The following is a 72,089-nucleotide window of genomic DNA, read 5'->3' on the forward strand; positions in this document are numbered from 1 at the left end:
AACCTGAGCAAGGCGGGGCAGGGGTGTAATGTTGTTCCCTGCGAGAGAAGGTCTGGTTTGATGGGCAGGGGAATCGAGCTCCGATAGCTGAGTTGCAGGAGAAGTGGGAACCAGGGCCTGTTCGGCCAGTGAGGGGCTACCATGACGATCTCCACATCTTCTGCTTGGAGTCTCTGAAGAAATCTGAGGATGATGGAAAATGGGGGAAAAGCATATGCCCTGCTGAATTCCCATCTGTCGGTCAGAGCATCCGTTCCGCATGCTTGGTGACACTTGCTGCGTGTGAAGTACCGGACTAGCTTGTGGTTGCATGGAGATGCAAACAGGTCTACTTCTGGTGAGACCCCTAGGGACAGAATCCACTTGAATGAGTCTATGTGGAGAGACCACTCGTTGTGATTCAACTGAACTCTGGAAAGGAAATCTGCCTGAACATTCTGTGGCCCCGGAATGTAGGCCGCCGAGATGTTGGACAGATGGGCTTGGGCCCATGTCATGATTGGGTCTACTTCTTGAAGAAGGGAGAGACTCCTGGTACCGCCCTGTCTTTTCACATAAGCCACTGCCGTGGTGTTGTCCATTCGAAGAAGTACGGATTTGCCTTCTATTAGATGATGGAAAGCTTGAAGAGCTAGAAAAGCCGCACGAAGCTCCAGGACGTTGGAAACCGGGGAGTGGGCTTGCGGGGGCCATTTCCCTTGAGCCACCTCTGTCATGCAATGGGCTCCCCAGCCAGAGTTGCTGGCGTCGGTTGTAATGATGACCCATGTGATGGGGACTAGAGAATGGCAATTGAGCAGGTTCTTGCGTTGGAGCCACCAAAATAAGCTGCTCCTCATGCTGTGGGAAATAAAGATATGCTGATCGTGATCTTCCGGATTCCACTGCCGAAGGAAGCCCCTCTGAAAGGGCCGCATTCGCCACAGTGCCCACTTGACCATAGGGGCCGTCGAGACCATTGTGCCGATGATCTTGAGACACTGGGATGCCGTCAGAAAAGAGGATGAGAGGGCTGGAAGGATCCTCTCCCGAACCACCGGGATTTTCTCTAGAGGCAGAGAAAGTGTATTCTGAACGGTGTTGAATTGAGCCCCTAGATAGACCAGATGTTGAGAGGGCTCCAGATGACTTTTTTGAAGATTCAACAACCACCCGAACTCCATGAGAGTTGTAGTGACCAGGTCCCTGTGGAACAAAAGTTGATCCCGGTCTTGTGACAACAGTAGAAGATCGTCCAAGTAGTGATGTAGACGTACACCCTTTGTTCTGATTAGAGCCACCACAGCTAGAAGGACCTTGGAAAACACCCTTGGGGATGTGGACAGGCCAAAAGGAAGGCAGATGAACTGGAAGTGTTGATGTTCTACCGCGAAACGAAGGTACTTGTGGAAGTTTACTGCTATAGGCACATGGAAATACGCGTCTTTGAGATCTATTGACACTAGCCAGTCTCCTGGAAGTACTGCTTTCTGGATAGTAGATAAGGTTTCCATTTTGAACTTTTCGTTCTTGATGAACCTGTTGAGATAGGTGAGATCTATCACAGGGTGCCAGGATCCATTCTTCTTCTGTACTAGAAAGAGGGGCGAGTATACGCCTTGGAATCTTTCCTGCACGGGCACCGGAATTATTGCGCCCTGAGCTACCAAAGTGCTTACATAGTCGAGCAGAACGTTTCTTTTCTCGTCCTGAGAAGGCAAGCGAGTGGGAATAAATCTGGACACGGGATCTGTTGAGAAAGTCCATGTGTGTCCTGTGGACACTGTCCTGATGGTCCAGAAGTCTGAGATTGAGGCCGCCCAGACACGCTGAAAGCGGAGCAGGCGTGCCCCCACCTGGCATGTCTGAACGGGCCCAATCTCAAAAGGACTTTGAGGTTTCTTGACCGGAAGGTGCTGAGCCTCTGACCGGCTTACGAGAGGATGCTTGGCTGCTCTTCCAATTTCTCCTGTAATCTCGCCCAGGCCTATATGAGCGGGCATCCTTTGATCGCTCTGCAAACTGCTTTCTTGGTTGCTGCTTCTTAGGGCCAAAGAGGCGCCTATCTTGGGGAAGGAGACCTGACTTTCCACCCGTCACTTTAGTGATTGCATTATCCAATTTGTTTCCAAATAAAGAGGAACCTTCAAAAGGGATTTTGCACCAAGCCTGTTTAGAGGCTGGGTCTGCCAGCCAGGGACGCAACCACAGGGCCCGTTTAGCTGTGACAGAAGCCAACATGGATCTGGATAAGAGACGTAACACATCAATGGATGCTTCTCCAAGAAACACAGAAGCTAACTTCAGTTCCTGAACAGGAGAGTTCTCTACTGCATCTTCAGACACACTTCTTAATTTTAGTTCAACATCAGAAACCCAGGTTTCCATGGCCTTAGACATGGCTGCTAGTGCTAGCACAGGTTTACAAGCCGCACCGGCTGTGACATAAATTCTTTTTAAATCCAAGTCCATCTTCCTATCCAGAGGGTCTTTAAAGGACACCGCATTATCCAGCGGGAGTGTAACGTGTTTAGCCAGTCTGGAAACTGCAGCATCAACCAGAGGAGCTGATTCCAGGTGACTGACTTCTTCCGATTTAAAAGGATACAACTTGGACAGTTTGGAGGATAAGGAGGTCTTGCTGTCCCCTTTACTCCACTCTTCTAGGATGACATCCTTCAATTCTGACAGGAGCGGAAAGTTTAGCCGCTCTTTCCCCAAATGTTTGAAAAACCTTCTCTGTTTTACTTGTGGGGTACTGGGATCTTCCCATTTCAGAGCCTCTTTGACTGCTCTTATGAGAGGTGCAACAAGGGCAAAAATCAAAACCCCCAACTGCACCTTCCTCTTCTTCCGAATCGCTCTCTGAGGATTTCCAGGAAGTGAAGCTTGGCTGAGAGGGACCTTGCTCTTCAGGAGCATCAGCAGGAGAGCTGGGAGTAGCAGATCCAGGTGTGGGACTAGCATTCCACTCCTTCATGGATTGTTGGACAATCCGTTTCACCAGGGATTCCAATCTCTGATCTTCAGACTCTCTTTCACCAGCTGCACGAGCGAAACAGGGCTCGCAAAGGGACTTGTCCTCCGGGACATGCGCCCCACAACCCCAACAGGCTCTCTGGGCCGTATGGCTACTGTGGCGGTGTGTGCGGTGTCTGGAGGAGGAATGTGAGCGTCTCCTCTCATGTCTGCTCCCTGATGGAGACTCACGGCGTCTTGACCTTGAAGATGATTCTCTTCGTGGCCTGACAGGGTCTCTTTCTTGACCAGACCTGGAGGAGCTGGGAGAAAGAGAAATCCAGGGAGACACAGGATTTAGCCATGAATCATGAGCCAGCATCCCTCCCTTCATATCCCTCTAAATGTACCAGCACTCACCTGTTGTGAGAGGGCTGGCCACAAGAGGGCGGTGAAGCAGGATCCATGTTTCAGGCAAAACCACAAATTCACTAGGAAGTAGAGCATACAAGGATCACTTCAAAGCAATAAGGAACATTCAGGTGTTGTCCTAATATGCATCCAACCGCTCTCCCCCCCCCCCCTGCATACCACAAAAAGGTATGCAGCATCCGGTCCCCACATACCTGGTAAACAAACGGACAAGGTACCGGGAAGACGTCGCTATGCCCACAGTGCATTCCCAAATGCTCTGGAGCTGACAGGCGTTTAAATTTTCGCGCCAGGATGACGTCAGCGATGGCCGGCCGTGATCGCAAGTGCGCGTGCGCGGACCAGGCCTCGCTTCCGATCTCGGCGAAGTGCGCATGTGCAGGCAGCGAGCGGAGCTCCATTACCATACAGCGCATGCGTCCGCCGGACTGAGCGGAGGGGAAGCAGGAAGGAGATGGCTGGAACGCATGGAGCGTTCCAGCCGCCATTGGGCCACCAGGGATAGCAAAGAAAGATAGTTTGGAGACAAACAAACATAACAAAAACACTGCCATGGAGGAGACAAATCTTCAGACCCTGTCAGGATATCCGTCGGCCATCCGAAGCACCGCACAGTTATCAGCCAAAGGGGATTTTGAAATGTCACTCACCCGCCCGTGGCTGGGCCCTGGACATAGACACCGACTTTTCATTCTGAGGTAAGCCGACCAAATTCCAACAGGAAATAATCCAAATAGTTGGTCCTTGGAGGAGGACAAAAAAGGAACACTGGCTGTGCCTGCAAGCTGAAATTTATAGAGGGGGGTCCTATACCATTGGAGAGGAGGCGGGGTTAACCCACACGTAGGCTGCCATGGAGACTGCCAGGAAATCATTTTTTTCCACAGGTTTTTGGAAAATGTGGGAAAAAAATGAAAACTTTTTTTTTTTACACAGAGTTGTCAATTTATAGGATATTCCTAACACATAGCATGTACACAGCAAAAATGACACCCCAAAATACATTCTGCCACTCCTCCTGAGTATGGCAATACCACATGTGTGAGACTTTTTCACAGCCTAGCCATATAGAGGGGCCGAACATCCAAGGAGCATCATCATGCATCCTAGCCACTTGCCTAGGCCTATTTTTGACATTTGGTGTTTACAAGCTAAAATCAGTTGTTTTGCTAGAAAACTGCTTAGAACCCCCAAACATTATATATTTTTTTTTTTAGCAGAGACCCTAGAGAATAAAATGGAGATTATTGCAATATTTTTTATCACACCGTATTTGCGTAGCGGTCTTCCAAACGCAATTTTTTTGGAAAAAATTCACTTTTTTTAATTAAAAAATAAGAAACCAGTAAAGTTAGCCCAATTTTTTTCCATAATGTGAAAGATAATGTTACGCCGAGTAAATAGATACCCAACATGTCATGTTTCAAAATTGCGCACGCTCACGGAATGGTGACAAACTTTGGTACTTAAAAATCCCCATAGGCGACAATTTAAAAATTTCTACAGGTTGCCATCTTTGAGTTACAGAGGAGGTCTAGGGCTCAAATTATTCCCCTTGCTCTAACGATCGCGGCGATACCTCACATGTGTGGTTTGAACACCGTTTACATATGTGGGCGGGGTTTCTGTATGCATTCGCTTCTGCGCGCGAGCTAACGGGGACAGGGCGCTTTAATTTTTTTTTTTTACTATTTATTTTATTTATTATTTTTTATTTTTACACCGTTTAAAAAAAAAAAAAATTGATCATTTTTATTTCTATTAAAAGAAATGTAAATATTCCTCGTAATAGAAATAGGCACGACAGGACCTCTTTTTTGTGAGATCTGGGGTCAAAAAGTCCTCAGATCTCACAAGTACACTAAAAGATAGAAAAAAAAAAAAAAAAAATAATTATAATATAAAATGAAAAAAAAAAAAAAAGGACCTTTAAACCGGTTGCTAGGCAACAACATTTTCCGTAGCTCCGGTCCTCCAAGACCATAGAGTCAAGTGAGGGCAAGCTTGCCCTCACTCGACATCCTGTCTGTGAGGATTCGGGACCGGATCGTTTTCCCCGCTGCCGGCGGGTCCGGTAAGCGGGGAAAAGGACCGGAACGCGTCGGGAGGGGGGGGGGCGCCTCTTCCGCCATCCCGGAAGGGTGATCCCACGGCGAATCCGCCGCTGGGACCACCCTTATCGGAAAGCCAACCGTCCACCGTTTAAAAAAATACCAGGGTTATGACAGCTATCTGCTGCCATAACACCGGTATTTAGGTTTAAACGGACGACGTATATAAACCTTTTTGGACTTGGACATGGTGGCTGTATGAAGGGTGACAGGTACTCGGGTACTTTGTTGGGCAGGTGACAGGTACTCTGGTACTGATGAGCAGGTGGCAGGTACTCGGGTACTCCGATAGGCAGGTGACAGGTACTCGGGTACTCTGATGGGCAGGTGACAGGCAGGTGATAGGTACTGATGAGTAGTACTCACTGACTGATAGGTGATAGGTGATACTGTACTGATGGGTACTGATGATCAGTACTGATACGTGATAGGTACTGATGAGTACTGATGAGTAGTGATGGGTACTGATGAGCAGGCGGCAAGTACTTGGGTACTTCAGGCGTCAGGTATAGTGTTGAGCGAACACGGACTGTATTATTCGTGTTCGTACCGAATAATTGGATTTTTTGTACCCGAACACGGACACGGACACTTTACTGTATGTTCGGGTAAAAATCCGTGTTCGGTCGTTTTATTTCCGGGTTTTGCATGCTTTGGCGCTCTTTTCATGGCGGGCTTTCAACAGCCAATCAACAATCGTTTAACTGGTGTGCCTTAAGCCATCCCAGCCATGCCTGCAAATGTCTCAGTAGCTGTGATTGGCCGTCTGAAGCATGTGACCAAGTCTTTATAAGTTCGAGGCAGCCGCAGCGGCGTCATTATGCTGCTTAGATTCAGGGACAGAGAGCACACATCAACGTGCTGGCTGCTGATTAGGGAAAGATAGGCAGGAAAAAACCATTTGTGTCCGGATAGAATTGAGGGACAGGTCGGAGTGTTTAGGCAGGGCGAGTTGTAGGCATTTTAGGGATAGAGTCTGCTGAATTATATAGGGTCAGTGTCTTCTACAAACTACAATCGATATTGCTGTGTGGGGGGTGGGGTGAATCTGCACTCAATCCTGATCTACGATCTCTTCTCAATCCTGTTAGGGACAGAGTCTGCTGAATTTTAGGGAAACTGTGTTCTACAAACTACAATCGATATTGCTGTGTGGGGGGTGGGGTGAATCTGCACTCAATCCTGATCTACAATCTCTTCTCAATCCTGTTAGGGACAGAGTCTGCTGAATTTTAGGGAAACTGTGTTCTACAAACTACAATCGATATTGCTGTGTGGTGTGGGATTGGAGATAGGCAGGTGTCAGTGATCCACATCCATTTTTCTGTGTGTGAGCTGCAGTGAACACAATCTTTTTGGGCTGCAGTGAACACAATCTTTTTGGGCTGCAGTGAACACAATCTTTTTGGGCTGCAGTGAACACAATCTTTTTGGGCTGCAGTGAACACAATCTTTTTGGGGTGCAGTGAACAAAATCTTTTTGGGGTGCAGTGAACACAATCCTTTTTGGTGTGCAGTGAACACAATCTTTGTGGGGTGCAGTGAACAAAATCCTTTGTGGGGTGCAGTGAACACAATCTTTTTGGGGTGCAGTGAACAAAATCCTTTTTGGGGTGCAGTGAACAACATCCTTTTTGGGGTGCAGTGAACACAATCTTTTTGGGGTGCAGTGAACAAAATCCTTTGTGGGGTGCAGTGAACACAATCTTTTTGGGGTGCAGTGAACACAATCTTTTTGGGGTGGAGTGAACAACATCCTTTTTGGGGTGCAGTGAACAAAATCCTTTTTGGGGTGCAGTGAACAAAATCATTTTTGGGGTGCAGTGAACACAATCTTTTTGGGGTGCAGTGAACACAATCTTTGTGGGGTGCAGTGAACACAATCTTTTTGGGGTGGAGTGAACAACATCCTTTTTGGGGTGCAGTGAACAACATCCTTTTTGGGGTGCAGTGAACACAATCTTTTTGGGGTGCAGTGAACACAATCTTTGTGGGGTACAGTGAACAGAATCTTTGTGGGGTGCAGTGAACAAAATCTTTGGGGGGTACAGTGAACACAATCTTTGTGAGGTGCAGTGAACACAATCTTTGTGGGGTGCAGTGAACACAATCATTGTGGGGTGCAGTGAACTCAATCTTTGTGGGGTACAGTGAACACAATCTCATACTGAAGGTTTGAGGGTGCTGCCTGTTCCATACTCCCCCTACTCCTCATCTAGCCTTTTAGGGGTACAAACAATAGTAATTGGGGCCTAGTGTGGTTGTGTACGTGTGATATACATACACTTTTTTGGGATCATATTTTCTATTCCGCTATTTAATCAAAAACCTTTGGGGATCAGTTAAATTGGGGGATAGTCTGTGTTGGTACGTGTGAGAGAGATCCACCTTTCCAAGTTGTTGGGGTTCATCTCATACTTCTGAAGGTTTGAGGGTGCTGCCTGTTCCATACTCCCCCCTACTCCTAGCCTTTTAGGGGTACAAACAATAGTAATTGGGGCCTAGTGTGGTTGTGTACGTGTGATATACATACACTTTTTTGGGATCATATTTTCTATTCCGCTATTTAATCAAAAACCTCTGGGGATCAGTTAAATTGGGGGATAGTCTGTGTTGGTACGTGTGAGAGAGATCCACCTTTCCAAGTTGTTGGGGTTCATCTCATACTTCTGAAGGTTTGAGGGTGCTGCCTGTTCCATACTCCCCCTACTCCTAGCCTTTTAGGGGTACAAACAATAGTAATTGGGGCCTAGTGTGGTTGTGTACGTGTGATATACATACACTTTTTTGGGATCATATTTTCTATTCCGCTATTTAATCAAAAACCTCTGGGGATCAGTTAAATTGGGGGATAGTCTGTGTTGGTACGTGTGAGAGAGATCCACCTTTCCAAGTTGTTGGGGTTCATCTCATACTTCTGAAGGTTTGAGGGTGCTGCCTGTTCCATACTCCCCCTACTCCTAGCCTTTTAGGGGTACAAACAATAGTAATTGGGGCCTAGTGTGGTTGTGTACGTGTGATATACATACACTTTTTTGGGATCATATTTTCTATTCCGCTATTTAATCAAAAACCTTTGGGGATCAGTTAAATTGGGGGATAGTCTGTGTTGGTACGTGTGAGAGAGATCCACCTTTCCAAGTTGTTGGGGTTCATCTCATACTTCTGAAGGTTTGAGGGTGCTGCCTGTTCCATACTCCCCCTACTCCTAGCCTTTTAGGGGTACAAACAATAGTAATTGGGGCCTAGTGTGGTTGTGTACGTGTGATATACATACACTTTTTTGGGATCATATTTTCTATTCCGCTATTTAATCAAAAACCTCTGGGGATCAGTTAAATTGGGGGATAGTCTGTGTTGGTACGTGTGAGAGAGATCCACCTTTCCAAGTTGTTGGGGTTCATCTCATACTTCTGAAGGTTTGAGGGTGCTGCCTGTTCCATACTCCCCCCTACTCCTAGCCTTTTAGGGGTACAAACAATAGTAATTGGGGCCTAGTGTGGTTGTGTACGTGTGATATACATACACTTTTTTGGGATCATATTTTCTATTCCGCTATTTAATCAAAAACCTTTGGGGATCAGTTAAATTGGGGGATAGTCTGTGTTGGTACGTGTGAGAGAGATCCACCTTTCCAAGTTGTTGGGGTTCATCTCATACTTCTGAAGGTTTGAGGGTGCTGCCTGTTCCATACCCCCCCTACTCCTAGCCTTTTAGGGGTACAAACAATAGTAATTGGGGCCTAGTGTGGTTGTGTACGTGTGATATACATACACTTTTTTGGGATCATATTTTCTATTCCGCTATTTAATCAAAAACCTTTGGGGATCAGTTAAATTGGGGGATAGTCTGTGTTGGTACGTGTGAGAGAGATCCACCTTTCCAAGTTGTTGGGGTTCATCTCATACTTCTGAAGGTTTGAGGGTGCTGCCTGTTCCATACTCCCCCTACTCCTAGCCTTTTAGGGGTACAAACAATAGTAATTGGGGCCTAGTGTGGTTGTGTACGTGTGATATACATACACTTTTTTGGGATCATATTTTCTATTCCGCTATTTAATCAAAAACCTCTGGGGATCAGTTAAATTGGGGGATAGTCTGTGTTGGTACGTGTGAGAGAGATCCACCTTTCCAAGTTGTTGGGGTTCATCTCATACTTCTGAAGGTTTGAGGGTGCTGCCTGTTCCATACTCCCCCCTACTCCTAGCCTTTTAGGGGTACAAACAATAGTAATTGGGGCCTAGTGTGGTTGTGTACGTGTGATATACATACACTTTTTTGGGATCATATTTTCTATTCCGCTATTTAATCAAAAACCTTTGGGGATCAGTTAAATTGGGGGATAGTCTGTGTTGGTACGTGTGAGAGAGATCCACCTTTCCAAGTTGTTGGGGTTCATCTCATACTTCTGAAGGTTTGAGGGTGCTGCCTGTTCCATACTCCCCCTACTCCTAGCCTTTTAGGGGTACAAACAATAGTAATTGGGGCCTAGTGTGGTTGTGTACGTGTGATATACATACACTTTTTTGGGATCATATTTTCTATTCCGCTATTTAATCAAAAACCTTTGGGGATCAGTTAAATTGGGGGATAGTCTGTGTTGGTACGTGTGAGAGAGATCCACCTTTCCAAGTTGTTGGGGTTCATCTCATACTTCTGAAGGTTTGAGGGTGCTGCCTGTTCCATACTCCCCCTACTCCTAGCCTTTTAGGGGTACAAACAATAGTAATTGGGGCCTAGTGTGGTTGTGTACGTGCGAGATACATACACTTTTTTTGATCATATTTCCTATTCCGCTATTCAATAAAAACCTTTGAGGATCAATTGAATTGCGGGATAGTCTGTGTCGGTACGTGTGAGAGAGATCCACCTTTCCAAGTTGTTGGGGTTCATCTCATACTTCTGAAGGTTTGAGGGTGCTGCCTGTTCCATACCCCCCCTACTCCTCATCTAGCCTTTTAGGGGTACAAACAATAGTAATTGGGGCCTAGTGTGGTTGTGTACGTGCGAGATACATACACTTTTTTTGGGATCATATTTTCTATTCCGCTATTTAATCAAAAACCTTTGGGGATCAGTTAAATTGGGGGATAGTCTGTGTTGGTACGTGTGAGAGAGATCCACCTTTCCAAGTTGTTGGGGTTCATCTCATACTTCTGAAGGTTTGAGGGTGCTGCCTGTTCCATACTCCCCCTACTCCTAGCCTTTTAGGGGTACAAACAATAGTAATTGGGGCCTAGTGTGGTTGTGTACGTGCGAGATACATACACTTTTTTTGATCATATTTCCTATTCCGCTATTCAATAAAAACCTTTGAGGATCAATTGAATTGCGGGATAGTCTGTGTCGGTACGTGTGAGAGAGATCCACCTTTCCAAGTTGTTGGGGTTCATCTCATACTTCTGAAGGTTTGAGGGTGCTGCCTGTTCCATACCCCCCCTACTCCTCATCTAGCCTTTTAGGGGTACAAACAATAGTAATTGGGGCCTAGTGTGGTTGTGTACGTGCGAGATACATACACTTTTTTTGATCATATTTCCTATTCCGCTATTCAATAAAAACCTTTGGGGATCAATTAAATTGCGGGATAGTCTGTGTCGGTACGTGTGAGATCCACCTTTCCAAGTTTTTGGGGTTCATCTCATACTTCTGAAGCTTTGAGGGTGCTGCCTGTTCCATACTCCTCCTCCTCCTCATCCATCCTTTTAGGTGTACAAACAATAGTAATTGGGGCCTAGTGTGTTTCTGTACGTGCGAGATACATACACTTTTTTTGATCATATTTCCTATTCCGCTATTCAATAAAAACCTTTGGGGATCAATTAAATTGCGGGATAGTCTGTGTCGGTACGTGTGAGATCCACCTTTCCAAGTTTTTGGGGTTCATCTCATACTTCTGAAGCTTTGAGGGTGCTGCCTGTTCCATACTCCTCCTCCTCCTCATCCATCCTTTTAGGTGTACAAACAATAGTAATTGGGGCCTAGTGTGCTTCTGTACGTGTGAGATACATACACATTTTTTGATCATATTTCCTATTCCGCTATTCAATAAAAACCTTTGGGGATCAATTAAATTGCGGGATAGTCTGTGTCGGTACGTGTGAGATCCACCTTTCCAAGTTTTTGGGGTTCATCTCATACTTCTGAAGCTTTGAGGGTGCTGCCTGTTCCATACTCCTCCTCCTCCTCATCCATCCTTTTAGGTGTACAAACAATAGTAATTGGGGCCTAGTGTGCTTCTGTACGTGTGAGATACATACACATTTTTTGATCATATTTCCTATTCCGCTATTCAATAAAAACCTTTGGGGATCAATTAAATTGCGGAATAGTCTGTGTCGGTACGTGTGAGATCCACCTTTCCAAGTTTTTGGGGTTCATCTCATACTTCTGAAGCTTTGAGGGTGCTGCCTGTTCCATACTCCTCCTCCTCCTCATCCATCCTTTTAGGTGTACAAACAATAGTAATTGGGGCCTAGTGTGCTTCTGTACGTGTGAGATACATACACATTTTTTGATCATATTTCCTATTCCGCTATTCAATAAAAACCTTTGGGGATCAATTAAATTGCGGAATAGTCTGTGTCGGTACGTGTGAGATCCACCTTTCCAAGTTTTTGGGGTTCATCTCATACTTCTGAAGCTTTGAGGGTGCTGCCTGTTCCATACTCCTCCTCCTCCTCATCCATCCTTTTAGGTGTACAAACAATAGTAATTGGGGCCTAGTGTGTTTCTGTACGTGCGAGATACATACACTTTTTTTGATCATATTTCCTATTCCGCTATTCAATAAAAACCTTTGGGGATCAATTGAATTGCGGGATAGTCTGTGTCGGTACGTGTGAGAGAGATCCACCTTTCCAAGTTGTTGGGGTTCATCTCATACTTCTGAAGGTTTGAGGGTGCTGCCTGTTCCATACCCCCCCTACTCCTCATCTAGCCTTTTAGGGGTACAAACCATAGTAATTGGGGCCTAGTGTGGTTGTGTACGTGCGAGATACATACACTTTTTTTGATCATATTTCCTATTCCGCTATTCAATAAAAACCTTTGAGGATCAATTGAATTGCGGGATAGTCTGTGTCGGTACGTGTGAGAGAGATCCACCTTTCCAAGTTGTTGGGGTTCATCTCATACTTCTGAAGGTTTGAGGGTGCTGCCTGTTCCATACTCCCCCTACTCCTCATCTAGCCTTTTAGGGGTACAAACAATAGTAATTGGGGCCTAGTGTGGTTGTGTACGTGTGATATACATACACTTTTTTTGGATCATATTTTCTATTCCGCTATTCAATAAAAACCTTTCTAGGGCAAGATCTTAAATTACAGAAATATGAGGAGACCGTCAAATAAGGGCCGTGGCCTGGGTCGTGGTGCTGCTGGTAGAGCTCCTGTTGCAAGGAGAGGACATGGTCGATCTGTGCCAGCTACACGCACAAGTGAAACACCTTCCTCAAGTGTGAGTAGGCGACAGAACCTGCATCAGTATTTGGTAGGGCATCAAACGCCCCTAGAAGTGATGAGGCCAGAACAAGTTGAGGCGATAGTAGATTGGTTTGCTGCTGACAGTGCCTCCAGTTCCTTCACATTGTCTCCCACCCAGTCTACTGCAGAAAGGTCAGAGTTGGCACCTGCAGCCAATGTCCAACCGTCTTTCACCTCACCCCCTTGCAAATCAGGCCAGCAGTCTGAGCCCCAAGCCATACAGCAGTCTCTTATTCTTTTTGAGGACTCTGTCAGCAGGGTTTCCCAGGGCCATCCACCTAGCCCTGCCCCAGAAGTGGAAGAGATTGAGTGCAGCGATGCCCAACCACTTATTCCTCAAGATGAGTACATGCAAGGATCATCGCAGCACGTCTCCGATGATGACGAAACGCAGGTGCCAACTGCTGCGGCGTTCAGCATTGTGGAGACCGACAAGGAGGGCAGGGGTGAAGACTGGGTGGAAGATGATGTGGAGGACGATGAGGTCCTCGACCCCACATGGAATGAACGTCATGCAGGTGAACTGAGTAGTTTGGAGGAAGAGGCGGTGGTCGCACAGAGCCACCAGCACAGCAGAAGAGGGAGCAGGGTGCAGAAGCGGAGCGGCCGTGCCCTAGACACTACGCCCGCTACTGCCCAACGCAGCAAGGGAACGAGCGCACCAAAGTCAGCTCAAAGGAGTTCTCTAGCGTGGAAGTTCTTTAGAAAATGTGCTGATGACAGGACACGAGTGGTTTGCACCCTGTGCAATCAGAGCTTGAAGCGAGGCATGAACCTTCTCAACCTGAGCACAACCTGCATGATCAGGCATCTAAGTGCAAAGCTGCAGTGGAGTACACACCTTCAAAACCAAGAAACGTCTCTGGCTCATCCTGCTTCCTCTTCTGCTGCAGTCTCGGCCGCTCCAGCCACATCTGTAGTGATACCGGCACCTGCCACCCCGCAAACAGACGATCTGTCAGCAACACCACCACCTGGGTCACCAACAACCATCTCCACAATGTCCCGTGGAAGCGTTCAGCTTTCCATCTCCCAAACACTTGAGAGGAAGAGGAAGTACCCCCCTACCCACCCGCGATCCCTGGCCCTGAATGCCAGCATTTCAAAATTATTGGCCTTTGAAATGCTGTCATTCCGTCTGGTGGAGACGCACAGTTTTAAAAACCTTATGTCGGTGGCTGTCCCACAGTACGTCGTGCCCAGCCGCCACTACTTTTCCAGGCAAGCCATCCCTTCCCTGCACAACCAAGTGGGGGAAAAAATCAGGTGTGCACTGCGCAACGCCATCTGTGCCAAGGTCCACCTAACTACGGATACGTGGACCAGTAAGCACGGTCAGGGGCGTTATATCTCCCTAACGGCACACTGGGTAAATGCAGTGGCGGATGGGCCTGAGGCGGATAGCAATTTGGCGCATGTCCTTCCACCACCGAGGATTGCAGGGCGCTTCAGTTTGCCTCCTGTTCCTAACTCCTCCTACTCCGCTTCCTCATCCTCTACCGCCTCCTCATCCGGACAGCGTAACACCTTCACCACCAACTTCAGCACGGCCAGGGGTAAACGACAGCAGGCAGTTTTACAACTTGCCTGTTTGGGGGACAAACCACACACCGCGCAGGAGTTGTGGAGGAGCATGGAACAGCAGACAAATGAGTGGTTGCTGCCAGCGAGCCTCAAGCCCGGCCTGGTGGTGTGCGATAACGGGCGAAATCTCATAGCAGCTCTGGGCCTAGCCGGTTTGACGCACATCCCTTGCCTGGCGCATGTGCTGAATTTGGTGGTGCAGAGGTTCCTTAAAAACTACCCCGATATGTCAGAGCTGCTGCAGAAAGTGCGGGCCGTTTGTGCGCACTTTCGGCGTTCTCACCCTGCTGCTGCTCGCCTGGCAGCGCTGCAGCGTAACTTCGGCCTTCCCGCTCACCGCCTCATATGTGACGTGCCCACAAGGTGGAACTCCACCTTGCACATGCTGGAAAGACTGTGCGAGCAGCAGCAGGCCATAGTGGAGTTTCAGCTGCAGCACGCACGCGTGAGTCGCTCTGCGGAACAGCACCACTTCACCACCAATAACTGGGCCTCCATGCGAGACCTGTGTGCCTTGTTGCGCTGTTTTGAGTACTCCACCAACATGGCCAGTGGCAATGACGCCGTTCTCAGCTTAACTATCCCACTTCTATGCCTCCTTGAAAAAACAATTCGGGCGATGATGGAAGAGGATGTGGCACAGGATGAGGAGGAGGAGGAGGATGAAGAGGTAACATTTCCAAGGCTTTCAGGGCAGTCATTCGCAAGGGGCTCCGAGGGTGGGTTCCTGCACACGCAAACGCCAGGGACGCAATTGTCCAGCAGGGGCACAGTTCTGGAGGATGAGGAGGATGAGGAGGAGGAGGAGCTGGAGGAGGAGATGGAACCATGTTCACAGCAGGGTGGCACCCAGGCCAGCTCATGGCCATCACTGGTGCGTGGCTGGGGGGATACAGAGGACACGGACCATACACCTCCCACAGAGGACAGCCTTTCGTTGCCTCTGGGCAGCCTGGCACACATGAGCGATTACATGCTGCAGTGTCTCCACAACGACCGCCGAGTTGCCCACATTCTAACTTGTGCTGATTACTGGGTGGCCACGCTGCTGGATCCCCGTTACAAGGACAACGTACCGTCCTTAATTCACTCACTGGAGCGCGATCGCAAGATGCGCGAGTACAAGCGCACGCTGGTAGACGCCATGCTGCTGGCATTCCCATCTGACAGCGGGGCCACAGTGGAAGCACAAGGCAGAGGAGGAGGAGGAGGAGGTCGCCAACGCAACCAGGGCACCGCCAGCACCTCAGAAGGCAGGGTTAGCATGGCCGAAATGTGGAAAAGCTTTGTCAGCACGCCACAACAAACAGCAGCACCAGCAGCTCAGATGGAACGTCTTAGCAGGAGGCAGCATTTTACCAACATGGTGGAGCAGTATGTGTGCACACGCCTACATGTAGTGAATGACGGGTCTGCCCCCTTCAACTTCTGGGTCTCCAAATTGGGCACATGGCCTGAGCTTGCCCTTTACGCCTTGGAGGTGCTGGCGTGCCCTGCAGCCAGTGTATTATCTGAACAGGTATTTAGCACGGCTGGGGGCGTTATAACAGACAAGCGCAGCCGCCTGTCCAGAGACAATGTGGACAAGCTCACGTTCATTAAAATGAACCAGGCATGGATCCCACGGGACTTTTCCGTACCTTATGCAGAATAGCAATGGATACCGACCTTACCCACCCATTGTTCCATTTTTGCTCTTTCTCACTCTTTTGGGGTGTACCCTCATTTAAAATTTTTGAAAAGAAGCAGTGTTGGCTACCTCGTCCTCCTCCTCAGGGCCAGATTAATGTAGGGGCTATTGGAGCTGCTCTTCTGTCACTTGTAAACACAGAAGTCTGGCTTCTATGCTCGCTTCCCCAGGCAGCACCCTCAGAACCTCCCCACACAGCGTGAAGGCCGGACAAGGAGGGACAGTTGGCGATGCATGGATGTGTTTATGGGCTTCAGAGACAGCATCCCATGTTGAATTAGGCATGCATGGCTGCACCCTTCCTCCTCTGGGTGCATGGCAAGGCACGGCCCTAAGGCCCTTCAAAATCCTCAGCACCAAGCCCATGATGCTGTTAATCCGGCCCTGGTCCTCCTCCACCGCCGCTTCCACCTACACCGCCCATAGGTGTGCGCAGCCTATTGCATTAAGGTGTGCACCCCAAAGTTGAAATACACATGCATGTGTTTGCCAGCAGGGAGAGTAATGTATCGGGGCCATGTACCTGTAGGCAAGGAGAAATAGAGCAGAGCAGGTCCCAGGGAGATCTTTCCCATCTCCTCACTGGCAATGCTATGTGCCCTAGGTGATTAGGGTGTGCCCAGGCACACCCAGCACACCCTGTGCGCACGCCTATGTCACCGCCACATCCACCACCACCTCAACCTCCCTCCTACTCCATATGGGCCTCGTCCTTCAGAGATGAAGAAGAACATTGTTTTATTTTTCTGTTTTTTTTTGTTGTTTTAAGTTATTTCCCTATCCACATTTGTTTGCAGAGCACTTGCCATGCTCTTAATTACGTTTTGCTGCCATTTGCAGCACTCTAGCCCTTTCCTTTGGTGTTTTAGAGCCATTTTAGTGCCTTAAAGTTCGGGTCCCCATTGACTTCAATGGGGTTCGGTGTCCGGGAAAAGTTCGGTAAAAGTCCGGGACACGGACCCGGACTTTTTTTTAAAGTTCGGCCGAACCCGTCGAACACGGACATCTAGGTGTCCGCTCAACCCTAGTCAGGTACTCTGATGAGCAGGTGGAAGGTACTCGGGTACTCTGATGGGTAGGTGACAGGTACTCAGGTACTCTGATGACGGGTACTCCGTTGACAGGTACTCAAAGTACCCGAGTACCTGTCATCAGAGTACCCGAGTACCTGTCATCAGAGTACCCGAGTACCCGTCATCAGAGTACCCGAGTACCCATCATCAGAGTACCCGAGTACCTGTCATCAGAGTACCCGAGTACCCGTCATCAGAGTACCCGAGTACCCGTCATCAGAGTACTCGAGTACCTGTCATCAGAGTACCCGAGTACCTGTCATCAGAGTACCCGAGTACCCGTCATCAGAGTACCCGAGTACCTGTCATCAGAGTACCCGAGTACCCGTCATCAGAGTACCCGAGTACCCGTCATCAGAGTACCCGAGTACCCGTCATCAGAGTACCCGAGTACCCGTCAGAGTATCCGAGTACCTGTCATCAGAGTACCCGAGTACCTGTCATCAGAGTATCCGTCATCAGAGTACCTGAGTACCTGTCATCAGAGTACCCGAATACCTGTCACCAGCCCATCAGAGTACCCGAGTACCTGTCATCAGAGTACCCGAGTACCCGTCATCAGAGTACCCGAGTACCTGTCATCAGAGTACCCGAGTACCCGTCATCAGAGTACCCGAGTACCCGTCATCAGAGTACCCGAGTACCCGTCATCAGAGTACCCGAGTACCCGTCAGAGTATCCGAGTACCTGTCATCAGAGTACCCGAGTACCTGTCATCAGAGTATCCGTCATCAGAGTACCTGAGTACCTGTCATCAGAGTACCCGAATACCTGTCACCAGCCCATCAGAGTACCCGAGTACCTGTCATCAGAGTACCCGAGTACCCGTCATCAGAGTACCCGAGTACCTGTCATCAGAGTACCCGAGTACCCGTCATCAGAGTACCCGAGTACCCGTCATCAGAGTACCCGAGTACCCGTCATCAGAGTACCCGAGTACCCGTCAGAGTATCCGAGTACCTGTCATCAGAGTACCCGAGTACCTGTCATCAGAGTATCCGTCATCAGAGTACCTGAGTACCTGTCATCAGAGTACCCGAATACCTGTCACCAGCCCATCAGAGTACCCGAGTACCTGTCATCTGAGTACCTGATGGGCTGGTGACAGGTACTCGGGTACTTTGATGGGCTAGTGACAGGTGCTCTTTATTGGGGGGGGGGCAATCAGTGTGTTTAGGGTGCACTGTAGTTGGTAACTAGCTGTTACCACAATCTCCTCCTCACACAGGATCAGTGTGTGAGGAGGAGAACACGGTGACAGCTAGTTACCGTGTTCTCTGTTGACATTTGTGACCGGCTGTGATTGGACACAGCCGGTCACGTGGTAAAGAGCCAATTTCATTGGCTCTTTACCTAGATCGGGGATCGACTCTGTCCGAGGGACGAGCCTCGTCCCCGATCGCTGCTCTGCGCACCCCCGGGGGCGCGCATTGCAGAGAGAACGAGCGGCTCGTGCTGGAGCCGCTCATGTGATCGGCTGTGATTGACACAGCCGATCACGTGGTAAACCGCCAATTTCTATTGGCTGTTTACCTTGATCAGTGATGGGCTATGTCCGAGGGACGAGCCTCATCCCTGATCGCGCCGCTGCGCGCCGCCGGGGGTGCGCAGTAGCAGCTAGAACGGGCCGATGTCATATGACGGCGGCCCGGATCTAGACAACCACTTTGCCGACGTCATTTTACATGACTCGGTATGGAAGTGGTTAATACACATTGGTAATAGTAGAAATAGTCCCTATTATTTCCCCCTTCCTTTTTTATATATAGTCTTTATGTATTATTTGTATTATATTAACATGCAGCAGCTCTATGAGTGTATATATATACTTGATATTAGCTGACTCCATATTCAGCCACTGGTCCGTCAGATTTGGTAGGCCTTAGGACCCAGCTGGTCCGGACTCCTGCCCTACTTAAGTACCACATCCAAAATGGCGCAGTATCGGCCTGAGGAAGGAGCACACGCTCCGAGAACGCGTCGCCGGCGCCATTACGCAATCCCGGAAGTGACGGCGGAGGGCAGCGGCGAGTCCCCACGACCAGGAAGTGCCGACATCCACCGGTCACAGCCTGTGTATCGAGACCGCTCAGCCATCCTGACCTGGACAACGGAGCGATTGAACCTTATCAACTTTATATACCACAATGCCTTTTATATATTCCTTTGTGAGTACCTCTCATTTGGTTTATTAAATAAATTTCAAATACTGCACTTAGAGTGGCGCCTGTGTTCTCCTTACCTTATGGTCCATACAAAGGCCTTTGCAAAGTCCAGATACACCACATCCACAGGCTTTCCTTTCTCTAGGTGGCAGCTCACTTCATCGTAGAAGGTTAATAGATTGGTTTGGCAAGAACGATTTTTCATGAATCCATGCTGATTACTACTAATAATACGGTTTTCATTACTAAAGTCTTGTATGTGGTCCCTTAACATCCCCTCCAAAATCTTGCAGACTACTGATGTTAGGCTGACCGGCCTATAGTTACCCGGGATATATCTCGGCCCTTTTTTAAATATTGGTACCATGTTGGCTTTTTTCCAATCAGCTGGCACCATACCTGTCTGTAAACTATCCTTAAAGATAAAGAATAATGGTCTGGCAATCACCTGGCTGAGCTCTTTAAGAACCCTCGGGTGCAAGCCATCCGGTCCCGGTGATTTATTTATGTTAAGTTTCTCTAGTTTAGTTCTAAGTCTATCTTCTGTTAGCCATGGCGGTATTTCCTGAGGTGTGTTGTTTAGTCCGGCCTTACAAGCTGGATTAGTGTAGCCCCGAAATTCTTTTGTGAAGACTGAAGAGAAGAAATTATTTAACACTACCGCCTTTTCCCTGTCCTCTGTGGCCAAATTTCCCTTGTCGTCTTTTATGGGGCCAATGTGTTCTGGCCTCGCTTTCTTACTGTTTATATACTTAAAGAATTTCTTGGGGTTCTTTTTACTCCCTTCTGCTATATGTCTCTCATGTTCTATTTTAGCCGCCTTGATTTCGTCTTTACATTTCTTATTACACTCTTTGTAATGCTTGAATGCTGCCAATGACCCCTCAGCCTTGTATTTTTTGAAGGCCTTTCCTTTAGCATTAATATGCATTTTTATGTTGGAGTTTAGCCACCCAGGTTTTAGTTTTGCTCTTTTAAATTTATTTCCCTTTGGAAATCCCTTTGTTTAGTATGCTCTTGAACCACTCCCATTTTTCCTCCGTGTTCTTTGTTCCCAGGGTTCCATCCCATTTGATATTTTCTAGCAGCGAGCGCAGTTTTGGGAAATTGGCTCTTTTGAAATTCAGTGTCCTTATATTACCCTTGTGTTTCCTATTACTGTAATTAATACTGAAACTAATTGACCTATGGTCACTGTTTCCTAAGTTGTCCCGTATTTCTATATTCGTGAGCAGGTCTGTATTGTTGGTAATCAGTAGGTCAAGTACCGCATTGTTTCTTGTCGGTGCATTCACCATCTGACCCATGAAATTGACCTGCAAAACATTTAGGAACTGCCGAGCCTTGGCTGAATGCGCGGTTCCTTCTGCCCAGTCTATATCCGGATAATTAAAGTCCCCCATTATAATGACATTTCCCATCCTTGCTGCCAATCCTATCTGTAAAAGGAGGTCCGCCTCCCCCTCCTCCCTCAATTTGTTTATATATATATATATATATATATATATATAAATTTGTTTATTTTTATTTTATTTCATTTATTTTTGAATTTAATTTTTACTTTTATTTTTAATTGAATTTTTTATTTTTATTTTATTTTTAACAGTGTATAAGTTGTAATATTGTAATGACAATTTTTATATATATTTTATATATCTTTTATACATATTTTTTGATATATATTGTTAGCAATTGTTCACATATGGTTGTATACTCTTGCTCCTATTGGTTGCCCCTGATAATGGTTTATTGTGTCTGTTCCCCTTTAAGTATATATGAGGGGAGGGGCTGTCAAATTTGTCTATAGGTGTGAGGGTACCAGCAGGGGGGGTGAGACCTGAAGAAGGAGGCCACGCCTCCGAAACGTGTTGTCCTTAGCAACCACATTTGTGTCATGTCAGGGGACCTGTCTGGGGATCTCCCCTCCGTGTACCCGTACCAGTGTGCACATTGGGCGGCTGCTCGTTCCTCTCCTGCCGTGTGTGTGCGGCGACGGCTGGACCGGGTGCAGGCGCACTATACACAGCTCCCTCGAGGCGGAAGGATCACTCCGGATGTCACGGGTTTAGGAGGCTGCAAACAAGTGCAAGACGAGCGGTTAGCTGGTGGGACCTAGAGGAGAGACTCTGTCCATGGAACATCAGGGATTAATTTGCTCTGCATGACTTTTTATGCACGCTTGTGAGTAACATTTTATGGCTTTGTTTTTTCTTAATAAAACGGTGTTATGCTAGGGCGGTTGTGCGCTCTGTCCTTTTGTTTTCTTTACCGAGATCGGAGATGCAGTGTGTCAGAGCAACACACCACACCACTGATCACCATGAATGGCTTATCCTGCTGGATGTTATATGATGCCCAGTTAGGATAACTGAGCCCCCGCCCGGCCGTCATTTTGCTATAGGCTGGGTGGGATGTAGTTTGCGCTGATGGCCTATGGGACGCAAATGTGAAAAATCAAAAGTCCCCATTTTGAAGCTTTCTATGTATGTTATTGACCATAAAACGGTTATGGGGGCCCGGGTACTGCCCTGGGGGACATGTGCCAGTGCAAATATTTTTTCTACAGGAGCAGTGATTTTAATGATACTTAAATTGAAACAATAAAAATGAAAAATTCCTTTAAATGTAGTGCCTGGGGGGGGGGGTCCCCTTAGTCTGCCTGTAAAGTAGCGCATCTGTACCATGTATAGAACCTGCTGCAGCAAAACTGACATTTCTAAAGAAAAAAAAATGACATTTAAATTGCTGGCAATACAATACCATTGCAGGCAATACAAAAATGTTAAAAAAAATGGTGTGTGGGTCTCCTCCCAATCCATACCAGGCCCTTCATGGATGGTATGGCGTGTTCCTTGGCCTTCATGATGCTACTTTTTCACTAAGGTTCTCCAGCAAACCTCGGAGGGCTTCACAGAACAGCTGTATTTATACTGAGATTAAATTACATGCAAGTGGACTAATCAGATAACTTCTGATGGCAATCGGTTCCACTACATTTTAGTTAGGGGTATCAGAGTGAAGGGGGCTGAATACCAACGTACGCCACACTGTTCAGATATTTATTTGTAAAAAAGTTTGAAAACCATTTATCATTTTCCTTCCACTTCACAATTACCGTATATACTCGAGTATAAGCCGAGGCACCTACATTTACCACAAAACGATGGGAAAAATGATATACTCGAGTATAAGCCTAGGGTGAGAATGCAGGGTGGCGGGCATGGTACAGGAGAATGCAGGGTGGCGGGCATGGTACAGGAGAATGCAGGGTGGCTGGCATGGTACAGGAGAATGCAGGGTGGCTGGCATGGTACAAGGAGAATGCAGGGTGGCTGGCATGGTACAGGAGAATGCAGGGTGGCTGGGATGGTACAGGAGAATGCAGGGTGGCTGGCATGGTACAGGAGAATGCAGGGTGGCGGGCATGGTACAGGAGAATGCAGGGTGGCTGGCATGGTACAGGAGAATGCAGGGTGGCAGGCATGGTACAGGAGAATGCAGGGTGGCTGGCATGGTACAGGAGAATGCAGGGTGGCGGGCATGGTACAGGAGAATGCAGGGTGGCTGGCATGGTACAGGAGAATGCAGGGTGGCTGGCATGGTACAAGGAGAATGCAGGGTGGCTGGCATGGTACAGGAGAATGCAGGGTGGCTGGGATGGTACAGGAGAATGCAGGGTGGCTGGCATGGTACAGGAGAATGCAGGGTGGCGGGCATGGTACAGGAGAATGCAGGGTGGCTGGCATGGTACAGGAGAATGCAGGGTGGCTGGCATGGTACAGGAGAATGCAGGGTGGCTGGCATGGTACCAGGAGAATGCAGGGTGGCTGGCATGGTACAGGAGAATGCAGGGTGGCTGGCATGGTACAGGAGAACGCAGTGTGGCTCGCATGGTACAGGAGAATCCAGGGTGGCAAGCATGGTACAAGAGGATGCGGGGTTGCGGGCATACTAGTGCGGCTGTGTTTCACTAACCTGTTCCAGAGGAGCCTTCATTTTAAAAATGGCGCCACCTGGCTCCGACACGTCATTGCGTACGCGCCGGCCGCGGCGCATGCGCGGTGACATGTATACGCCGGGCAGCGCCATTTTTAAATCTTAAACAGGGCCGGAACTTTTTTTTTTTGTTGACTCGAGTATAAATGTGCTGAAAAACTCGGCTTATACTCGAGTATATACGGTATGTGCCACTTTGTGTTGGTCTATTACATAAATATATTTACGTTTTTGGTTGCAACATGGCAAAATGTTGAAAATTTCAAGGGGTTTGAAAACTTTTTCAAGGCAATGTAGGCTCAGAGACAGCAGCGGACACCATTGGTGTTCGCTGCTGTCAATCACAGCTAGTGAGGAGGGAGCAGGGGACGAGCTCAGCCACGCTGTGGGTGTCTATGGACGGCTCAGGAGAAAGCCTAAATGAGTGTCCCTATAGCAAGCGGCTTGCTATGGTGGGCAATTGGCAGGGGGGGAGGAGCCAGGACTGACAAGAGGTGGATCAAGGCTGCTCTGTGCAAAATCATTACACAGAGCAGGTAAGTATAATGTATTTGTTATTTAAAAAAATAAAAATAAAGGTTTACATTCACTTTAACTATAGCCTATAACAAAATTATTTTTTTGAAGGGTTTTAAGTATTTCAGTTCTTATTTTTTCAGTCGGGTTTAGTTATCAATAAATAGAGACAGCTGAGGCTTTTAGCTTTAATTAGAGCATAGTTCATCAAAGACTTTATGTAATTTTTCAATTAAATTTCCTCTTTGCTATTTCTGTGATTGTTGAAGTAGGATATGGTGGAGCGGCTTATGTGAATCCCTTGGAAATGTCCATAATTAATATAGGATTGCTAACTTTGGTTGTTTTTCCATTATTCTAAATTCATAAAAAAAAAGTATTGGGTATAAAACAGCGGTGTCCAACATTTTGACCTTCCTGGCCCACATTGGAAAAAAAAGGAATTGTCTTGGGTCACACATACAGTATCTCACAAAAGTGAGTACACCCCTCATATTTTTGTAAATATTTTATTAAATCTTTTCATGTGACAACGCTGAAGAAATAACACTTTGCTACAATGTAAAGTAGTGAGTGTACAGCTTGTATAACAGTGTAAAATTGCTGTCCCCTCAAAATAACTCAACACACAGCCATTAATGTCTTAACTGCTGGCAACAAAAGTGAGTACACCCCTAAGTGAAAATGTCCAAATTGGGCCCAATTAGCCATTTTCCCTCACCGGTGTCATGTGACTCGTTAGTGTTATAAGGTCTCAGGTGTGAATGGGGAGCAGGTGTGTTAAATTTGGTGTTATCGCTCTCACTCTCTCATACTGGTCACTGGAAGTTCAACATGGCACCTCATGGCAAAGAATTCTCTGAGGATCTGAAAAAAGATGGTCTAGGCCCCTGGTCCCCAACCCTGGTCCTCAGGGCCCACGAACAGGCCAGGTTTGCAAGATAACTGAAATACATCCCAGGTGATATCATTTGCTGCTCAGTGATTGCATTACTCTAGTCTGCATCTCCCCAAGGTAATACTTAAAATCTGGCCTGTTAGTGGGCCCTGAGGACCGGAGTTGAGGACCACTGGTCTAGGCTATAAGAAGATTGCCAAGACCCTGAAACTGAGCTGCAGCACGGTGTCCAAGACCATACAGCTGTTTAACAGGACAGGTTCCACTCAGAACAGGCCTCACCATGGTCAACCAAAGAAGTTGAGTGCACGTGCTCAGCGTAATATCCAGAGGTTGTCTTTGGGAAATAGATGTATGAGTGCTGACAGCATTGCTGCAGAGGTTGAAGGGGTGGGGGGGTCAGCCTGTCAGTGCTCAGACCATAAACCGCACACTGCTTTAAATTGTATTGTCCCAGAAGGAAGCCTCTTCTAAAGATGATGCACAAGAAAGCCCGCAAACAGTTTGCTGAAGACAAGCAGACTAAGGGCATGGATTACTGGAACCATGTCCTGTGGTCTGATGAGACCAAGATAAACTTATTTGGTTCAGATGGTGACAAGCGTGTGTGGCGGCAACCAGGTGAGGAGTACAAAGACAAGTGTGTCTTGCCTACAGTCAAGCATGGTGGAGGGAGTGTCATGGTCTGGGGCTGCATGAGTGCTGCCGGCACTGGGGAGCTACAGTTCATTGAGGGAACCTTGAATGCCAAAATGTACTGTGACATACTGAAGCAGAGCATGATCCCCTCCCTTCAGATACTGGACCGCAGGGCAGTATTCCAACATAACGTCCTCAAACACACCTCCAAGATGCCCACTGCCTTACTAAAGAAGCTGAGGGTAAAGGTGATGGACTGGCCAAGCATGTCTCCTGACCTACACCCTATTCAGCATCTGTGGGGCATCCTCAAACAGAAGGTGGAGGAACGCAAGGTCTCTAATATCCACCAGATCTGTGATGTTGTCATAGAGGAGTGGAAGAGGACTCCAGTGGCAACCTGTGAAGCTCCGGTGAACTCCATGCCCAAGAGGGTTAAGGCAGTGCTGGGAAATAATGGTGACCACACAAAATTATGACAGTTTGGGCCCAATTTGGACATTGTCACTTAGGGGTGTACTCACTTTTGTTGCCAGCGGTTTATACATTAATGGCTGTGTGATGAGTTATTTTGAGGGGACAGCAAATTTACACTGTTATACAAGCTGTACACTCACTACTTTACATTGTAGCAAAGTGTCATTTCTTCAGTGTTGTCACATGAAAAGATATAATAAAATATTTACAAAAATGTGAGGGGTGTACTCACTTTTGTGAGATACTGTAAAATTCCCTAACCAGAAGGACAGCTGATGAGCAGAAAAAATCAGGCAGATCACAAATTAATAATCACTTTTATTTACATTACTATATTTTTACATTAGATAATGTACCTATCTGAGCAATAAAACTTTTTTTTTTGTACCATTTTTATTTTAAAAGTAAAAGAGGGAACATAAAACTAGTGCGATATTTTAGTTTTTGATAAACCAATGCATCAGTATCTGGTTGGATGGATGGAGTAGCAATTCTCAATGAAATCTCAAGGTGATCATCAGATATTTTGGCTCTAATTTATTTTGCCCTTTGTGTACTTCGTGTGCTTCATCCTATTTTTTTTTTTTTTTAACCACTTGCCGACTGCCTAACGCCGATCTACGTCGGAAGTCAGCCCCTCACAGGCAAAGTGACGTAGGGCTACGTCACTAGCTTGTGAGGGTCTAGGGAGCGAGCGCGCGCCCCCGGAGGCGCGCCCCCGGAGGCGCGCTCCCGCTCCCGCGTGGTCACGGACCCCCCCGCGCGTGTGACCAGCGGACCCGATGTCCGCCGGTCACTCGGCGATCGGCGGGGGAGAGGGAGAATGTCAGGCAGCTTGTGTAAACAAGCCACCTGTCATTCTCCTCGCTGTAAAGACACTGATCAAACGGATCTAGTATGTAGATCCGTTGATCAGTGTCCTTACAGCTCAAGCCACAGCCAATCACAGTAGAAAGCACGCCCCTAGGGATACACACAGCCCCTCCCTCCCAAATAAAGTTAACCCCTTCACAACCAGTGTAATTTTTACAGTAACAGTGCATATGTATAGCACTGATTACTGTAGAAATGTCACTGGTAACCCCAAAAGTGTCACAAATGTCAGTCAAGGGTCCGATCTGTCCGCCCCAATGTCGCAGTACCGCAAAAAAAAATTGCAGATCGCCGCCATTACGCGTTAAAAAAAAAACAACAAAAATGACAAAAATCTTTCCCTTTGTTAGTAAACGCGATAACTTTTGCGCAAACCAATCAAAATACGCTTTTTGCAATTTTTTTTACCAAACATAGGTAGCATAAAACAAATTGGCCGAAAATTTTAAAAAATTTTGATTTTTACTTTTTTTTTGGGGGGAATTTCATATAAAAAAATGTGAAAAATATTGTTATTTTTGCAAAATTGACGCTCTTTTTTTGTTTATAGCGCGTAATCAAAAAATCGCACAGGTGATCAAATACCACCAAAAGAAAGCTCTGTTTGTGGGAAAAAAAGGACGTCAAATTCGTTTAGGTACAGCGTCGCACGACCGCGCAATTGTCCGTTAAAGTCAAGCAGTGCCGAATCGCAAAATACCCCCTGGTCAGGAAGGGGGTAAAATCTTCCGGGGCTTAAGTGGTTAAGCTTTTGAATCACTTTAACCGTTAGAAAATATAGATAAAAATCAGCAAGAAAATAATAGTTATGGGGAGAAGGGGAAGAAGGATTTACTTAGGGCCAATTAGGGTAAACTAAGGGTTAAGAAGGGGCTAAATAGGAACACATTTGATAGAAAAATTTTTTTTCATTGAATGTGAGGTTATTTTTCAGACATCGTATGTAGAATGAAGCTCAAAGTTCAGAAAATTTTTTTTATCTTAATGCATTCTATGCATTAGGTTAAATAGCCTTCTGTGTGCAGCAGCCCCCCTAATACTTACCTGAGGTCCATCTAGATCCAGTGATGTTGCAGGTGTGTCTCGGCTGCCCCGGACTCCCTTCCTCATTGGCTGAGACAGCAGCGCAGCTGGCTGTCAATCAAATTCAGTCAGCCAATAAGCAGAGAAAGGGGGCGGGGCCGGGGCGCAGCTCCGTGTCTAAATGGATACAGGGAGCTGTGACTCGGCTCAGGTGCCCCCATAACAAGCTGCTTGCTGTGGGGGCACTCATAAGGAGGGAGGGGCCAGGAGCACCGAAGAGAGACCCGAGAAGAGGAGGATCGGGGCTGCTCTGTGCAAAACCAACTGCACAGAGGAAGTAAGTATAACATGTTTGTTATTTTTTTTAAAAAAAAGCGAGACTTTAATCCCTTTAATTTTCAGATGAATAAAAGAAAGTAGATATATAAGAGGCGTGTTTACTAAAACTGGAGAGTGCAAAATGTGGTGCGGTTGTGCATGATAGCCAATCCGCTTCCAACCTCAGTTTGTTTAATTAAGCTTTGACAAAGGAGCTGATTGGTTTCTATGCAGAGCTACACCAGATTTTGCATTCTCCATTTTAAGTATATCAACCCTAGTGTTACTTTGTATGTATCTATCTCCCATCTCAACAATGTTTATAAACACTGTTCTAGACAGTCTTTTTTTACAGACAATTGTCATCATCAACTGTTTAAAAATAGGTTTCTATCCTATTTTTTTTTTTTTTTTTTAACATCAACTTAAGTATTAAACAAAAAATATGCAAATATACAAAAAAAAGTATAGAAAAAAGTCCCAAAGCCTTAGATGGAGTTGACGGAGGACAGGGAGGAAACCAGTCCAGATCATGTTGGATTTGATGATCTGGACTGGTTTCCTCCCTTTCCTCCGTCAACTCCATCTAAGACTTTGGGACTTTTGTCTATACTGTTTTTTGTATATTTGCATATTTTTTTATATATGTATTTAATTTTGGCACTGCTCCCATTTTATTACTATCAGTGTATGGGTTTGTAATCTACGGTACCTATTGAGTTGGCTGCCTATGCTATCTTGATGTAATTCTAATATCTTTCTCCCTTTTTTATAAAACAAAAATTGTACTAAGTGAAATGTATGCTGTAAGGGTTATTGTTGAAATAATACAAACAAGGGATACCATAGGTATCAACCCCCAGAGGGTTTTTGGGCAGCAAATATGAGATAAGTATTGAACTAAAGAAACAATCAAAAAAGTTTCTAAAAAAGATTATTTTATTAAGCAGACATTATCAAAAAGTGACAGGGTGATTAGATAAATATTTAAAAACAACCCCAAAATGGGGAGGTATATTATGAGCTCCGGTTACAGACACATGGTGATGACAGCATATTGTATTGCATAATAGTAATCACAAAGGTAAACCACAACACCCCAAACACTATGTGGTGGAGGGGCGACAACCCCAACGCGTTTCGACCTACTACAGGTCTTCTTCAGGGGGAGTGTGATATCATTGATATCAGAAAGGCATACCCCTCCTACCACGAAAGGCAGAGTGGGTGTAGAGGTCTACAGGGAGTCACCAAACAAGCTGGCCGCCAGGAAGGGCACAAAACACCCGTATGGAGCCGCTGCGAGCCTACTTGTGATTTTCCAAGTGGGAGGATCCTATGGGTTTGTAATCTACCTATTGAGCTGGCTGCCTATGCTATCTTGATGTGATTCTGAGCGCAGGTATTTTTCTCCCTTTTTTATAAAACAAAAATTGTGCTAAGTGAAATGTATGCTGTAAGGGTTATTGTTGAAATAATAGGCAATACCCTCTATGTTTGATACAGTTGGAGAAATTATTTTGTTTGTGTGCGCTAAAATTATTATTTTTTTTTTTCTACTGGAAATTTAGATTTGATAAATGAGACATAAAACATTTACATTTTAACAAAATTATTTTATTCTATGGGCAGTCTTCTTTTTTTCAGAAAATATATAATGTTTTTGGGTTTTAACCACATATTGTATGTAAAAAAAATTGTGCATGTGTGTGACATGAACAAAAAAAAAATAAAAAATAAATAAAATAAAGGATTGGGCAGCGAAAGGGTTCAACAAATATTTAAACTCAATTAAATGCTTACATTTTACTTAACCACTTGCCGACCGCTCACATTGAGCGTACTGCGGCAAAGTGGCTCGTTATCGTCCAGCGGCGTAGGTCTACGTCGCTGGACTCCTCCCCTTGTGGGCGGCACGCGCACGCCGCCGGAGGCTCGCTCCCGCTGTATTCAGTCACAGCGGGAGTCGGGCCAGGGGAGGAGCGGCGGTGATCACCGCCGATCTTCCCCGATCGTCGGGGATCGAGTGTGGAGATCCGCCCGCTTGTGTAAACAGAGCGGGCGGATCTCCTAAGTGACAGGCAGGGACAGATTGCAGGATTCAGCATAGCTGAACCTGCGATCTGTCCCTGTGTCACACAGTCCCCTCCCCCCACACACGTCAGTAAGCACCAGGCATACATTAACCCCTTGATCACCAATAAAAGTTAACCCCTTCCATGCCAGTGTCATTTTTAAAGTAACAGTGCATATGTATAGCACTGATTACTGTCGTAATGTCACTGGTACCCCCAAAACCTCAAAAATGACAGTCAAGGGTCCGATCTGTCCGCCGCAATGTCGCAGTCCCGCAAAAAAAAATCGCAGATCGCCACCTTTACTAGTTAAAAAAAAACAATAAAAATGACATAAATTTCCCGTAGTTAGTAGCTGCGATAACTTTTGCGCAAACCAATCAAAATACGCTTATTGCGATTTTTTTTTACCAAAAATATGTAGCAGAAAACAAATTGGCCTAAAATGTTGAAAAATTTTGATTTTTACATTTTTTGGGGGGGGAATTTCATATAAAAAAATGTGAAAAATATTGTTATTTTTTCAAAATTGTTGCTCTTTTTTTGTTTATAGCGCAAAAAGTAAAAATCGCACAGGTGATCAAATACCACCAAAAGAAAGCTCTATTTGTGGGGCAAAAACATAACATAATTGAATTTGGGTACAGTGTCGCATGACCGCGCAATTGTCCGTTAAATTAACACAGTGCCGAATCGCAAAATATGGCCTGGTCAGGAATGGGGTAAAATCTTCCGGTCTTAAAGCGGTTAAAAATACGCTCATTGAGAATTTTTTTGTCAAAGACATGTAGCTAAATACATTTTGGCCTAAATATATGACAAAAATTGAATATATTGGATGTTTTTTAACTGTCAAAATAGTAGAATATTGTTATTTTTTCAAAATTGTCGCTTTTTTTTTATTAATATCGCAAAAAAATGAAAAGCGCCAAATGATCAAATACCACCAAAATAAAGCTCTGTTTGTGGGAAAAAAAGGATGTAAATTTCGTTTGGGTACGGCGTTGCATGACCGCGCAATTGTCAGTTAAATTCGCACAGTGCCGAATCGCAAAAAGTGGCCTGGACGTAAAGCAGGAAAATCCTCCGGTCCTAAAGTGGTTAAATGGAAATATTTTAAAAGTGGCCTTTTGGCAATGGCTTAATATTTAAGTAAAACCGTTTTATGAATCATCAAGGGTATTACCGCAATGCATTGACTCATTGTGACCTTCATAAACAGGTTTTGTCCATGCACAACTGTTTCTTTTTTTTTTTCCATGAAGATTGTTTGTCTAACATGGTCATCTGATAATGGTTAGGTGTCCTGGTCCAAATAAAACACAGAAGTGGGAAAATGGTCCCACAGAGGTCTCCCCAGCAATCTGTTTTATGTTGTGCTGTTATTTAATTTTCTGCGGGTTGAAGGAGTAGATTGAAGAATGCTGGGAATGAGGGGTTGATTTCACAAGTATGTCAGGAAGCCTTGCTGTTCTAACCAGAATAATTTGTGTGTTTTTTTTTTTTTTTACTGTAAAACCCCAAAAATCCCCCCAAAAAATTGGTCTCAGTAGAAGACGACGCAGAAAACAGATATGATGGACAACGATCGCCTCAATATTTTTTGTACAAATATGAGACTTTTTATAGGCACTCTTCAATTCATCAAATAAAAGTCATCAATACATATTGATTGCATACGTTTAGTAAAACACATATGCACAAACATCCTTAATCAAAAAAAAAATGAATAATTTTATACATCAAAAAGTTTTTTTAACAGTTCTGAAATAAATGCAAAATACAAAATATATACAAAAATAATCCTCTGCGCCAGACCATACAGAGGTGAATAAACACAGCACATTTTAGACACCTATACATGTCTTGTCCCCCAAATCGTCAATTCGTTTCTTAGCCATGCCCTGCCTTCTTCAGGGCTGGGCTTTCCTGTAGACACATGATAAGGTCAGATTATCTATCTATAACCTTTGTCAGGACCCGGGTCTGAACCTACAATCTCTGCTGTGGCTGTTGATGTCTCCACTTGCTGAGTCACCTAAGATGCTGGACAGCTCCCTGGACAATTGAATGGTCCAGGGATGGTCTGGCCTTGAACAATTTTTCTCTTGAACCTTGAACCCTTTGCTCCTCCCATGAACTTCCTGTTTTAGCCATGCCTTTGCAATTCCTGTTTGCCAGAGTACTGTGCTCCCTTCAGACAATATCTAGCTTTTGTCACTGCCTTCTGTATCTTCACTACCATTAAATACCGACCTTTGGCTTGTTCACTGACTATGCTACCGCTTGATCTAAACCCAGAGGCGTAACTAGAACATTCAGGGCCCCCGGTGCAAGAAACCATGAAGGGCCCCCCGGACCCCTGGCCGGGGCCCTTCCCTTCAAGCCTGGGGCTCTTCCCACTGATCCTGGGGCCCTTTACTCTCGTTGCGGGCCCTTTCACAAGTTCTGCAGTGGGCTCCCTTCCTGCCATCTTGGGGCCTCCCCACGGTGGTGGAATGCCAGGGCCCCGGTCGCAAGTGTGACCTTTGCGATCCTGCAAACTCACCCACTGGTGTCAGTAGTTTTTATTTATTGTTATTTTAATTGTATTATTTTTTATCATTTTATATTATTTTTTTACAATATCACTGACTATGACTCTGTCCATTCAGAAAAGGAAAGAGCTGGTAAATTTACTGACCCCTTCCTGGCTCTCTATTGTGACACATCCCCTGCAGCAGCCGGCAGGAGAGGGAAGGGAGCGCAGTGGGGGGGGGGGGTGGCAGCACAGTGGGGGGGGGGACAAGGGGAGCACACAGGGGCCCAGAGACAGCAGAACACAAGTGAAGTGGATAAGAGGAGTGGCGGGGGCAGTATACAGAGGAACCAATCTCCTCCATTTTCCTTCTGCAACTACAGGAGGAAAAAGGAGGACAGTGATTTCTCTACATGCTGCCCCCGCTGTCCTTCCTATCCTGGTGTACAGGGGAGCTGCACAGGCCCCCTGGAGCATGGGGCCCGGTTGCAATTGCAACCCCTGCAACCCCTGTAGTTACGCCCCTGTCTCGACCTGCAACCACCTATTAAGGACCTTTGGCTTTCTTACTGACTATGCTTCTGTTTGATCCCTACCTGCTATATCCACTACTTGACCCCGGCTTGCTCACCTCCTGGTGGGGCGATCCTGAGAACCGCGACCTGGTACTAACATGCAGCAAAACCCATCTCCACCATCAAGAGCTCTGGTGAACACCAGTTAGTTCTCAGACTCCAAACCTTGGATGAGCTGTATCCTCCACCAAGGGTGACCTGCTGCTGTACCTATCCAGCTGGTCGGTGGGAGCCTCTCTAGTGCTATAGCTACTGGTGTCCCAGCCTGACTGTGACAACCATATTATGTGTCTACAGCAGAGCCCAGCCCTGAAGAAGTGGGGCATGAGTGAGAAACGCGTTGACAATTTGGGGGCTAAGACATGTATAAGTGTTTAAATTTACATAAGTGTATAACATCAGTTAAAAATGTTTGTACACATCTAAAGGGTCTGATGTGGGGGATAGTCTATTGTATATGTTTCATTTTATAAGCATCAGGTATTTTATTGAATGCATTTAGAATAAAATGTTGATACTATTTTTATATATACACCATTGTTGGGTGTTCCTCACTGCTACAATAAAACGTCCCAGGATTTTCAGATTTGCATGTTTGTTGGTATTTCTTCCACCCACTAGAAAGACAAATGTCACACTAGATGGATCAAACGTACAAATGCCACCCTAAAAAATAAGACAAATTGTAAACAAAAAGTCTAGCACAATATCAGACCTACTATTCACACACATTCTTGCCATAGTATACTGTCTGCTACAAATGTATTTGTTAGAGCTCTTCATATCAGATACTATTGCCTTTTTTCATAAAATACAAATTTTACCATTTTTCCCTTATTTCAGGCTCAGTGTTTGCAGCATCTTTTAGCCATTTCCTATTTACATGCACTTTGCTCCAGCATTGGTGCTTATCATTTCTCTGGAACCCGCTTCCTGATAGTGGCACCAGTGGATTATGACTGCATAATGTGTGTTGGCACAGCTGCCTGTGGTCTGCACTATGTAACAGGATGACAGCACAGGGGCACAATTGGAAGACAGTTGTCAGCTCATAAAAGAAAGTGCCTGAGCAAGGCCTCCCATGGCACCAGGGATTATTTTGCAGGAAGGCTGCAGATTTTAAAAGATTGAAGATGACTTTTGGAATGACATTAACACGGTAGAGCTTACATTTGTTTTGTTTTTTTAATTTGGGTTTACTTCTGTTTTGAGCCTGTCCTGTTTCTAGTTGGTTGCTAAAGGTCAGGGGTCTTTCTAAAGAAAGGGCCAGTTTACTGTCCCTCAGACTTAAGGGGGGCTGCACTGTGCTCAGTGGGAGTAAACAATGCCCGATCTTTGGTATTAGTGTGACAAATAGTTGGTGTCAGTGGCAGGAATAGTGCCCATTGTTGGTGTCAGTGGCAGGAATAGTGCCCATTGTTGGTGTCAGTGGCAGGAATTATGCCTCAAGGGCCAGATAAAGGAAAGCAAAAATGAAGCCTGCCATTGGGTTGAGGTCAGGTTGTGCAGGCCATCAAGTTCCTCCACCCCAAACTCGCTCATCCATGTCTTTATGGACCTTGCTTTGCGCACTGGTGTGCAGTCATGTTGGAACAGGAAGGGGCCATCCCCAAACTGTTCCCACAAGGTTGGGAGCATGATATTGTCCAAAATGTCTTGGTATGCTGACGCCTTAAGAGTTCCCTTCACTGGAACTAAGCGGCCAAGCCCAACCCCTGAAAAACAACCCCACACCATAATCCACCCACCCACCAAATGCTTTGGACCGGTGCACAAAGCAAGGTCCATAAAGACATGGATAAGTGAGTTTGGGGTGGAGGAACTTGACTGGCCTGCACAAAATCCTGACCTCAGCCTGATAGAACACCTTTGGGATGAATTAGAGTGGAGACTCATCCTTCTTGTCCACATCAGTGCCTGATCTCACAAATGTATTTCTGGAAAAATAGTCAAACATTCCCATAGACACTCCTAAACCTTGTGGACAGCCTTCCCAGAAGAGTTGAAGCTGTTAGAGCTGCAAAGAGTGGGCCAACTCAATATTGAACCCTACGGACTAAGACCAGAGTTGTATAAAGTACTCGAAACCCATACTTGAGTAAAAGTACAAGTGCTCGATCAAAAAGTGACTTGAGTAGAAGTGGAAGTGCTCAATCAAAAAGTGACTTGAGTAGAAGTACTAAAGTATTCAACATTTTTTGTACTTAAGTATTGCAAGTAGTTTTTTTACAAAATTTTGCTACTCAAGTACTGAAAGTAAAAGTACCAGTAGTTTTGAAAAAAAAATTGCTACTCAAGTACTGAAAGTAAAAGTACAAGTACTGTGTTATGTAGTTATTAAAGAAAGAAGTCAAACGTTTGAACATCATATTGTTTTTTATTATTTCAAATGCAGCTTTTATTTATACTTACAGTAGCATTTATTTTCGTATGCGCTGATAATACACACGTTTTGAGCTTCATGAAACCTGCCATCTACTGTTCTGGCAGTGGTCATTTTTATAATAGTAACAAGTAACTATGCAGCACAAAAAAAAATATCAGAGTAGAAGTATTGAAATCATCAAAAAAATGTCGTGAAGTAAAAGTGGAAGTAGGAGAAAAAAATTATACTCTAGGAAAGTACAGATAACGCCTTTCCGTACTTAAGTACAGTAGTGAAGTAGTTCTACTTAGTTACTATACATCTCTGACTAAGACTGGGATGCCATTAAAGTTCATGTGCGTGTAAAGGCAGGCGTCCCAATACTTTTGACAATATAGTGTATACACAATCCAGAGGAAGGCCAAAAAAAAAAAAACCCAATAAAGCATGATCCAATTTGCTGCAGCAGGGGAAAAATTCCTTCCTGAACCCCGAAGAGGCAATCGGATATTTCCTGAATCAACTTTACCTATAAATATTAGTCTCCAGTTATATTATGTGTATCTAGGAAAGAATCCAGGCCTTTCCTAAAACAATCTACTGAGCTGGCCAGAAGCACCTCTGGAGGGAGTCTATTCCACATTTTCACAGCTCTTACTGTGAAGAAGCCTTTCCGTATTTAGAGATGAAATCTCTTTTCTTCTAGATGTAAAGAGTGTCCCCTTGTCCTCTGTGATGACCTTAAAGTGAATAACTCAACACCAAGTTCACTATATGGACCCCTTATGTATTTATACATGGTGATCATAACCCCCCCCCCCCTTAATCTCCTCTTCTCAAGAGAGAATAAATTCAGTTCCTCTAATCTTTCCTCATAGCTGAGGTCCTCCATGCCTCTTATCAGTTTGGTTGCCCTTCTCTGCACTTTCTCCAGTTCCCTGATATCCTTTTTAAGAAATGGTGCCCAAAACTGAACTGCATATTCCAGATGAGGTCTTACTAATGATTTGTACAGGGGCAAAATGATATCTCTCTCTCTGGAGTCCATGCCTCTGTTAATAAAAGAAAGGACTTTGCTTGCTTTGGAAATCACAGCTTGGCATTGCATGCTATTATTACGCTTAGGATCTACCAGAACACCCAGATCCTTCTCCACCATTGATTCCCCCAATTGTTCTCCCCTAGTATGTATGATGCATGCATATTCTTACCCCCCAAATGCATAACTTAACATTTATCAGTATTAAACCTCATTTGCCACATAATTGCCCAATGAAGCAGTGCATTGAGGTCAGCTTGTGAGTTGGAGACATTGTGTAAGGAAGTTACAATGCATTCAATCCATTCAATGCAGAGTTACTACAGCGTGCCCCATTCAATGCAGAGTTACTACAGCATGCCCCCATTCAATGCAGAGTTACTACAGCATGCCCCCATTTAATGCAGAGTTACAACAGCATGCCCCCATTCGAAGCAGAGTTACTACAGCATGCCTCCATTCAAAGCAGAGTTACTACAGCATTCCCCCATTCAATGCAGAGTTACTACAACATGCCCCCGTTCAATGCAGAGTTACTACAGCATTCCTCCATTCAATGCAGAGTTACTACAGCATGCCCCCTTCAATGCAGAGTTACTACAGCATGCCCCCATTCAATACAGAGTTACTACAGCATGCCCCCATTCAATGCAGAGTTACTACAGCATGCCCCCATTCAATGCAGAGTTACCACAGCATGCCCCCATTCAATGCAGAGTTACCACAGCATGCCCCCATTCAATGCAGAGTTACCACAGCATGCCCCCATTCAATGCAGTGACCAGCGTGCCGTGTCCCCTTCAATGAAGAGAGACTTACCTGCAGCGGCGGCTTCTCCCGCGTCTCCTCGAGTCCTCCCGCCTCCTCCTCGGCCAATGGCATGCGTTCGCCTTTCGGCCAATCAGGAAGTGGGTCTTGGATCCGTGTGACAATAGCGACTTTTTATTCGCTATTGTCACACAATGGGTAGGCTCGGGGCGCACTGCTCTGCACCCCGGGTCCACCCTTTTCTGAAGCCTATTAGAGCCTCTGGCTCTAATCAGGTGATTAAAAAAAAACCCATTGAACTCCATGCGTCTGGCACCCCGCATGTAGATTAGGGGGCCGGACGCATGGATGGGGGGGCGGCTCCCCTGCGCCCCCAACGCACCAGCCGGCACTGGTTATAAAGCATAAAAAGACAACCCCTAAACTGTTTATTGGAGCTAGAGTGAATGGACTGTTGCTTGGGTGATTGGTGGCCTCTGCACTGTTTGGGGAAGAGCCAGTTAAAAACCAGCAGACCCTTTGGGGATGGTGCTACATTCATTTCCCTTATTTTTCTCTCCACGTTTGTATCACCTGCACTTTATATGTGTGTTCTCTTTTTCACAGGTGTGGCACTACCTCCGCAGAGGTTGCTGTTAAACTGGTTCCCCTTCTCCTGCACAGCCAGGCAGCACACATTCTCCGCTTTCATCCAAACACAAGAAGTCAGTCCCTTGGCTTTGATATGTTTACAGTATTAGGGGTAACAACTTGGATGGGGTGAAGGGATTTATGGGATGTCCAACTTGAATCAAAGAACAAAATCCAGGGACAACTTCATCCCTATATACAAAGTCTTAAACTGTCCTCCTTGCCAGATACTGACAGTCTCTGAAGAAAAATGCAAAACCCTCCACCGTAGACACTGATCCCAGTTCTACAGACTGCAAGCACTACCAGCACACCTGGCCTCTTCTTCACCAGCTCACCTGGCTGCTACTGAAGATCTCCCAGGGCAAGGGAAAGGAAAGATTTAGGCACAACGCTGTCTTCTGGAAAGGTTTGCTACATATGGCAGTTTTACCCCTTGTAAATTCCTGACTGTGCTGATGTACCCACACTGTCCTCCTTGTTCCCACTGCTTCTTAGGTAAGACTCCTTTAAAACCCCACTGCTATCAGGATCCTCCCAAGCCAGCCTGAACTACAGCCTGAGGCAGAGGCCCCCCCCCCCCGGCAGGGGTTCTCCTCAAGGGCCACAGATAGCATCCTCAGCACTCCATCTTCCACCCGACTCCTCTGCTGCTATGACTCATCCATTTTAAAGGGTGGGCTCGGCTATCGTGTCAGGCCCACTGCCTGGGGATTGGCTAAGTTCCCCTAAGTATTCAGATCAAGCCTCCTGGCCTTCACCCTCCAGCTTCTAGAAATTTCCCCAAACTTCCAGAACCAGCGACCTGTCTGTTTGAGCCATCCCAGCCTGACTTGCAATAAACTATTGACCCACAGAAAGTTATATGTATTGTGGTATGAGTCACGCGCTGTCTGAGGAATTGTATAATCTAAATGAACACTTCCTAGATGCTGCATGTACCAATACTGAAAACCATGCAGTAAAAAGATAATAATAAGGGGTGGGGGATACTGCGCTTCTGGGAAGTGATTTGACTAGTCTTTGGATAAATGCTTAAGTGCAGCTTAGATGTGAATTAGTGAATGTAATTATTTGTATAAATTAAGGTACCTAAAAAATAGGAAAATTGAATAGTAGTGTTCGTTTGTATATAGGTACATCAGGAGTAAAGTGCATTAGTGTAATCAATAAGTTAAATAAATAATAGAGTTCACACTCTTATCTCAAAAAATTGTATAGAGACATATAATAAATAAAGTGACAGGTAAAGTGCTCAGTGCATTGAACAAAAAAGTGCATAAAATCACACAGTCCTTTATAAAATGCCGCAGGTGACCCAAACAAGTTCAAAGGTGAAATATAGATATTTCAATACTGTATCCAGGTGAAAGAAACTTCATAGAGGTATATACCCTCCACCTAACACCGTGTTAAATATGTGGGGTGCTTCTTCTCACTCGTGTACCCCTCTGGGTGTGCTAGTCGCTCACCTCCATATCTCAGATCATGCGCCTTATGAAAAAATACTCAGGGCTCCTCGCCTCTCCTTCCTTGTTTTTCAATCAATGATGGTATTCAATCTGCCTTAGATGGATCAGGCTTCTATACTCTCCAGGTGGCCAGCGAATCTCAAAATGAAAGGCTCACAATAGTGCAATATTACCACATAATCTCAACTTTATTCCAATAGATTAAAAACACTTACATATACCGCTCAAATAATGCGCCTTTAGTTTGTAAACAGGGAAGATCGCGGTCCTCACTTCCGCGTATATGCGTCATTTCCGGTTTAGCCGCCTTACGCGTTACGCCACTTCCGCTCACGTGGCTTCTTCAGGGGATTTCTATTGGACGCAAGTGACACTAATTTATGAGTCTGGAGCCGGATGTACTTCATTGGCCATTTTTTACTCATTATTTACCTGATGAATTCCCGGAAACGGAAATCCCAGTTCTGCCATATTTAAACATCTAACTCCCGGGAAGAAATTATTATAAATACCACCCGATTATTAAGTATCTTTCAAATTGTCTTTTAAATCTTAGTCCGATATTTAATTTATATTTTAGCTATAATTCAAATAGTTCAATCATTGCTTCTTAAATTATATTAATTCCGAGGTTATATGGACCGGAAGTGAGGTGCACGGTCTTTCTAATACCTTATTTATAAAAACACACTATAAGATCAAAAGTTTTCTAAAGAAGTGAATCATTAAAAAATCAATTATAAAAACACATTATAAGATCAACAGTTTTCCAAAGAAGTGAATCATTAAAAAATCAATATAATATAGATGATCTCATGTTAAACAGGTGATACACTTATATCAAAATATATTCTTAAAGGAAAATTCGGACCACATTAAAAATAGAGGATATATGTGTGCCAGAGGGTCATACTTACACTATTCATATATACTGTATCAACCATATACTTAAAAAAATGTTATTATAAAATACCAGGGATATTTAAATAACCAATTAATGACTTAATTCATTATACCTATAAAATACTCTTTTTTAGTGGTTAGGGAGGGTAGTTACATTCTACAGCACAGCTTTCTAAAACCTAATTATTCTAAAATTTTAAAATTTAAAATTTTATTATTATTACTATATTTTTATAGATCTCTTTATACCGTTAGTCTATAGCAGAATAATTAATGGGTAAAAAGTATTTCTAAAATATAATTAAAAATTACTGATAAAACAATTTAAATCGAACTCTATATTCAAGCCATTAGGGATAAGTGAATCCAAAGTGTATATCCAATAGGATTCACGTTGACTGAGGGATCGTACTTTGTGGTTCCCTCTCCAGTGTTTCTTATAGGGTTCTATTGCCCAAAATTTTAATTTAGAAGGATCTCTGTTATGGTGTTTGTCAAAGTGTCTAGACACGCTATGTTTTTCGAAGCCTTTCTCTATATTCTTGATGTGTTCTTTCACTCTGTAGCGGAGTAGCAGTACGATCCACGAAATCGCCACTGGTAGTCAGGCACAGCATACAATAATCCTGGTAGCGTATAATATTAACAACCCTCCAATACCCCGACAACACATGGCTTGAAGGTCAACTAACTCTTTTATTCACAGGACTTGTATTTAAAACAAGATACTTATACGGGGTCTCCACAGAGGGCAGCAGGGGTTTCCAATACACATTCATGAGCCAGCAGCTAACAAAAGCAAGATACTTATACGGGGTCTCCACAGAGGGGCAGCAGGGGTTTCCAATACACATTCATGAGCCAGCAGCTAACACAATACAAAATCCTACAGGTACTGCACGGGTTACGTTTACACATACAATACACACATAATACAGTTGGACAATCATTCCTGACAGAATACTCTGTAAGTGGCGATGCTTGCCACAATGCTCCCCCAGAACCAAGCCGGCATACACAGTCTGATCCATAACGGATCGGCTTGGGGATGTCCGGGGAGTACTCACAGATCATTTTTCCAGTTCAGTTTGTCGTGATAACCCGTCAGCATGGCCATTCTGTTTTCCGGGCGGTAGTGACTAGTAAAGTCATAAGGTTGTAACGCCAAACTCCAGTGCAACAACCGGGCATTGTCCCCTGCCACTCGGTTTAGCCATACCAACGGGTTGTGATCCGTGAACTGTTGTCCATACAAGTAGGGCTGAAGCTTCATTCCCTGGGGAGAAGCTCTCTGCTCAAGTAGGTTACGGGTTGTTCTCTGCCATCTTCCCCAACCGGGATCAATACTGTTCTTAATCCAAACATGGAAGCGTCTGGACCTCAGAAGGCCATTAGGTCTCCGGGATGTTGGCCTGGGATCTGGACTGGCAGGAACGCTGAGGGCAACTGGCCTAGATCGTTCCCCAGTAAGATGTCGGTGGGGAGCTCCCGTATCACCCCCACATCAATCAGACCTGACCTGGCACCCCAATTCAAGTGGACCCTCACAGTGGGTAGTCGATGTACTGCTCCCCCTGCCATCCGTACCACTGCTGAGCCTCCGGTTCGGGCGGCATCTGGAACCAGGTGTCGAATGACCAAGGTGAGAGTGGCTCTCGTGTCTCGGAGACCTTGAGCCGGCATTCCATTTAACTGGACAGATTGTAGATGATGCTGTTGGTTCTCGGTAGTGGCTTGCACCAGGTTAGCTTCATGAAGGGTAGCCCATTGCTCCTCAGTGTGTTTGAACCTGGGTACGACTGGGGAAACCTCTGTGGGATAGTAGGGGACCGTTGTCCGTGCTGAAGGGGGTGACCCTGGTCGGATCCATGCAGCTTGGTTCCTGCTCTGGGTACAGTCTCGTCAATAGTGCCCAAACTGCTTGTACCTGTGGCACTGTACCCCACTGCGGGACGGGTATCTGGGTGTCTGGTGTTTGGAGAAGTTTCGCCCCGTCTGTGGTAGTAGGGGTCCTGTGGTGTGAGCCTGCTGCCGGGTAACAACCGAATACGCTTCGTGGATGGTAGATTGGGGAACAAAAGCTGAAGTCAGCTCCCCCAGGTCGTTGCCCAAAATAACGTCTGCGGGTAAATCCTGCATCATGCCCACCTCCACATTCCCTGACCCAGCTCCCCAATTCAGGTGTACTTTCGCAGTGGGAACTTTGAAAATGGCTCCCACAGCTACAGAATCCCCAGTGAGTTGTCTGGATGCAATAAGGTGATTCCGGACCAACGTGATGGTAGCCCCAGAGTCACGTAACCCTTCTAGTTGTCTCCCCTCCAGGTGAACAGCTTGTCGGTGGTTTTGTCGATTGTCCGATGCCGCTTGGATGGGGTTAACCTCGTGTAGGGTGCCCAGGGGTTCCTCCATTTGGATTGCTGTGGAGGGTTGTAATGCAGGGGCTGCTTGGTAACAGTGTACAGCGGCTCGAGGTGCTGGTGTGTAGCCCTGATTCGGCCAGGGCTGACGAGGCCGATTTCGGGGACAGTCTTTCTGTATGTGCCCCATTTGGTTGCAGAGATGGCACCGGGTATGGGCTCGTGGTTGGTACCTGGGGTACTGGCTGTTACCTCCTCCTGAACACGGGTGTGCTGGTTCAGTGACTACTGGTCGGTGATAGGGTTGCTGGGCAACTACCCTAGGCGGTGGTCGTTGTTCCCGTCTAGTGTCTTGGTGCTCATCTGCTAATTTGGCAGCCTCTGGAAGGGTGCAAGGTTTACGGTCCCTTACCCAGAGCTGCATTTCTTGAGGTAGTCTCCGGAAAAACTGCTCCAACAATAATAATTGCAAGACATCCTCTCGTGAAGTGGCTTGTGCTGCATCTAACCATCCGGTGGCCGCCCTGTGCAAACGATGGGCAAACTCAGTGTGGGAATCTTGGTCCCGCTTTTTAAGATCCCAGAATTGGAGTCGGTATGCCTCGGAGGTGATGGCATACCTGGTCAAAATCGCCTGCTTAACTTTCTGGTAGTCCCGGATGTCAGCATTAGGGACTGCCCGATATGCATCGGCCGCCCGGCCAGACAATTTCCCAGCCAATATCTGTACCTGATCCTCTGGGTCAATGTTATGTAACTGGCACAGCCTCTCGAAGTCTTGCAAATACCCATCTATTTCTCCCTCCGTGTCCGTGAAGTTTTTTAATGCCTGGTACGGTATTTTGGGCTTCCCCTGGGTAATGTGGACAGGCGTTGGAGCTCTCTCCCCGGCTCGCTGACTTGCTTGGTGTTTGGCCACCAGGTATTCCTGTACGTCCGCCATCAGCCGGTCCAGTATTTCTCTTGAGTGGTACTCTGGTAGTAGGCAAGTCTGCTATGTAGCTCCTTGTCAAATTCGCTGCGTTCTGCCTCCTGTGGGCCCGCTGCAGGGTTTGCTCTGTCTTCTTCCATGAGCTCTTCGATCAGTGTCGCCTTGGTTTTGTTGCTGGCTATCTTGTCTCTTGCCTCCAGCAATGCTTCCAATGTCTGTCGCTTTAGCCATGTATAATCCGTTCCCATTCACCAGCCTTTCGTGTAGTTTTACGTACTGCCGAACTCCGCTAGTCTGCTTGCAGACTAGCGGTGTATACTTCAATCAGTGAAATGGGCGCTGAGGAAGTATACACCACTAGTCTGCAAGCAGAGAAAATTTATAGCAAGATGCCTAGATTTTTGTTTGGATAAAAATTATTTCTGGTACAATAAAACTTACTACCACCAAAAAATTGGAGTTGCCATGGGCGCAAAATTTGCACTGAGTGTTGCTAATGTTTTTATGGCAAGATGGGAAGAAGACACGGTTTTTAAAGATACTCCAAAGGAATTATTTTTATACAAAAGATTTATTGACGATGTGTTTTTAATATGGAACGGCACTTTAGAGACATTGGAAATTTTTTTAATTAAATTAAATGAGAACGACAAAAATATTAAACTTACATGGGAGATCAGCAATAAACAAGTGACATATCTAGATCTTGGAATCATACAAGATAAAGAAGAAAAGAGGATTATCACGAAAACTCACTTTAAAGAAGTCGATAAGAACAGTTATCTCCCCACAGATAGTTGCCACCATGCGAATTGGATATGTAACATCCCGAAAGGTCAATTACTAAGACTAAAAAGGAATTGTACCAGAAAGAATGACTATGAAGAACAAGCTAGAGTGATTGGAAATAGATTTGTTGAAAAAGGCTATGATCCAATCTTTATTGCAGACAAAATAAAGGAAGTCGGAAATTTAGAAGGAAAAACTCTAATAATGAATAAACAAAAAAACTGAAAAAACCTTTACAGATAAATTACCCATTTTACTGGATTATAACATGCAACATAAAAAAATAGAAAAAATCATTAAAAAACGCTGGGAGATTTTAAAACTAGACAAACATCTTGTTTACAAAAAAGCACCAATAATCAGAAACATGATTGTGAAAACAGTGGTGGACCCGCCCAACAGGGTCCATTGCGTCATAGCGTCACTTCCGGTTTCGGACTTCACAGCCGTGGAACGCGGAAGCTTCCCGGCGTTCGCTACTGATCCGAGGCAGCTTTCACCGTGAGTGTATGCTACTTACTTCACAGCAATCCTTGCACATATTGCTTCATGGGGCTCCCCTCTCTCTTTTCCATGTGAAAACGCCAACTTGTGCCTTGTTGACCGTGGAGGGGGAACCTCAGAGATATACATCAGCCTGACCATTGCACATTACAGGTTGTATATACAGCACGACACCTAGTGGCCGCATGGGTGATTGCAGCTGCCACATTATCTTGAGGGAATTTTTTCCGTTTTTTACCACTTTACCACCAGGATTTTTCTTTCTTTTATTTGGCATGTTGCGTCCACAGAACTAACCAAGCAACTGCACTACTTATTTACCCTTTGCACTGTATTATTTATCACTGAAATAAATTCACCAGTCTATGTAAATTTGGTTTCATTTATTGCACTTCAGCACTTTTTGGTTGAGTCAACCACACACCAGGAGATTCAATCGGTTCCATTGAATTTACACAATACACTGTATTTTTATAATTTTACGGCATTATATTTATGGGCGTCACCCCTTTATTTATGATCTGTTTTCATATGATTGCACTTTAATTTTCACCTGATCACACAACGGTAGCGCTGTTTCAACCTTTCTTGCACCTTTACCTTATATCTTGACCCCTCGGGGTTTGGTTGTTGGCTGCTTACACCTAATATCCATTCACGATTCACCGCACACTCCATAGCGCTGGTCACCTTTTGTTTCTATCTCCGCCCAAAAGGAATCTCACATTTTTTTCTGGAAAGGGATTTTAACCCTGTAAGCGGTGCTATGCATGTTTAAAAAGCAAATACCCTAAAGAGAAAGTCTTTGATTTTAAATCTACAAGAAATGGCTTGACCAACAAAATAAAAGACTTTGTATGCTGCAACACTGAAGGTGTAGTGTATGCTTTAGAATGCGACTGCGGCTTACAATATGTCGGGAGAACAAAGAGGCGATTGAGAATTAGAGTGAAAGAACACATCAAGAATATAGAGAAAGGCTTCGAAAAACATAGCGTGTCTAGACACTTTGACAAACACCATAACAGAGATCCTGCTAAATTAAAATTTTGGGCAATAGAACCCTATAAGAAACACTGGAGAGGGAACCACAAAGTACGATCCCTCAGTCAACGTGAATCCTATTGGATATACACTTTGGATTCACTTATCCCTAATGGCTTGAATATAGAGTTCGATTTAAATTGTTTTATCAGTAATTTTTAATTATACTTTAGAAATACTTTTTACCCATTAATTATTCTGCTATAGACTAACGGTATAAAGAGATCTATAAAAATATAGTAATAATAATAAAATTTTAAATTTTAAAATTTTAGAATAATTAGGTTTTAGAAAGCTGTGCTGTAGAATGTAACTACTCTCCCTAACCACTAAAAAAGAGTATTTTATAGGTATAATGAATTAAGTCATTAATTGGTTATTTAAATATCCCTGGTATTTTATAATAACATTTTTTTAAGTATATGGTTGATACAGTATATATGAATAGTGTAAGTATGACCCTCTGGCAGACATATATCCTCTATTTTTAATGTGGTCCGAATTTTCCTTTAAGAATATATTTTGATATAAGTGTATCACCTGTTTAACATGAGATCATCTATATTATATTGATTTTTTAATGATTCACTTCTTTGGAAAACTGTTGATCTTATAATGTGTTTTTATAATTGATTTTTTTAATGATTCACTTCTTTAGAAAACTTTTGATCTTATAGTGTGTTTTTATAAATAAGGTATTAGAAAGACCGTGCACCTCACTGCCGGTCCATATAACCTCGGAATTAATATAATTTAAGAAGCAATGATTGAACTATTTGAATTATAGCTAAAATATAAATTAAATATCGGACTAAGATTTAAAAGACAATTTGAAAGATACATAATAATCGGGTGGTATTTATAATAATTTCTTCCCGGGAGTTAGATGTTTAAATATGGCGGAACTGGGATTTCCGTTTCCGGGAATTCATTAGGTAAACAATGACTAAAAAAAGGCGAATGAAGTACATCCGGCTCCAGACTCATAAATGAGCGTCACTTGCGTCCAATAGCAATCCCCTGAAGAAGCCACGTGAGCGGAAGTGGCGTAACGCGTAGGGCCGCTAAACCGGAAGTGACGCATATACGCGGAAGTGAGGACCGCGATCTTCCCTGTTTACAAACTAAAGGCGCATTATTTGAGCGGTATATGTAAGTGGTTTTAATCTATTGGAATAAAGTTGAGATTATGTGGCAATATTGCACTATTGTGAGCCTTTCATTTTGAGATTCGCTGGCCACCTGGAGAGTATAGAAGCCTGATCCATCTAAGGCAGATTGAATACCATCATTGATTGAAAAACAAGGAAGGAGAGGCGAGGAGCCCTAAGTATTTTTTCATAAGGCGCATGATCTGAGATATGGAGGTGAGCGACTAGCACACCCAGAGGGGTACACGAGTGAGAAGAAGCACCCCACATATTTAACACGGTGTTAGGTGGAGGGTATATACCTCTATGAAGTTTCTTTCACCTGGATACAGTATTGAAATATCTATATTTCACCTTTGAACTTGTTTGGGCCACCTGCGGAATTTTATAAAGGACTGTGTGATTTTATGCACTTTTTTGTTCAATGCACTGAGCACTTTACCTGTCACTTTATTTATTATATGTCTCTATACAATTTTTTGAGATAAGAGTGTGAACTTTATTATTTATTTAACTTATTGATTACACTAATGCACTTTACACCTGATGTACCTATATACAAACGAACACTACTATTCAATTTTCCTATTTTTTTAGGTACCTTAATTTATACAAATAATTACATTCACTAATTCACATCTAAGCTGCACTTAAGCATTTATCCAAAGACTAGTCAAATCACTTCCCATAAGCGCAGTATCCCCCACCCCTTATTAAACTATTGACCCAGATTCAAAACTAATTTTACCTTGGGCCAATACATTTGCCTGTACTATTCTAGTAGCAGTCTAGAGAGTGCTACACAGGATTGTAGGGTGTGGGTCTCCAGGCCTACTTTGAAGTCTAGGAGGAGGATGTGTGGTCCTTAGTAGAGATGGGCTGAATGAACCCCTGTTCAGTTCGTGCCAGAACTTTCGAACATCGCAAAAGTTCCAAGCCGAACAACAAACCCTATTGAAGCCTATACGACCCAAACTGGAAAAAATCAAAAGTGCCCATTTTGAAGGCTTATATGCAAGTAATTGGGCATACAAAGGGTATGGGGGTCAGGGTACTGCCCTGGGGGACATGTATCAATGAAAAAAAAGTTTGTAAAAAAGATAATTTTTAGATGTGCAGTAATTTACTGATGCTTAAAGTGAAATAATAAAAATTAAAATTCCTTTAAATACAGTGCTTGGGTTCTTGCCTTTTGGCACTTTTCCACTGCAAGTACCGGCTCGGCTCCACTCGGCCCTGCTTGGCTCGGATTGGTTTTCCACTGCATGGTACCGCATGGTACGGTGTTGGAACGGTTCGGTACGGTTTGGTACGGTTTGCTTTTCCACTAAAGTAGTAAGTGGGTGGGATAACAACGATTCTCTGACCAATCAGTGGCTAGTAGTGACAAACAGTCAAGGCTGCATGCAAAGGAATGTGGGATATGTTACCGGTGCGGCCCTCTTGGAACCTCAACCGAGGTGGTACTGTTTAAGCGAGCCGTACCGTTCGGTTCCATGTAGTGGAAAAGCGCCGCCGTACCGTACCGTACCAAACCGTTCCAACACTGTACCATGCAGTGGAAAAGCGCAAAAGCGAGCCGAACCGTTCGGTTCCATGCAGTGGAAAAGCGCCATTAGACTGCCTGTAAAGTGGTGCATTTGTACCATGTATAGAACCTGCTGCAGCAAAATTGACATATATAAAGAAAAAAAATTAGATTTAAATTGATTTTCCCTGCAAGCTTTCTTTATTTTGTAAACAACAGCTTGGTGTGCCAGTCTGTATGATGAGGCCACAATTTAGTGCACTCGGAACAAGATTAGAGATTTTTTGGATAAACTCTGGTGTCTTTTTGGCAGACATTAGATGGAAATAAAGTTTTGAACCACAGCGAGTAAGCCTTATGTGAAGTAGAAAAATTATAGTACACTCAAGTTCATGGGGGAACACGACTGGCAATTTGTTGTTTATCAGTGTTCTCCCCTCTCGTTAGGCTCATGTTACTCTCTTCCCCAATCTCAGAACCAACATCTTTAGCAAGTAATGGCTGTGCATCGTCAAGAAGCAAGTGGCTGACACTGTGTTTAAATAACTCAGCTGACTCCTCCTTACATGATGCTGGAGCTATGGCAGGAGTAGCTGTGGACAAGGAGGCAGAATAAGCCGCTCTGGCAGCTGCAGTGGACTGCGCACTAGTCTCTGCTTGGGTGATGGAGGATGAGGATAGTTAAGTAAGCCAGTCCACCACCTCCTTTGCATGCTGTGGCTGGAAAGCATGGGCAACATTACTAAACATAAGCAATGGTGCCCTGCCTGAGGACGGATTATGTCCACTTTTGCCTATGGACACAGACACTGCTTGCTCCCTCACAGTGTCATGGGAACATTTGCCTCTCCTTGTTAGCCTCCCAGACATGATAGGGGATGGGGGGGCTTATTACTGAAATGTAATAAAGGCGGGGAAATGTACTTGGATGCACTTTAATCAAGAAAAAGTGGTGTTTGGTGCAGATTAATCTGAATTACTAACAGACACATTCCACCGACACTCTACAATATACTGCTGTAAAACTGCACTGACACACTTCAATATACTGCAGTAAAAGTGCACTAATGCACATCAATATACTTCAGTAAACCTGCCCTGACACACTAAACTGACACAGAAGTAAAAAAAGGAAGGTAGCACTACTGTACACTCACGCTGCACTATCACTATATCCACACTACACTGACACTCTACACCAGCCGTCATTAAATGGCGGCCCGCGGTCCGAGAACGGACCGCACAGTGCTGCCGCCCAGGCCGTCACGCTGCCACCTACAAGCAGACATTGGTTTGCTGGGATCACGGGTGTCCCAGCCACCAGTGACATCCACGTCCCTCCGCTTCTGAGTGCGGCTCGCGGTGTACGGCTCTCACTCCCATCCGAACCGCGAGTTAGGGGCGCGACGTCTCGTGCATGCCCCGCCCCCCTGCTCCTCACTGCGGCTCCCGGCTCTCACTCCCAGCCGGGCCACAAATTGGGAGTGACATGTGCGCCTCGCCCCCTACTGTTTGTGGCTCCTGTCCCACACATTGCGGTATGTCTCATATTTTCTGCCCCCCCCCCCCCGCAGTCTCCTAACTCCTGCCCCAAAGGTATGTGGGGCACATTTCAAAAGGGATTGCTGATCAGAATATTTTTTAAAGTGCACACTGTTGGGTATATTTTGTTAAGGGGCACACTGATGGGCACATTTTGTTGTGCCCATCAGAGTGCCTCATAAAATAAAATGTGCCCATCACTGTTTCCCTTAACATAAAAAAGTGCCCATTAGCATGCTACGCTATTTATTTTACGTTAAGGGTCACGCTGATGGGCACATTTTATGTTAAGAGCAACGCTGATGGGCACGTTTTGTTGTGCCCATCAGAGTGCCCCTTAACATAAAATGTGCCCATCAGAGTGACCCCTAACATAAAATATGTCCATCAGAGTGCCCCCTAACATAAAATGTGCCCATCAGAGTGACCCCTAACATAAAATATGTCCATCAGAGTGCCCCCTAACATAAAATGTGCCCATCAGCGTGCCCCTTATTTTATGTTAAGGGTCACGCTAATGGGCGAACTTTATGCTAAGGGTCACGCTGATGGGCATATTTTGTCCTGCCCATCAGAGTGCCCCTAACATAAGATATGCCCATCAGGGTGCCCCTTAGCATAAAATTTGCCCATCAGAGTGACCCTTAGCATAAAATAAGGGTCACGCTGATGGGCAAATTTTATGCTAAGGGTCATGCTGATGGACATATTTATGCTGTGGGACACACTGATGGGCATATTTTAGGTTAAGAGGGCACACTGATGGGCACAATTTATGTTAAGGGGCACACTGATGGGGACAACTGATGTAAGGGGGCACTCTGATGGGAATGCCTGATGTAAGGTGGCACTGTGATGTTAACAACTGATGTAAAGGAGCACTGTGATGGGGACACCTGATGTAAGGGGGCTCTCTGACGGGAATGCCTGACGTAAGGTGGCACTGTGATGTGGACAACTGATGTAAAGGAGCACTGTGATGGGGACACCTGATGTAAGGGGGCACTCTGACGGGAATGCCTGACGTAAGGTGGCACTGTGATGTGGACAACTGATGTAAAGGAGCACTGTGATAGGGACACCTGATGTAAGGGGGCACTCTGACGGGAATTCCTGTAGTAAGGTGGCACTGTGATGGGGACACCCGATGTAAAAAAGCACTGTGATGGGGACACCTGATGTAAGGGGGCACTCTGATGGGAATGCCTGACGTAAGGTGGCACTGTGATGGGGACAACTGATGTAAAGAAGCACTGTGATGGGGACACCTGATGTAAGGGGGAACTCTGACGGAAATGCCTAAAGTAAAGGTGGCACTGTCATGGGGACACCTGATGTAAAGGAGTACTGTGATGGGCACAGACTTGAGATTCGGACCTCAGCCCAAAGAAAATGTAAGCGACCGGACCTCCTTGAATTTTAATTCAATACCCCAGCTCTACACTCACAATAGAACAAAGATAACCCCTGAGGATTGGGACTTTCAACGGCAAGAATCAGGACTTGAGTATGAAAATATATAAATTTTATTACACGTATTATAAAGATAAGTCATACATAATCACACATAAAGTATATGATAAAAACAAGGTCATAGATACGTCTTGGAACCAGGAGGGTCTGAGGTGTCTGGATCGGACTAGACGCGTTTCGGTCCAAATGCCTTTCTCAATGGTCCACAAAACACCAGAGCTCAGACAGATATGTAAGACCTCTGTGGAATCCAGGACGTTAGACCAAAGTGATGGGCCTTGGTGGATGAGAAAAGGCCTTCAATTGTCTATGGCCGCAAAGAGTATATGCTAGTTAAATTGGGTCTATGCAAGATAGGCTCAGAGCAATATGTTAATATTTATATGGGCTTCCAGGGGAGATTTCAATAATTGTATGCCAAATACACAGTGGTATGGCAAATGACAGTGAGAAGAGAGCTCCACGAACAGAAAATCCCACGAGGATCTCCAAAGTGAGGTCAAAAACGCACAGGTCATCTGTAAAATAGTAGTAGAATGAGCATGTCCCCTGATGGATTTATAATGCTGGGACGTATACTCAAGTCCTGATTCTTGCCGTTGAAAGTCCCAATCCTCAGGGGTTATCTTTGTTCCATATTCATTAGGGATGTTGGCAAGATCCCAGGTTTAAAACACAGAATTCGAATTTATCTTTTCTACACTCACAATAGAATCAGGACACTATAGCACACTAACTCGCTTGTAGCAATAAACAGAGCATTGTTCTATCTCTCTCCACACCAATATCACACTGCAAATGGTTGCTCTGGGAAGGATCATTTTATAGTGTGGGATAGGTCTATGAGCAATAGGCCATGATTGGGTACAATCATTATCACTTTCTCCACTCATGGCTCTGACAGTGTTCTGTGCCCTCATTGGGCAAAGCCTTCATTGCTTCAGCCAATGTGGCATTGTGGGGCATTCGGCGGGCCGAAAAACAGTTAAACGCCCCCACAATTCGGGTGTTCGCCAAACAGGGGAACAGCCAATATTCGGCCCAAACGCATGCTCAGGCCGAACCGTTCACCCAACATTAGCCCAACATTAGCCCTTAGGTTCTTCTCTCTGCTGCCCTGGAGTTTCTCTCCTCAGGAGAGCCCCCCACCTAGTACTCATTGGCTTTTGCTGATCATGGCCGGGGGGGTCTTTTGAGTAGGTAGAGCTGAGTGTGCCTTGCCCCCATCAGGAGTCTTGCGCCCTGGGTAGGGGGGTAAGAGAGGTTCTTCAGGAGAGAACCATTTGACACAACCTAAATGCACCTTTTTGTGTTAACAAACTTTTTTGGTTCACTTTATGATGTTTAGTTTTTGTGGGATGTACTTTGGGTTTGAAATTTTTAGAAAAAAAAAAATCTAATAGTGGCAGAACAGAATAATGATCTCCTGCTATCAGAGTATATGCTACATTCTGTGAACTACATCTAAAGTACATAATATTCTTACCCCAAATAAGAAAGCCTGGCCATTACGTACACATTGTTTCTCTCCAGTTACATTTTCGGCGTGACTGCCTTGTGATTCTCTGATATCATGACAGAAGGTTGTGTATTCATGTAACAACTTATCTTCTTTTAAACCGTCACACTGTTTCGTAATGATAAACAGCCAGAACCTATCAGACAGATGCACTGAGCGATGCCGTACCGGGAGGACAGATTAGAAAGGCCCCCTTGTTGTCTCCTTATCACAAGTCTGGTATAATAATCCAGATCCGTGTGATGAGCAGAAATTACTCTTCGTTCTTGCCAGGAACATGACGCTCAACGTTGCTCTTAGCAAATGGAATTACACATCAAGATACTTTGTATTACGAAAAAAACACCACTTTCGTAACGTGCCCTCAAAGGGATAGTCCAACCAAATCTGATATTTCAGTGATAGGTAGGTAGCAGGTTTTCCAGGCATTGGGCCTGATGTGGGTCTGCCATTGTCACCGGTTACCCTTCCAGCCCATGTGAGCTGCGACCCTGGGTGTGAGAACTGAGACATTGACAACTCCGGCATCTTTTTTTGTTGTTTTATTGAATTTAAAGCGGAGTTCCGGCCACAGAATCCTTTTTTTTTTTAATGTCCCCCCCAAACAGTGACCCTTCGACCTCTATACATCCGCTAATTCTGTTTTATACATTGTAATAATATGTTTGCAAGCATGAAATCTTACTTTATAAAAATTATTGTGAGCGCCGCCATCTTTGTCCTGGATCGCCGATTCCGTTGTTGTAGTGGGCGGAGGCCGGTGAATCCAGCGCAAAATCTCGCGCATGCCCAGTACTATGCGATCGGCATAGTGTTTGTTTCCATAGGGACGGCAGTGTCTGCACTGTGCTCCGCCTAACATCGCGTCATTTCCTGTTTGGAAATCACGCGATGAGAGGAGCGGCCGGCCGCCTTCATCACTGCCCATTGCATCCTGGGAGCCACGAGTAAGAGCTCCCAGGACGCATTGCGGGACAGGAAGTGATGGCGCGGGCTGCGCGGCCGAGGAAGGAGGAAGTGTATGGTAAGGTGAGTATATTATGCTCTCTAATAAGGTAAGTAAAAAAAAAAAGGCCGGGAATATCCAATTATTGCTCAGGTTAGGATAAGGAAGTGGATGCCATAAAATCTACAGGCATGATTTTGTGGCCGGAACTCCGCTTTAAGGGGATGGGAGAAGGGAAGGAGTGGGATACTCCTTTAGGCTCAACTATGTACAACTTTGGGACTCTCAGGAAAATGTCTGGTAACGCGGTCTTGACGCCAGCCTACACTAGCCAGCGCTCACTGACGCTTAGAACACACTGTAACTTGAAAGAAGTGCTGGAACTTCGACTTTAAGTCCAGAAGATCCAGGACTGTAGAACATTGAACTTCTGACACCACTTGCACTGTAAAGTCACTGACTACTCCCTCCAGCCTTGCACTGGCTTGAGGTAGATTGTTGTGAATCCCTGTATGGCTGCAACTCTCAACTGATGCACTGACTCTTCAGGGCCCATACTGCAGGTGCCCCCTTTAACTCTTCAGGGTCCCCTGACTAGGTACCCCCTCTATCACTTCAGGGTCCTCAACCTAGGTACCCCCTTTACCGCTAGCTGATGGCTGGATCCTAGAACCTTCTCCGGAGTGGTCCCCTCTAACCATGGCTTTTTTTCTCAGACAATAGGTGCAGGAACTCCCCTTTCTGAGTCACCCCTTGTCTCCGCCCCCTACCCACCTCCTGCACCATTCCTTGGTTCCACCCCCTACCCACCTCCCAAGTACTGCTCCTTTTAGAGAATACAGAACCATGTAACATTGTGATACTAAGTAATATGTATGGAGTTTGTTAATAATGACAAGAAAAACAGTAAACTAGATCACATGCAGCCAGCAACAATAGAGCCCCTCAGCAACAATGAACCACTCAGAACTAAATACCCCCCAGCAACAAAAGATCCCCAGCAGCAATAATAGATCTACCTGCAGCCAGCACCAATAGACTTCCCAGCAGCCACCAAAAAAGAAACCCTCCCCCCAGCAACAATGTATCACTCGCAACAAAATACCCCCTCCCCTAGCAACAACTGACCCCCAGCAGCATGAGACCCACCCCTAGCAACAGTAGATCCCCCCACCAACAACAATAGACCTCCTGAGCAACAGTAGACACCCCCTTCCCACCCGGCAAAAGTAGATCTCCTCCAGCAATAGATCCCCCCAGCAGCTAGCATAAATAGACCTTGAACCCCTTGCCATTAAATACAGTCAGTGTTGGAGGTGCTGGAACTGCGTTCCCCCGCGTTCCCGCTGAAAAAAAACCCTGCCTCTAACACTTCAGGCAGACCCCCAAGGGCAATCCGCAGTACTCACGACCTGTGTAGGCTTTCCTGGGACTGGACCCCCCTCTCTCTCCGCTGGTTCTCGGCACACCAGATCCCCCTCAGCTTAACTCAGCACTCTCTGTATTCTCAGGCAGCACCCCGAGACATCCGCCTTCCTCAGACAGGAGAAGAGACAGCCGCACTCTCCATCCTGGGACTCTGCTCCCACCAAAGACGCTGGGTCATGCACCCCCTCTAAACTTATACCCACTCCCAGAATCCTCTGCGGCAGAATCTGCCTTCTGGGGTAGATAGAAGTCTGAATGTATCCCTGATTGGGTTTCATCCACTGCCCTATCAGAAGCCTCTCACAGAGCCAATGGGGAAACTCCCCTCTCAGGACACACCTGGAAGCCATGACAACCTACCTGACAAAAAGAGATCATGGCCCTGCTGTTAGGCAGGCAAGGCCTACTTTGCATTTACCTAGCACCTACATGTAGGGTGCTACAGGTAGATATCTGTCTACTATATGTGTGGTGGCCATCACATGGGGTCACACTCTTCTTTGTTGGATCCTTTATTCTTTAGATCATGGAAAAATTATATTCACACCTTTTCTCTAGCTCTGTGTATTGTACTCATACAAATTGTGCAGAGATACAGAAAAAGTTCCAATGCATTTTTGTCCAGGGTCAATAAAACAATAACAAAAAACTAACATTACTAAAGATTAACCACTTGCCTACTGGGCACTTAAACCCCCTTCCTGCCCAGACCAATTCTCAGCTTTCAGTGCTGTCGTACTTTGAATAACAATTGCGCGGTCATGCAACACTGTACCCAAATTACATTTTTATCGTTTTTTTCAAACAAATAGAGCTTTCTTTTGGTGGTATTTACTACTGGGGTTTTTATTTTTTGCCGAACAAACAAAAAAACACCAAAAATGTAAAAAAAAAAAAAGTTTTTATAGTTTGTTATAAAATTTTGCAAACAGGTAATTTTTTTCCTTCATTGATGTGCGCTGATGAGGCGGCACTGATGGGCACTGACAGGCTGCACTGATAGGCGACACTGATGGGCACTGATGAGGCAGAACTGATAAGGCAGCACTGGTGGGCACTGGTGGGTGGCACTGATAGGTGGCACACATGGGCACTAATGGGTACTAATAGGTGGCACTGATGGGCAATGATAGGCACTGGTGGGTGACACTGATAGGCAGCACTGTGTAATGTTCCGGTACCTTTGGTACCCTAAATTACTCTTTTTCACAAGTGTATGCGCCCCACCATTCTCTTTTGGAAAGGTGCGCATACACCTTTAAGACTGAAGCTGTCATCACTCAGCGCCGGACTAGATGGCTATTTAAATCGCCGGTTCTCACTCACATGTGTTCGTTCAAACACCCTTACCTGGATGCTAACTTGGCTTGAAGCTTTCGTGCTTGCAAGCATACCTCGCTGACGGAACCTCGCTGCGCTGATCCCTGCATCCCGCTTCCGGATCATTCGCTCCTCCTGAACCAACCTTCGGCTGTATTGCTATTAGTGCTAAGTACCCCGCAGGGGAACCCTCTATAAACTTATACTAAGCTTACACTATCTAGCTCTGCATAGTAAAGACTATTTATCACATCTGCATATCTAGATTGCTAGCTCTTAAGACTACTGCTACTTATTCCTGCACTGGGTTGATCACTCTTGTATGTCCACCTGCTACTCTGTCATCTGCTACCATACATGATTGCTAAACCTACCTGCATTCATCTGCTACTGTCTTACCTTCAAGTGTCTGTCACCTACCACCTCCACTCAACCTGTCTCTTAAATCTTCATCACTGTGTTACTACATACATAAAGTCACTCTAGGAACCAGCTTGTTGAGTGTGTGTATTTACTAGCTGAATTAAGACCTTCCACACATGATGAGTCATTGAGGTTGGGAATGGTATCTCAGCATCTCTCTTACATGACTACTGAAGTGGAATATTTCTGCAGCTGAAAATCCACACCATACATGAAACGCAGGAGCGTTACACACTGATGGTGGGGCACTGATTGGCACTGATAGGTGGCATAGGTGGGCATTGATATGTGGCACTGGTGGGCACTGGTAGGTGGCGCTGGTGGGCACTGGTAGGTGGCGCTGGAGGGCACTGGTAGGTGGCACTAGTGGGCACAGTTGCTCTTCCTCTTTGGGACCAATGTCCCTTTGACAGCAGCCAGCAATTGGCTTTTTTTTCTCCTTGCACCAACAGCGTGAGGGGGAAAAAAGCTGATCGCCGGCTGCTGTTTACATCACATGATCAGCTGTCATTGACTGTAAGGGGCCGGACATGGTGTAGGCAGATTTCTGCCAGTCACAGGGTGTGTCACGCCCCCCCAGCCTATGTCTTAGAATAAGGGGAGGTGAAGCCTCCATCAATCTACATGTAATATCCAACCCCTGTTGTGTTTAGCTGGTTAATGGGCATAGAGGAGGAGGGAGGGAGTGGGCTGTCATTTACCACTGTGTATACGCCCACATGTGTGACTCTATAGTCACACGGGCTGCTCAGATGTGATAGGGAGGAAATTCCCAGCATAGAAACTTGCTGCAATGTGGACATGGACAGAAGGGGGAGATAGAGAACAGCGGGATCAACCAGGTTTATTACAGAATACAGAAAATGAAATCCCATAATGACTGAGTGAGTATGAATAGCATGTAATACAGCATTTATTGATAGTTTTTCACTCTTTGCCTCCACCCCCCTACCCACCTCCGAGCACCATCCCTTGGTTCCACCACCTACTCACCTCCCAGTATCCAGGTATCATTTTGTGGTGCTCAGTATTTTGTATGGAATGTGTTTATGAAAATAAGAAAAGCGGTATATCCAGCAACAATAGACTCCCCCAGCAGCAATAGACCCCCACCAGCAACAATAGATCTCCCAGCAGCCAGGATCGGAAGACCCTTCGCTCAACAGTAGATTCCTTCCAGCAACAATTGACCCCCCCCAGCAACAAAATCCCCCACCTGCAACAACAGACCCACCCAGAAACAATATATTCCCCCCCAGTGACAAAGGATCTCCACCAGCAACATAAATCCCCCAGTAGCCACCAGCATTAATAGACCGTCCAGCACATCCCATCACCCCTTGTCAAAACATACATTCAGTGCTGGAGGTGCCAAAACTGGGTTCACCCGCAAAACGTCTTGGTAAACTAACTGCTCTGCACCCCCTCCTGAAGAAGCAGGTTATACATCCTGCGAAATGCATAGAGGAACATTTCTGTGGTGATGGAGGACAACATTTATTAAGTGGAATTTATTCACTCCATATTGGATAATGGGGTTGATTTCCTAAACCTGGTGCACTCAGAATCTGGTGCAGCTGTGCATGGGTGCCAATCAGCTTCTAATTTCAGCTTGTTCAGTTAAGCTTTGGCAATGAAACCTGGAAGCTGATTCGTTTCTATGCAGAGCTGCACCAGATTTTTCACTCTCCAGTTTTAGTAAATCAACCCCCATTGTGTTTGTTCAATATCAGACTAGACCAGTGTTTCTCATATACTCGAGTTTATAAGCCGACCTGAATATAAGCCGAGGCACCTAATTTTACCACAAGAAAACTGGGAAAATGTATTGACTCGAGTATAAACCTAGGGTGGGAAATGCAGCAGCTACTGGACCCAACTGGACCACCACAAGATCCAAAACAGGGGCTGCGGGCATGGTGCAGGGGCTGCGGACATGATACAGGAGATGCAGGGCTGTGAGCATGGTACAGGAGATTATTCAGGCATGGTACAGGAGATGGTTCAGGCATGGCACAGTAGATGGTTCAGACATGGCACAGGAGATAGTACAGGCATGGCACAGATGGTACAGGAGATGCAGTGCTGCAGGCATGGTACAGGAGATTGTACAGTCATGGCACAGGAGATGGTACAGGCATGGCACAGGAGATGGTTCAGGCATGGCACAGGAGATGGTGCAGGCATGGTACACGCATGGCACCGGAGATGGTTCAGGCATGGCACAGGAGATGGTTCAGGCATGGCACAGGAGATAGTACAGGCATGGCACAGATGGTACACGCATGGTACAGGAGATGCAGTGCTGCGGGCATTGTACAGGAGGAGGAGGATGCAGGGGCCGCGGAGGAGTCTCACTTACCTTTCCGCCTTACATTTAAAAATGGCGCCATCTGGCGCCAACACGTCACCGCGCATGCGCCGTCTGCCCGGGAGTAGCCAAACATGTACGGGTTTTCCTGAGCAGCGGCAGCGCATGCGCACTGACCGGGGAAAAGGTAAGTGTGACTGTGACTCGAATATAAGTCGAGGGGGGCTTTTTTCAGCATAAAAAAAATGCTGAAAAAGTCAGCTTATACTCGAGTATATACGGTAAATTCTTCTAGGTAGACTTAAGCCCCTTACACACGTGCAGATTGTCGGCCGTAAATATTCGGCCGCCGAACGATCGGCCGATTGTCGGCTTGTTAGTATGATGCTTCCTACAGCCGACAGCGCACTTTCGGCCAAAAAGAATCTGTCCTGCAGGCATTAAAATTTTTGTATGCCGACAACAGAACGGCCGATTGTGCGTCAGTCAGTACAGAATTCGTCCGACAATCAGCAGATTTGCAAGACTGGGCAGGCTCAGAAAAGAAAAAACACACGGAAAGTTAACCATCACATGACATCACTTCTGCAGTCGGCTGTTGTTGGCCGAAAAAATGTGTGTGCAGTCTTTTGCACTTTTCAGCGGACAGGACAGCCCTGGACAAAAGACGGCCGATCGTTCGGCCGACGATCGGTACGTGTGTACGGGGCTTTACACACAGGTTTTGAAGGAACTCAGCAGGTAGGTTGTTCCAAACATCTTGGAGAACTAAGCACAGATCTTTTGTGGATGTCGGCAGCCTCAAATTCTTCTGTCTCTTTATTGGCTGTGCTCGGCTCTGGGCTATGATAACCTGAAAGCCATGACATGAGATCACTACTCGGATGTCAACGGCGCCGTTTAAAAAAAAAATCCAAAGCCTTCGAAAACACAGATGAATGCTTTTAATGTGTGGAGGGATTTGGGGTCTTATATACCCCAAGTCCCTCCATAAAGAGTACCTGTCATGTGCCTATTGCTGTCACATTCCTCCCGATCCCTCCATACAGAGTACCTGTCACGTGCCTATTGCTGTCACATTCCTCCCGATCCCTCCATAAAGAGTACCTGTCACGTGCCTATTGCTGTCACAAGGATGTTTACATTCCTTGTGGCAGCAATAAAGTGCAAATATATATATATATATATATATATATATATATATATATATATATATATATATATACTAACAGTGTAAAAAAAATAAATAAATAATAATAATAAAAAATAAAAAAAATGTAAAGTGCTTCTGAGGGTTCTAAGTAATATTCTGGCTAAAAATACTGATTGTTACATGTAAACAAAAAGTGCCAGAAAAGGCCTGGTCTGGACATTTACAATAATTAAGGGCTCTGTGCAGGGAAGATCAGCATCTGAACCCAAAGAAGCTGGAGGCTGATAGAATGAAGGTAAATAAAGGGGTTGTAAAGTCAGAAGTTTTTTTATCTTCATGCATTCTATGCTTTATGATAAAAACCTTCTGTGTGCAACAGCCCCCCTCAGCCCCCTCCCTAATACTTACCTGAGCCCCATCTCGATCCAACGGTGTTGCACAAGAGTCTCGGCTCTCCGGGACTCTCCCTCCTCATTGGCTGAGACAGCAGTTGAGCGCCATTTTCTCCCACTGCTGTCAATCAAAATCAGTGAGCCAATGAGTAGAGAGGGGGCAGGGCCAAGCCGCAGCTCCGTGTCTGAATGAACACACGGGTTCCCCCATAGCAAGCAGCTTGCTATGGGGGCACTTGGCAGGAGGGAGGGGCCAGAAGCCCCAAAGACGGACCCCGAGAGGAGGAGGATCCGGGCTGCTCTGTGCAAAACCAACTGCATAGAGGAGGTAAGTATTTACATGCTTGTTAATTTAAAAAAAAAATAGACTTTAGTATCACTTTAAGGTATTACAATTAAGTTTAAAAGTAAAAGTTTACCAGTACAGTGCATTTTATTTAAAAAATTTTATTTTCATAAAAAAGAAAGTCTCAACCTTTAGTACTACTTTAATATAAAATGATTTATACCACCACCCCCATCATTTAGCTTGTCACTGCCAGGTAAAATACTCTGTATATCCTATTTCTGGGTATATTTATTATACATATGATATTAAATATAAACAGTATATTATTACTTTCCTTGTTTCACAGTATAAATTAACCACCAACTGGAAGGATTTGCCCCCTTAATGACCAGGCCATTTTTTTCGATGCGACACTATGGTATTTTATTATTTTTTTTTGTTGTTTTTTTGGGGGGATTTTTTTGCCACTGCGTTATTTTAACGGACAATTGCGTGGTCGTGCGACGCTGTACCTAAATAAAATTGATGTCCTTTTTTTCCCCACAAATAGAGCTTTCTTTTGGTGGTATTTGATCACCTGAGCGTTTTTTTTTTTTTTTTTGCGCTATAAACAAAAAAAGAGCGACAATTCTGAAAAAAAAAAAAACAATATTTTTCACATCCTGCTATATAACATTTCCAATAAAAACTATTTAAAAATCAATTTTTTTTCATCATTTTAGGCCAATTTGTTTTCTGCTACATATTTTTGGTAAAAAAAAAAAATCCCAATAAGTGTATTTTGATTGGTTTGTGCAAAAGTTATCACGTCTACAAACTAGGGGGAAGGTTTATTTCATTTTATTTATTTATTTTACTAGTAATTGCGGCGATCAGCGATTTTTAGCGGGACTGCGACATTGCGGCGTACAGATCGGACCCCAAACTGAAATTTTTACACTTTTTGGGGGGACCAGTGAGATTACTACAGTAATCAGTGCTAAAAATATGCACTGTTACTGTAATAATGACACTGGCAAGAAAGGGGTTAACACCAGGGGTGATCAAAAGGGTTAAATGTGTCCCTAGGGAGTTCTTTCTAACTGTGTGGGGGATGGACTTATGGAACGAACACAGGGACCTGTGTTCCTAAATAGGAGGAACACAGGATCCCTGTGTTCATTGCGGACAGAACAGCGGACAATGGCAGACCGCCGTTGGGGAGCAATCGTGGGTGCAATAACAGCCCCTGGACCCGCAGATCAGCGCGCCCCCACTCACGACGCACAGTTACGTTGTTTTGCCGAACAGGGCCGACCTGCCACAGTATATGTACTACTGGTGGTCGGCAAGTGGTTGAACCCTTATAGTAGTTATTATCTGCAGCTCAGCTCATTTTTTTGTACTGTAAAGGGCTAAGTTTTCCTTTTTAACCCCATAAAGCCTGGTGATACAAAAAGCATGCTGCTACTTAATGGTGGGGGGGGGGGGGGGGGTTACTAAAACTGGTGAGTGCAAATCGTGCACAGAAACCAATCAGCATATAGATAATTAAAAATCATTTGTTTTTTTTTAAACTTTACATATTAACTACACCACACTTTATTTTTTAGGTTTTTATCTGATTATTCGATTTTTTAAAACAATAATCGACCATCGTATTGATTACAAAAATAATTGATAGTTGCGGCCCCAAAAGCACTTTACATTTACATTATTTTCTGGTCCGTACGACGGTGTTTGGTTCTCAGTTGGTACAGCATCTTATTCTTCAGGTTCAAAAAAATAGATGTTGGGGGACTTTGAAATAATCTTTGAAATAAACCAAAATGTGCATTTCCAATTATCTGCAATACAAATAAACAAACAACAAAAGAAAAAACAGCTCTGTACAGGTGAACTTAAATGGTCAGGTGACTTGTTTGTGGTTTTCTTTTACATACTAGGAAACACTGCAAAGTAACCAATAGGGCTTTTTTTTCCCCAGAGAACAGATGCAGGTACTCCCTTTTGTGAGTCACTGAATACTGCCACCCCTACCCACCTCTGAGCACCGTCCATTGTTCCACCCCCTTCCCACCTCTGAGAACCGTCCATTGGTTACACCCTCTTTCCACCTCTTAGCACTGTCCATTGGTTCCACCCCATACCCACCTCTGTGCACCGTCCATTGGTTCCACCCACTACCCACCTCTGAGCACCGTCCATTGGTTCCACCCCCTTCCCACCTCTGAGCACCGTCCATTGGTTCCACCCCCTTCCCACCTCTGAGCACCATCCATTGGTTCCACCCTCTTCCCACCTCTGAGCACCATCCATTGGTTCCACCCTCTTCCCACCTCTGAGCACCGTCCATTGGTTCCACCCCCTACCCACCTCTGAGCACCGTCCATTGGTTCCACCCTCTTCCCACCTCTGAGCAACGTCCATTGGTTCGACCCACCTCTGAGCACCGTCAATTGGTTCCACCCCCTACCTTCTGAGCATTGTCCATTGGTTCAACCCCCTACCCACCTCTGAGCACCATCCATTGGTTCCACCCTCTTCCCACCTCTGTGCACAGTCTATTGGTTCCACCCACTACCCACCTCTGAGCACCATCCATTGGTTCCACCCCTTACCACCTCTGAGCATCGTCCATTGATTCCACCCTCTTCCCACCTCTGAGCAAGGTCTATTGGTTCGACCCCCCTCTGAGCACTGTCCATTGTTCCACCCCCTACCCTCTGAGCATTGTCCATTGGTTCAACCCCCTACCCACCTCTGAGCACCATCCATTGGTTCCACCAATACCCACCTCTGAGCACCGTCCATTGGTTCCACCCCCCACCTCTGAGCATTGTACATTGGTTCCACCCCCTACCCACCTCTGAGCATTGTCCATTGGTTCCACCCCATACCCACCTCTGAGCATCAACCATCATCCATCACATTCTGATGATTGTTACATTGCTTTGAAATGCTAAAATGCATATCTTTCAATATTGTACGCACCTTATTTCTGCATAAATAAAGAATATATAAAAAAAATTGATCCATCAATTGCAGCCAGCAACAAAAGAACCCCCAACAACAATAGCCCCCCCACATAAATAGACCCCCACCTGCAACAATACACCCCTCCCAGAAAATGGACCCCACCAGCAACAATAGATCTCCCATGCACTGAGGGAGCACACCCTCATTCTTCAAGTAATCAGTAAAACCTATTTTTATATTCCACCCCTGAGCACCTCCATTGGTTCCACCCCATACCCACCTCTGAGCACCGTCCAATGGTTCCACCCCCTACCCACCTCTGAGCACCGTTCATTGGTTCCACCCCCTACCCACCTCTGAGCACTGTCAATTGGTTCCACCCTCTACCCACCTCTGAGCACCATCCATTGGTTCCACCCACTTCCCACCTCTGGGCACCGTCCATTGGTTCCACCCCCCTACCCACCTCTGAGCACCGTCCATTGGTTCCCCCCTACCCACCTCTGAGCACTGTCCATTGGTTCCACCCATACCCACCTCTGAGCACCCTCCATTGGCTCCCCCCCTACCTTCAGAGCACTGTCCATTGGTTCCACCCTATACTCACCTCTGAGCACCATCTATTGGTTCCATCCCCTACCCGCCTCTGAGCATCGTCTATTGGTTCCATCCCCTACCCACCTCTGAGCATCGTCCATTGGTTCCATCCTATACCCACCTCTGAGGAAATGCCGCCCGTAATGCGCCGCAAACTGATGACACACACTAAACTGCTGGAAAAAAAATCCTGGGAGTCAATTTGCTGCCCCTTCCCAAGTGCTGCCTAGGTCCGATGGACCCAGCTGTACCCATGGTAGGCCCAGCCCTGCTGTGCAGGCGCCGAGACCATATTAGGGGACAGCAATCTAGTGTTGACCATTTGTTTGTCCTCCCATATATGTCTAAAGGAGATTATGATCTGGTGGGTATTAGGGATTGGTAAACTGGTTCCCTCGCAGAGTATAGTCCCCTCATAAGTCGACCAGATATGCCATGACCATGCTGTGGAGCCTCCCCCCATGTCAATTAGAGTATCACACTCTCAGAATATTGTATTACTGCAATGTTTAGTATGGAGTCATCCAATATCAAGATCCCGTGGGCCCATAAAGCGTGGAGTGACCGCAAGGTTGTCCCTGTTGTAGGGGAAACCCCAAAACTCATGGGTTTCAGTAACATTTTGACTGTTGAAGCCAGAATAAAAAATATATTTATTTTACAAACATGTACGTAGGTAGAAAGACATGTTTGGAGAGCAATTCAGTCACATTACATTCTGTTGTTTTGAAAACAATTGCTCTATCTGGCTAAGGACTTGTATTACAAGTTATACATTCTGAAGTGGGAGGCACCTAGCTAACTAAATTATTTTGAAGTCTTTGGTGACATTCTTTGATATGCAGATGGTCATTCACATAGGCTTGTCACTTCCAAGGCTCGTTAGCTGAACAGGTCTTCAAAGGCTGAGATGGCAAATGAAGGGCTGGGCAACTGGTGTGAAACTGGTGGTCTCAGAAAGTAAACAAGGAATACAGGATGTTAGACAATCTGCTTCATTACAAATATATTTTAACCACTTAAGCCCCGGAAGATTTTACCCCCTTCCTGACCAGGGGGTATTTTGCGATTCGGCACTGCGTGACTTTAACGGACAATTGCGCAGTCGTGCGACGCTGTACCTAAACTAATTTGACGTCCTTTTTTTCCCACAAACAGAGCTTTCTTTTGGTGGTATTTGATCACCTGTACGATTTTTTGATCATGCGCTATAAACAAAAAAAGAGAGTCAATTTTGCAAAAATAACAATATTTTTCACATTTTTTTATATGAAATTCCCCCAAAAAAATGTAAAAATCAAAATTTTTTAACATTATCGGCCAATTTGTTTTATGCTACCTATGTTTGGTAAAAAAAAATCGCAAAAAGCGTATTTTGATTGGTTTGCGCAAAAGTTATCGCGTTTACTAACAAAGGGAAAGATTTTTGTCATTTTTGTTGTTTTTTTTTTAACGCGTAATGGCGGCGATCTGCGATTTTTTTTGCGGTACTGCGACATTGCGGCGGACAGATCGGACCCTTCACTGACATTTTTGACACTTTTGGGGTTACCAGTGACATTTCTACAGTAATCAGTGCTATACATATGCACTGTTACTGTAAAATTACACTGGCAGTGAAGGGGTTAACTTTATTTGAGAGGGAGGGGCTGTGTGTGTCCCTAGGGGCGTGATTCTAACTGTGATTGGCTGTGGCTTGAGGTGTAGGAACAGTGATCAACGGTCCTACATAGTAGAACCATATGATCACTATTCCTACACAGGGGAGAATGACAGGCGGCTTGTTTACACTAGCCACCTGCCTTTCTCCCTCTCCACCTACGATTAGGGTTGCCACCTCATCCCTTTAAGACAGAACACAAATTAATTACACAGGTTCTGTGGCTGATTAAGGCTGGCCATACACTATACAATTTTCTTGTTCAACTTTCCTTTAGATTTACCAAAACCATGTAATATAGGGTCAAACCTAAACACCTTCAATTTGTATGCAATCAGGCAGGCCCTTGCACTACATAGTTAAAGGTAAATCTAAAGGAAATTGAATAAGAAAATTGTATAGTGTATGGCCAGCCTAAGGTGGTAATTAAACTCACTTGGAGCCGTAATTAATTGGAGTGTAATTAATTTGTGTTCTGTCTTAAAGGGATGAGGTGGCAACTCTACCTACGATCGCCGAGTGACCGGCGGACATCGGGTCCGCCGGCCACACGCGCGGGGGGGTCCGTGACCGTGCGGGAGCGCGCCTCCGGCGGCACGCGCTCGCTCCCCAGAGCCTCACAGGCTAGTGACGTATATATACGTCACTTTGCCTGTGAGGGGCTGACCGTCGCAGTATATGTACTTGCGGCGGTCGGCAAGTGGTTAAATAAAATATATTTTGTTTATAACTAAAATGGCTGTTCCCTTTTCCCCATCAATATTAATGTGTGGTAAAATCAGTATAAGCAATTACCATACAGGAGAACAGCTTGAAAAAATTATGCAAGACCAAAGGTGACTCTGGAGTTCAGCTTTAGTTGTGTGTCTCGTAAACATGGTCTTTTAAGTCTGGAACAATCAGCTTCCAATTTTGGACATGATTTGGAGAACGCTGGATTTATTGCAGTTGTAATCATGAGAAATGAAAAGTCACGTCAGAAGCAGGCGTTTGTTTTGTGATTAAAAAAACGTCCTCCTCTATGTGGGGTTGAAAGGTTCAATTTCTCATGCATGTGTTGACCTTGAAATATTGACGAGGCTAATCAAAGAAGGGAAACGCGGCTGTGCCAAATTGCCCGTTTTCCCTTTGTTTGGGCTGGGTGGACTGTCCAGAGTTCACCATTGTCCAATGATAATTTATATCACATGTGCACACGTCTGTTTATTGTTTGCCAAGCCACGTAAGCAAACTCAAAATAGTAGAGTATTTAAGGGCTCATTCACATTGCACAGTGTGTGATAAAGTGCACCTGCCATTGAGAACGTTGTCCATGTGCGCTGCCATGCGTTGTTACAATGCCTTGTAGTGCTTGCAGTTTTTCTTAATGCAAATTTTATGTGCTGCAGCATGTTGTAATTGCCACATCTCCTACTTTTTTCATTGCACACTAGCACAGCACAGAGCCCAGGTCCTCCAGGACCCATGTAGGCAGGGGCAATCTGGATTATCCACTGCAGGTGGCAATCGACTGCAGCGGCAAAGCAGATGGGGGAGGAAGTTGAGAATAAGTTGGTTCCTCTATGATTTCATCGGCCACAGAGAGGCAGCTATCTGATTGGATGCTGGCGCCCCATGTGACTTTGGCAGCCATCTTGGGTCAGGCAGAGTCTATTTAAGATTCCGGCTCCCGGGCTTGACGCAAGTATCTAGCATAGGGACAGGTACCCTGTCTGGCAGGGACAGTGCTTAGAGAAAGGGAAAGGTTTTGGAGGAGTGGAGTGGGGACAATGCAGGGACTACGTCTGCCTCTTTTAGGATAGGGTGACCAGATGTCCCCGGTTTCCGGGGACAGTCCCCTGACGGAGAACACTGTCCCTAGAACAAGTCTGTCCTTGGTTTTGTCCCCGTATTCAGGGTCAGATTAATGTAGACAGGGCATCCCATGCTGGCTGAGAAACAGCCTGGTGGCTCTGATGCGGCCGCCCCCTGCTGCACGATCTTACTGCCGGGAGGTGAACAGATGGGTTGGGGGGTGGGGGTATGTTTGTACACAGGAGAGGGCAATGGGGGAGCAGGGGTCAGAGTTGATGCAGCTGCATAGAGGGATGGAGAATATAGCTGTTGTGGGGGAAGAGGTGACTGCAGAGATAATCTGTGAGAGAAGGGTGCAGAGGTGAGCTATGGATGTGGGGGCAGAAGTGTCCTCTGTGCATAGCAAACCTCTGAACCCTGCACTCTATGCCTAACACTCTCCTGTATATTATGTAGTCCTGTGTCCAGCGCTCTGTGTATTATGTAGTCTTGAACCCAGCGCTCTGTGTATTATGTAGTCCTGAACCCAGTGCTCTGTGTATTATGTAGTCGTGTGTCCAGCGCTCTGTGTATTATGTAGTCCTAAACCCAGTGCTCTGTGTATTATGTAGTTCTGAACCCAGCGCTCTGTGTATTATGTAGTTCTGTGCCCAGCGCTCTGTGTATTGTGTAATCATGTGCCCAGCACTCTGTGTGTTATGTAGTCCTGTGCCCAGCGCTCTGTGTATTATGTAATCCTAGGCCCACCACTCTTTGTATTATGTAGTCCTGTACCCAGCATTCTGTGTATTATGTAGTTCTGTGCCCAGCACTCTGTGTATTATGTAGTCCTGTGCCCAGCGCTCTGTGTATTATGTAGTCCTGTGCCCAGCGCTCTGTGTATTAGGTAATCCTAGGCCCACCACTCTTTGTATTATGCAGTCCTGTACCCAGCATTCTGTGTATTATGTAGTTCTGTGCCCAGCACTCTGTGTATTATGGATTCCTGTGCCCAGCACTCTGTGTATTATGTAGTCCTGTGCCCAGCGCTCTGTGTAATAAAGCCTTGGGAGTGACTCACTGCCGGGCCTGTTTATACTTGCTGAACTTTTCTATAATACATTGCTGTTGCCAAACATGGACTCTATCTGCTCAATGCTGCACCTAACCCACACCCACCACCAGCCCCTTACTGGACAGTGAGAGGAGAAGCAGCACAGTGATGAGCTCATCTCTCTGTCCCTCTGTTCTCTCCTTCTATCAGTATGCTTCTTTTCAGCACATGAACTGATTGGCTCCTTGTGCTGCTTCCTGCAAGGGGCTGCTGCTAGGTCATATTCACACTGTTTGCATGAAGAAAATACATGTAAAGCGGTTGTTTACTGCTGGCTTTTTTTTTTTTTTTTTCCTGGAAGGTAAAGTCATAATGGGCTAGCATGCATCATATACTAGCACATTATGTTAAACTTACCTTAAAACTAAGCTGTTCCAGTGCCGCAATGTCAGCGCTGCAGCTGCTTCCATCTTTACTCATCTTGCTTCCGGGTTCGCAGACTCCGGCTCTGTGACTGGCCAGAGCCACGATGACGTCACTCCCGCGCATGCCCCTGGAGCCGCCGTTCACGGCACAGGGCTCTGAAGGGATTGCACAGGTGGCCGTTCCTTCAGAGCGCATGCGCCATTGACGTCATCGGCTGCGTGTAATGTAAATATCTCCTAAACGCTGCACGTTTGTGAGATATATACAGTACCTATAGGTAAGCCTTATTATAGGATCACCTATAGGTAAAAGTCACTTCCTCTTTAACCACTTCTGGACCGGAAGGATTTGCTCCTTAACCACTTTACCACCGGAGGATTTTGCTGTCTTACGTCTGGGCCACTTTTTGCGATTCGGCACTGTGCGAATTTAACGGACAATTGCGCGGTCGTACGACTCCATACCCAAACGAAATTTACGTCCTTTTTTTCCCACAAACAGAGCTTTCTTTTGGTGGTATTTGATCACCAGTGCGATTTTTTACTTTTTGCGCTATAAACAAAAAAATAGCGACAATTTTGAAAAAATAACAATATTTTTCACATTTTTTTATATGAAATTCCCCCCCAAAAAAATGTAAAAATCTATTTTTTTTATCATTTTAGGCCAATTTGTTTTCTGCTACATATTTTTGGTAAAAAAAAATCACAATAAGCGTATTTTTATTGGTTTGCGCAAAAGTTATTGCGTTTACTAACTAAGGGAAAGATTTCTGTCGTTTTTGGTGGTTTTTTTTTAACGAGTAATGGCGGCGATCTATGATTTTTTTTGCGGGACTGCGACATTGCGGCGGACAGATCGGACCCTTGACTGACATTTTTGACACTTTTGGGGGTACCAGTGACATTACTACAGTAATCAATGCTATATATATGCACTGTTACTGTAAAAATGACACTGGCAGGGAAGGGGTTAATTTTATTGGAGAGGGAGGGGTTAATGTATGCCTGGTGCTTACTGACGTTTGTGGGGGGAGGTGACTGAGTGACACAGGGACAGATCGCAGGTTCAGCTATGCTGAACCCTGCAATCTGACCCTGCCTGTCACTTAGGAGATCCGCCCGCTTTGTTTACACAAGCGGGTGGATCTCCAAACTCGATTCCCCGACGATCGGGGAAGAGCAGCGGCGATCGCCGCCGCTCCTCCCCTGGCCCGACTCCCGCTGTGACTTAACACAGCGGGAGCGAGCCTCCATCGGCGCGCGCGTGCCGCCAAGAGAGGGGAATGTCTGGCGACGTAGGTCTACGTCGCCAGACGTTATTGAACCACTCTGCTGCAGTAGAGCTCTAGTGAGCAGCGGTAAAGTGGTTAATGACCAGGCCATTTTTTGCGAATCGGCACTGCGTTATTTTAACAGACAATTTTGTGGTCGTGCGACACCGTACCCAAATAAAATTGATGTCTTTTTTTCCCACAAATAGAACTTTCTTTTGGCGGTATTTGATCACCTGTGCGACTTTTATTTTTTGCGCTATAAACAAAAAAAAGCGACAATTCTGAAAAAAAAACAATATTTTTCACATTTTGCTATATAACATTCCCAAAAAAAATTTAAAAATCTAAATTTTTCATCATTTTAGGCCAATGTATTCTGCTACATATTTTTGGTAACAAAAATCCCAATAAGTGTATTTTGATTGGCTTGCACAAAAGTTATCACGTCTACTAACTGGGGGAAAGATTTATGTCATTTTTTTTTTTTTTTTTACTATTAATGGGTGACAAGGCCTGGCTCGCAGTCTCCGCTCCAATTCATCCCAAAGGCGTTCTGTGTGGAGGTTCACACTGGCGCGATGCGGGAACCCTGTGAATCCACTGCGGTTTCCCGTATTGCACCTGACTCGCAGGCAGTTCACACTGCCATATGCAAACTGCTGGGGTTGTCAATACAAAGTTA

Source organism: Pelophylax lessonae (assembly GCF_965119305.1).
Source record: "Pelophylax lessonae genome assembly, chromosome: 5".
Taxonomy (NCBI): Eukaryota; Metazoa; Chordata; class Amphibia; order Anura; family Ranidae; genus Pelophylax; species Pelophylax lessonae.